Source organism: Crocuta crocuta, unplaced genomic scaffold (assembly GCF_008692635.1).
Source record: "Crocuta crocuta isolate KB4526 unplaced genomic scaffold, BGI_CrCroc_1.0 scaffold16, whole genome shotgun sequence".
Classification (NCBI taxonomy): domain Eukaryota; kingdom Metazoa; phylum Chordata; class Mammalia; order Carnivora; family Hyaenidae; genus Crocuta; species Crocuta crocuta.
The window spans coordinates 12,210,517-12,267,933 of NW_027531893.1; the positions used below are offsets into that span (position 1 = coordinate 12,210,517).

Consider the following 57,417-nt stretch of genomic DNA (forward strand, 5'->3'; position numbering starts at 1 on the left):
CAGCGCCCCCTGCAGGGCCCGGGAAGCGCGGCGTTCGTGCGGGCTCTGGGGCGCACCTGCGGCGCCAGCGCAGGGGCGCACACGCGGTGGGGACGCAGCGGGCTGCGGCGCTCCCCGCAGAAGAGTTTGGGGCCAGTGTCTCACCCCTATCTCGGCTCTAGGACAGTCACCGAGGCTCTGATTCCCGGAGAAAGGGGTCGAGCGTCTGGGGGCGGGGAGGGGGGATGCTTGAGAATGTCTCCCCTCAGTCAGTGCACGACACCGATTTTAACCGCTTCCTCCTCTCGGAGGGGGCTAAGGTGGGGGTCGGAATGAGCGGGTCTCCCGGCCCCGCTCCCCATTTTATTCGCCATCCACTGGCTGGAAAGGGGGCTGGCCCTGCTGCGCAAAGGGTAGAGAAAGGGGATTTTTTGAACTTTGCAAAGTGCAAGGCAGGAGCCCCCGACTGCTGGGAACCGTTTGGGAAGGGGAAGTTTTTATTTTTCCCAATTTGCCATCCCCACCCCCACCCACAAGAAAAAGGGGGGAGGGGATCCAACCATCTGCTGCCGTGACTTTCAGGCCCCATGTGCCTTTCGCTGACTGCCTGACCTCAGTCTGTGCAGCTGAAAAATGGGTGTGTGTGTTGGGGAGGGGTATATTTATGTAATTTGCAAGGTGTGGGTCGGGATCCAGAGAGAAAGTGGGTGCGACCCTGGCCTGCAAGCTCCCAAGGGTTACTCCCCTGCCCAAGAACTTCACCCCTGCTCCCCTCTCTCTGAGGGCCTCTCCCTCCCCTCCTCTCCCCGAGTCTGTCAGTCTCTTCGTCTCTCTCCCATACTTCTGACAGTGTGTCTCCATCACTTTTTTCCTGTCTTGCGGTCACTGTGCATGTCTGTCACTCTGTCCATCACTGTCTCTGTCTCTCACTTTCTCATACGTCTCCCGCTGTCTCTGGCCCTGTGTCTCGGGCTCCAGATCTCTGTCGCTGGCTCTCTCCCCGGCTCTCTCTGTCGCCCGCACGCACACAGGGCATAAAAGGAAGCCAGGGTGGNCATCTGCCTAAATATGGTGCGGAGCGGCCTCCCGGTCCGGCGGCTGCGGGGAGGGCGCCCTGCCGCCCGGTGTTGCGACTACGCCGCGCGGGAAGGGGGAGACCCCGGGCCCACGTGGGCCCCAGCTACGCCCAGCCAGAGGGGCAGGGGAGGTGGGAAGACCCTGGCCAGTCTGTGCTTCCACACGCCCCCGTCTGGGTCCGCAGCCCCTCCCTTGGTAACCAGATCAGATAGGGGGCGGGGGGGGGTGGTGGAGGAAAGGCTTGCATGGTTACCCCCATTTTGCAGGTGAGAAAACTGAGGTCCCGGAGCAGTGAGGAGATTTGCCCAGGCTCTCAATGGGACTGGAGCCTACCGTTGCCATGATTCACTTCCAGGAAGATTTTCTGACTTGGCCTGGAGGCTTAAAGACGGGTCTCCGAGGCTAGTGGCCAGCGCCACTTTCTAGCTGTTGCACAAGGAGCCATTCCTTTAACTGCCCCGTGCCTCAGTGCCCCTACCTGTGAGATGGGCAGAGCAGCAGTTGCGTCCGGTCTGTTGACAAACAGTCCTTGAGATGATCCGTGTGAAATGGACATGCTGTGCAGCTCTGTTAGCTGTTATTCCCGCTCACGTGAAACCACAGGCCTTGGGGGTGATGGTGAGGGCGGGCCGGTCCCTCCTTTGGCGTCCGGCTGCCCAGAGCCTCCCAGACCCTCTTGGTCACTTCCTCAGGCTCTCCTGTTTCCCCCCTTCCCGCCAACACTCCATTGACCTAAAGCAGAACCCAGAACAGCGGGCGGATTGGGAAGTTCAGGTAAAGATCCTCGGGAAATGATGGCTACGCTGCTTCCCCACGTGTCTTTAAATACACGGTAAAAGGAATGGAGGGGTACAGACTCTGTGTTGTGTGGAGGGAAATGGAGGGGAAAAGGGAAGCGGCCCACCCCCTTCTGGTCCTGGAGAGAACGACCCCCCCGCCCCCCACCTCCGCGGGCCGGGGAATCTGACCTGCTGGCCGCTCAGAGCTGGCATTTTTACCGGAGGCACTAACCCTGGTACTTTCAGAGGGGTTGCGCCTGTTTCTTTTAAAGGACTTGTTGGTAAATTTTAAAAGAGAGTCATTATAGGGGCGCCTGGATGGCTCAGTCGGTTGAGCTTCCAACCTCGGCTCAGGTTTGATCTCTCGGTTTGTGGTTTGTGGTTTGTGGGTTCGAGCCCGGTAGAGGCCCACATTGGGCTCTGTGCTGACATCTCAGGGCCTGGAGCCCGCTTCGGATTCTGTGCCTCCCTCTGTGTTCCTCCCCGACTTGCACTCTCTCTCTCTCAAAAATAAATAAGGATTTAAAAAAACTTAAAAGGGAATCATTATAATTATTAATAAATGGAGGCTTTATGACAAACACTGAATTTTATTGCATTGTCTCTCCTCTTCCTTATCATAACCCTATGAAGTAGGTACTTAAAATTTTTTTTTCCCAATTTGCCGTTGACAAACTAGGTTGGTGAATTAAGTGACAAGCCAAGGTGGCAGAGCTAGTTAGTGCCGGGGCAGGAATTCCAGCTCTGCATGTCTGAGAGAGCCCATGTCAGGCAGATGGGAAGTGTGAGGTTAACAGATGATCTGCTAAGCACCAGACGGAAGCCGTGGGATAGTCCTGAAGTGAGCCTGTGTTTTCTCAGGGAGGAGCACAGAAGAACAGAACCTTTGCCTCAACTACCTTACTGGGTTGTTAAATAGGACAACACATGGGAAGGCCTTATATAAAGCATGTCATACCTTTCGGGTATGTTCTATGAGTCCTCAGGGACAGTACGTGGCACATCACAGTCATTCGTTAAATATGTGTTCAACACTGAAGCTCAGATGTTTGAATCTTCAAAAGTGCATCGTTACAATAATTAAAGCAAATGCCTGTTTTATTTCTCATGGCTCAAAAAGCCAGTGATTTTAGGAACAAGGGGGAAGATACTGTTAAAACAGTCTACTCTTTGAGAGCTATCCAGTAAGTTTCCTTGGCTTGTCTTTCCTGTGAGGGGCTGTGTAATGGGGGTTTCCATGAACTCACGAAACAAGATGGCAGAGGGGAAATTTCTGAGTCTCTTCCTTTTTATCAAAGAGCTTTGCATGGGGCGCCTGGGTGGCTTAGTCGGTTAAGCGTCCGACTTTCGCTTAGGTCATGATCTCGCGGTTCGTGGGTTCGAGCCCCGCGTCGGGCTCTGTGCTGACTGCCAGCTCAGAGCCTGGAGCCTGTTTCAGTCTGTGACTCCCTCTCTCTCTGACCCTCCCCTGCTCACGCTGTCTCTCTCTCTTAGAAATAAATAAAAAAAAAACATTAAAAAAAAACAAAACAAAAAAAAAACAAAGAGCTTTGCATTTGCTACTGGCTTCAAAAAGCTCCAAAATGTGATTCCCTCCAGTTTTTAGTGACATCAAAGATTGGATCCGAGCATGGCACACTCCTGCGCGTGCTCCACGATCTAATTATGCAAAAGGATGATCAGCACTCAAGGTCTCCAGCCCACGAATCGCACAGGACGGTGCCTTCGTGCGAATGAAGGGATGTCACTGCTGGCCGCAGGCCTGGCTCGGCTCCATCTCTCTTGCACAAAGGCACTTCTGTGTCATTCACGATGGCTCCACACTCACCCAGGACAAGACCGTGCGCACGGCACGGTGACTTGCAATGCTCTTTTCTTCATCCATTTCCAACCGTGGTGCCTTGTACCTGCAGATCCTCTATCAGGAAGGGTCCTAAAATTCTCAGAAGGAGTTTCACAGTGTCTTACAAAACCAGACATGTTCTTTTTTTTTTTTTTTACAAATAGTTTATTGTCAAATTAGTTTCCACATAACACTCAGTGCTCATCCCCACAAGTGTCCTCCTCCATGCCCATCCCCCCTCCCCCCCACATCCATCAGTCCTCAGTTTTTGTCAGCATTCAAGAGTCTCTCATGGTTTGCCTCTCTCCCTTTCCCCCACCATTTCTGCCCTTCTTCTCCCCCTTGTTCCTCCGTCAAGTTCCTCCTAATCCTCCTATACGTGCAAACATATGATATTTGTCCTTCTCTGCCTGACTTATTTCGCTCAGCATAACACCCTCAAGGTCCATCCATGTTGCTACACATGGCCAGATTTCATTGTTTCTCATTGCCATGTAGTATTCCATGGTATAGATAAACCACATCTTCTTGATCCATTCATCTGTTGATGGACACTTAGGCTCTTTCCATGTTTTAGCTATTGTGGAGAGTGCTGCTATGAACATTGGGGTACATGTGCTCCTATGCATCAGCATTTCTGTATCCCTTGGGTAAATTCCTAGCAGTGCTATTGCTGGGTCATACGGGAGTTCTATTGTTAGTTTCCTGAGGAACCTCCACACTGTTTTCCAGAGGGGCTGTACCAGTTTACATTCCCACCAACAGTGTAGGAGGGTGCCCGTTTCTCCACATCCTCGCCAGCATCTAGAGTTCTCTGATTTGCTCATTTTAGCCACTCTGACTGGCGTGAGGTGGTATCTCAGTGTGGTTTTGATTTGTATTTCCCTGATGAGGAGGGATGCTGAGCATCGTTTCATGTGACAAAACCAGACATGTTCTTAACATAGGACCCAGCACATCTTACTCCTTAGGACTTACCCAAAGGACTTGAAAGTTTACGTCCATACTAAAGCCTGCACTTGGTTTACAGCAACTTTATTCGGAATTGTCAAAACTTGGAAGCAACCGAGAGGCTATTCAGGAGGTGAATGGACAAACCGTGGTACACGGAGCTGATGCAATATTAGTTGGTGCTAAAACCAAACAAACTCTCCAGGCATGAAAAGACATGGAGGAAATTGTAGGTGGATATAACTAAGTGAAAAGAAACCAGTCTGAAAAGACCAAACGCTGTAGGGCTCCAACTATATGACATTCTGGGAAGGCAGCACTAGAAGACAGTCTGTCCTTTTAACAGGGAGGCAGGGGGGAGGGGATGAATGGGCAGAACACAGGACGTTTAGGGCCGTGAAAATACTGTGTATGATACTATAACGGTGGATGCACGTCATTATACATTTGTTCAAACCCAGAGAATGAACAGCACTGAAAACGAACCCTAATGTGAACTATGGACTTGGAGTGAGAATGTGGTCAGGGTGGGTCCATCGATTGGAACAGATGTGCCACTCCGAAGGGGGGGGTTGNTGTGGGTGGATATGCGGTGTATGGAAACTCTCTGTATGTTATATTCAAGAAATAAGCTCTGCTTTTTTCAGAGGTAGCTTTACTTGACCTTTACTTAAAAAAAAAAAAAAAATTAAAGAAGACCACACAATCCTTGCAGAACGGTTGTTACAAAAATCAAATACCCAAGTGGCTGGGAAGGACTGTCCTAAATGCCTTTAAAGGCATATTCTCACAAATGTTAATCCTTTGTGTACACTTGGCTTTATGTTAAAAGAACACATCAAATTTTATATAATCACACAGGCATGTGAGTCATATACAAATACGTTCTTGCACATAATTATAAAGCTATTAGTTTACCCTGTGCAAACATATATGCGAAGCTAAATTTATCATCTTCAAACACCACTTCTGTTCCTGCTTGGTTTTTTAACTGCCCAAATTTTAGGTTTCCGCTTTTCCTAAGTCTCTCTTCAGTCCCAATTCCCATCCTATTTTTGTGTAAATCCAAGTTTTCTCCTAAAACTTCGCTGTATTTCTGGAAGAGAACCTCTAACAACGCATGAAAACCACCAGCAGCGAGGAACTGATTTAGTTTATGAGTTACAGGACAACAGCTCGGTGGGTCCTCTGTGTTTACATCTGTCTTTTCTTTCTTTGTTTTTTCCATTTGTTGTTGTTGTTTTTACTGCCTCCGCCCACGCACCCTTTTCAACTACTGGCTTATAAATTTACTGACACAGTTCAAATATCCTGAGTATAAAAATTTCTAGAGCAGATTTTTCTCAACCTAAGTTCCTTTGTGGAAATCATAAAAATCTCATAGTTTTTTACAGACACATAGACCAATGGAATAGAATAGAGAACTCAGATTTGGACCCACAAATGTATGGCCNGGAAACGGGCACCCTCCTCCACTGTTAGGGAGAATATAAACTGGTGCAGCCCCTCTGGAAAAGTGTGGAGGTTCGTCAAAAACTTAGCAATAGAACTCCCCTATGACCCAGCACTAGCACTGCTAGGAATTTACCCAAGGGATACAGGAGTGCTGATGCATAGGAGCACATGTACCCCAATGTTCATAGCAGCACTCTCCACAATAGCTAAAACATGGAAAGAGCCTAAGTGTCCATCAACAGATGAATGGATCAAGAAGATGTGGTTTATCTATACCATGGAATCCTACATGGCAATGAGAAAGAATGACATCTGGCCATGTGTAGCAACATGGATGGACCTTGAGGGTGTTATGCTGAGCGAAATAAGTCAGGCAGAGAAGGACAGATACCATATGTTTGCACGTATAGGAGGATTAGGAGGAACTTAACGGAGGACCATGGGGGAGAAGAAGGGGGGAAATAGTTGGAGAGAGGGAGGGAGGCAAACCATGAGAGACTCTTGAATGCTGAGAACTCAGGGCTGATGGGAGTGGGGGAGGGGAAGGGGGTGATGGGCATGCGGGAGGGCACTTGTGGGGACGAGTACTGGGTGTTATATGGAAACCAACTTGACAAACTATTTAAAAAAATAAAATCTCATAGTTTTTTGAAAAGAGGTGGTTTTAACTTTTTCCAAATATAAAAATAGAGTACTAGGTTCTTTCAAACCCCTAAGTGCCCCTCACCCCCCTGGTTACAACACTGTCCCCAGCCAGCACCGGACACCACCAGCCCCTGAAGAAGAGTAAGTGCGGCCGGGAAGTGCACACACCCCGGGAACAGCTCCACCCCGCCTGCTGGCGACCCTGCAAGAGGCCTGGGAGCGGCTCCAACCACCCCTCCCAACCCTCCCGTGTCCACCTCTTGATGTCCCGATAGTCACAGGAATAGCCTTTGCACAAAGATGAGTTGCTTCAGTGTTTTTTATTAAATGATACATCCCAAGTATCAAAGTGGCCTCGGTGCAAACAAACGACAGGACCAGGCAGACAAAAGCACCACGGACTACACGTGACAACTGTTTAGCTAATTCTGTTGCGATGATTTTGTATCAGTCTCTGAGATGATGAACTCCAGCATTTTTTCTTAATCTAGTCCCGCATGATTCTAATTCCTGAGGGAAAGCTGGCGTCCACTGCAACGTCCTTGGGTGTGAACCAAGCCCTCTGAGAAGAATTCAGATATTTATACCCCCACACCCAATACAATGGAATCTGTATTGTTACCAGATACTACAGATTTCATTTAAAACTGGAAATGAGCCCTGATAGCACTTCTCTCTCTCTCTGTCATTCTGGCTGGTCAAGAGGGCTGCGCCAAGTCCCCTCGCCTGTACAGCAGCGCTCCAGGGGGCTTCCTTAACAACTTTCTGTGCTCGGGCAGAAGTTCTCGGTAACGTGTAAGGACTGAACACTGACCGCCACACAGAAACTCCGAAGTGTCAATAGCTTCCGAAGGCAGCACCACATCAGCTCCTTGGAGACGACACTGGCGCAGCTCCGGCCGGGCCCACGCTCCCCGCAGGGGTGTGTAAGCCGAGCGCTGTCCGTGAGTGGCGGCCCGCATTCCCCTGCTGACTGCGGAGCAGGTGTGGTCGGGCACCAGTCTGGGGGTCCCGCGTCATAAAAACGTCTTAATAAATAGCAAAATGGCATTTTAGAGAGAGCACACTAAGAGCTCTTCGCAACATTTTCATCCCAAGAACAAAAACGGACGTCCAGGAGACCGCGAGAGCCCGAGCCGGCCCGGGGGCCCCCAGGCAGCTCCTCTCCTTCGGGAAGTGAGGCCACACCGAGGTTACACGAGGCTGTCGCTTAAAAAGCGATTTCTGGTGTTTCTCCTAAAGCCTGTCTCTTCATGCTTACTCCACATTCTTTATATAATAAACTCTTTGTTTCACTTACAGAAAAATTAAAAGAATTATTTCCCCCTCTACCTTTTAATTAAATCTTCCAGTAGAAGCCAAAATGATCCAAGGAAAGAAAAGCTACATTGTTACCTAGTTTAAAAGTTCAAATTTAGATAGTAATTCAGATATTTAAACCTAATTATAAATGGTTATCTGAAAAATCACTAAACATAGGGGGAAAAAAACACAGTTTACAGGAATTAGTTTTCTCTGGCTTTAGTATTCTTTTAAATGTTTCCTTAGAACATGAATCCATTTTTCTACAAATCCACATAATTCCAGCCTGAAGGAAATTTCATTAATGTAATTTTGTTAAAGAGCAGAGCATATGGCTATAAAGACCTGAATTTTTTTTTAAGAATATACAGTGTACTAAAAAATCCCTTCAGTTCTCCCAAATTTAAAAAAACGTTATCACACCTTCTAAAAACAATGTTTTTTTCTTTCAAGTCAAATCCAAGTAGCTAGAAGACAGAGTCAGCTTTTATTCACAAAAGTAGAAAAACAGGAAGCGCTAAATGTTTCGCACAAACTCGAATTTCTACAAAGTACAAATATCAGCGATGTATTTCAGTAATGGTGGGAGAATAAATATGCTACCTAATACACACAATTTTGAGACAAAAGATGCCCCGGATGGAAATGTCATCTCTTCGCTGCTTGAGAAACAAGATGATCTTCATTATTAGTAACAGTCCCCTTCTCCTTTCTTAGGTGGTCATCTGAAATTCACAGAAATAAAGGTCAGTACTTATCCCAAGTCAAAATAAGCAGTGTGCACACATACTACATGTATTCTGAGATATTATATATTGAATATTGTAGGAGTTCTTTTTTTAAAAATAGATTTCAAATGTTTATTTTGGGGGGCGGGAGAGTGGGAGGGAGAGAGGAGCAGAGAGAGGGAGACACAGAATCCGAAGCAGCTCCAGGCTCCCAGTTGTCAGCACAGAGCCCGATGCAGGCCTTGAACCTGTGGATCACAAGATCATGACCTGAGCTGAAGTCGGAAGCTTAACTGTGCCACCCAGGGACGCCTGATATTGTAGGAGTTCTTCAGGTGGCTCGGGACAAAGAAAGGAAGTCACCATTTTTACAACATTACTGAGGAAAGCAGAAACGGTTGGTACTAAAGACTCTCTCCAGCGTGGAATGCGAGCAGCCCAGAGTGAACCCGCAAATAAGCAGTAGGTACAGACTCCTCTTACGCCCTATGTAAGGAATGGGATTCGCAAGCACAGTCCTCCGTGAGCATGCTGAAGGGTGCCAATGTTCTTCAACTAAGAAACAAATCTTTCTTCAAACAGAAGGGTCTCTCAACAGCACCCTCGTGTGGCCAGAAAAAAACTAGCAGTTTCCATCTTCCTACCCGAATCAGCCAAGTATCCAAGAAACTAGAAAATGTTCTCCAGTCAAAATCACAACAAAGCTCTGTGAGGGTTCAGAAGACCCCAGAGCCCCAGTGACCACCCCCTGTGCTCTGGCAACAGAAGGAGCCCTCATCACTTCTGCTCAATTTTGTCATGGGGGCAAAGGGGTGGAGGGCAGAAGTGTTCTAGAGCAAAAGAAATGCAACACCAATGCAATGCAAAGACTAAATTCTGAGTGATTGTGAAAAACTGAAAATATTCCTCAGACACTTTTTACAATGGAAAAAGCCATTTTTAAGACAATTTTGATGACAGGAGAGAAAGAATACCAATTTAGGCAGTTGTTAGAAATCTGCATTTTAGCACCACAAGCACATACTGGATCTTTTTTCTTTAATATTTATTTTAATTTTTGTTTACTTGTGTGTGTGTGTGAGAGACAGAGAGAGAGAGAGAGAGAGAATGAGCACGAGCAGGGGAGCGGCAGAGAGAGAGACACACACACAGAATCAGAAGCAGGCTCCAGGCTCTGAGCTGTCAGCAAAGAGCCTGACGTGGGGCTCGAACCCACAAACGATGAGATCATGACCTGAGCGGAAACCAAGCACCGGATGCTTAACCGATGGAGCCGCTCAGGTGCCCCGGGACCCTAATTCTGAAGGCAGGCTGGCTGTACGCCGAGTGCCATGAGCCCACGGCAGCTGGTCACTCACGAAAGACGGAGACCCCAGGCCTGGGTTACAGATGACGACCACCCTCGTTTTAGGCAGCTTTGCTGGACAGAACAAAATGGAGACCACACCCAGTTGAGGTTTTCTGGAAAAGCACTGTAAAGAAACGAAGTACGGCCTGCATGTCCTTCCCAGGTGTGCAGTAAAGCTGCGCTAATCATTTCTGCTGTCACAGCGCAGCTGGGTTTTGTCTGCAGCGAGAACTACTCTGCCTCCAATATCTGAAGCGCTAATACCAGCGGCACTAATGGGCTGGTTACCATTCCAAAGGGGAGTGTGTCCGCACCCACCCTGTGAGTCTTCAGCAACTGAGAGCTCTCCGAGAGAAGTGCTTTCACGCTGGCCTGCTTCAGGCATGTGTCCAAATAGAAGAGAATTTCATGTTCACGTTTTCTATTTCAGGTGGATGGGCTTCTGTGGAGATCAGGTATTGTCATCTGAAGAAGAATTACTATAATATCTTCATAACCTTTTCAATGTCAAACCAAACACATTTTCATCAAACGGCGAGCTAGAATCCAGAAGTAAACAGAATGCTCGTGTGCGACAAGGACAAAATGCAATTTTGGGCTGATAATTCCTCACAGATCATTGCGAAAAGAGTGCACTGTTCCCAAGAAAATGTTTGCTGGTCAAGAAAAATAATTTGCAAAATCACTGCTCTTCTATTAGTTCAGCGGCGATCCTCATTTCTGAGTTTTCCACAGATGGGCACCCAGAGGCTTATGGCTTGAATTGGAGTTTCTGAAGGCCCCAAAGTAACTAATGCACTCTCCTCCCTCCCTCTCTCTCTCTTTCACTCCCCAGCCCTCCATCCCTCTCCCTTCCACTCCCCAGCGCTCTTACCTCCCAGGTGTGAAGCTACCACTAGCTATTCTGTGACCCACATCTCAAAAAGAACAGAACTCAGTTAAGAAATACTGTTACTTGTAACTTTGTTATTAGTCATTAGGCATGAATGAGATGGGGGGCCTGGGTGGCTCAGTCAGCTGGGCCCAGGTTATGAGCTCACAGTTCAATCCCCACGTCGGGCTCTGTGCGTCAAGCTCAGAGCCTGGAGCCTGTTTCCGATTCTGTGTCTCTCTCTCTCTCTGCCTCTCCTCTGTTCATGTTCTGTCTCTCTCAAATATCAACATTAAAAAAAAAAAAGCTTAAGAGCGGGGCAAGCACGTGGATGGAACTGGAGAGCATTATGCTAAGTGAAGTCAGTCAGAGAAGACAAATAACATATGATTTCACTCCTATGTGGAATTTAAAAAACAAAACACATGAGCAAAGAGAAAAAAAAAAGAGGCAAACCAAGAAAGAGACTCTTAACTAGAGAGCGCACACTGTCAGTCACCAGAGGGGAGATTGGGGGGGGGCGGGGGCGGGGGAAATCGGTGATGGGGATGAAGGAGGGCCCTTGAGATGAGCACAGTGTACGCTTGAAAAAAATAGAAATAAAAAGCATACAAGGCAGGAAAGTTATTTCTCAGGAGATTATTTCTCCTTCTGGGAGAAACTACCCACGTCGTGGTTTGCTGCTGAGCGGTGTCTGTGTGTCCATCACCCCGGTGGCGATTACACAGAGCAACTGCCATCGTCATATCACCTGTAGGCGCGGGAGCTGGCAAGGCCTTTTTGGCGGGGAGTCGGACAGTATCTTCCCCACTTTTTAGCATGTCCCTGCTCTGAACCAGCAACGGAATTCTGGGCACCCACACAACACAAATACCCGTGCGGGCAAAGAAGAAACTCTATGCTGCAGTACGGTGAACGCCAGCAACTAACACCACAGAGGCGCATGAGTAAGGGGCGGTCAGCAAGGCCACGAGCGACTACACGAGGCTAAGAATGAGGTCCGCGTCGGTCTCACGTGCCGACAGGACAAGTGACGAGAAGCAAACTACGGGCTGACACGCAGACACTGAAACACACAGGAAGTGAGTCCCACCTGCGAACAGGGGCCTCCCCTGTGGAAGAAGAGACACGAGGAGAGAGACACGAGGGAAGAGGCTAAAGCAAATTTTACACCACATTATTTGACTGTTTCGAGATGTGCTCGTGCACGTGTTTTGGTCTAAGTACTTGCTGAGCGGGAGGCACTACTGACAGTTGCTCAAAAGCCCTGAAACATGGAGGCAAACGGCAGTCGGACGTGCTGATGTGGCTAAAAATGGTGAGCGAGTCACCTACCCTCACAGTCTCGGTTTTCCCAAGTGTAAAGTGAGGAGGCGGCAATGATTTCCTTTTCAACGGCCCGTCGGCTCGGCTGGGCGCTCTCAGATGAGATGGGCGCTCCTCAGGAAACCAGCAATCCCCTCCTTGGGAGGTCGACTTGCCTCACCAACACCTCCCTTCCAGATCGCGGGAGACACAGCGAGTACTCGGCATGACTAGCACTGCCCACAGCCGCTTACAGAAACTTCCATGGGCGATCTGTGTTTTAGGTGTTCCCTACCAGCTTCTGTCCACATTCTAGAGCTACAGCTGTTCTGTCCATCTGCTGCCTGAGCCACCCCCACCCTTGACTGCCCTTCTTAGAAAGAGGTCAACTCTACCAAAGCTGGAAAGCAGCTGATAAACCACTCCATTCAGATTATGAAATTGAGAGCCTATTGCTGATGTGAGCCAAACAACAGAAAGCTCATTTTGAGAGCAAACGCTCTGAAAGAAACCGAGGCTATTCTGCTAACAATCTGTTACATATAGGTAACTGCCAGTCCTCCTTAAACAATATTCTAAAAATGCAAAGGACACAGAAACCTATGGCTTCTCTATCTGTATCATTCTTCACTCTAAAACCGGGNTGTTCAGTAGACCAACAATCTAAGCCACTCCAAAGAGTACAAATCTATGTGAAAATCAGGTTTTCCCAAACTTCTGTAAAGAAATAATATTGAAGAATTCTTTCTGTCCAGTCATTCCCCTCAAGACCCTCCTTCCAAAACGCATTTTTTTTTTTAATTTTTTTTTTTAATGTTTTATTTATTTCTAGGAGAGAGAGAGAGACAGCGTGAGCAGGGGAGGGTCAGAGAGAGAGGGAGTCACAGACTGAAACAGGCTCCAGGCTCTGAGCCGGCAGTCAGCACAGAGCCTGACGCGGGGCTCGAACCCACGAACTGCGAGATCATGACCTAAGCGAAAGTCGGACGCTTAACCGACTAAGCCACCCAGGCGCCCCCCAAAACGCATTTTTTAAAGGATGATAAGTTCACAGACTAAAACTGTATTAGGTATAAGTGCAATTAAATTATGACTCAAAAGCTCAAGAAAAACTATTCTGGAGAGAAAAATATTTAAGAAGATATACTTGCTGACAGCAAAATGATACACTTCAGGAAACTCATACCCCTTTGCCTTCTTCCGCTAGGATGTCTGCCAAGATGTGGGTTTGGAGGCCGCAGTGAAGAGCCTCTCAGAGACGGACTTTGGAGATCCTCCTTAGCTCCATGCAAGAAATGAGCTAAAATGCCATATAAAAGAGGTCTACAGCAGGAAGAAAACCAAAATCGATTAAAATAGCAGATACAGGACGAGCTTAAAACAAATCTCTATTCTTTATGTTTATTTTCAGAGCGAGGGAGCGAGCATGCACCCACAAACCAGGAGGGGCAGAGGGAGAGAGCATCCCATGCAGGTTCCACACTCAGCACAGGGCCCGACTTGCGGCTCCACTGGACCGTGAGATCACAACCTGAGCCGAACTCAAGAGGTGGGCACTCATCCAGGCACCCCAAAACCTCTACTCTGTAAGGCAGCCTCTGCCCCCCAAAACGGCCAGATAATTCTCTGTACTTAAAGAAGGTGCAGGGTTATTATCCAATTCGCAAACTATTCATGCTTTTTCAAATTTAAGAGTACCATTTAACTCGAAAGACAATTTAAAAATCCAGAGAACTCGTGTTACCAACTTAAACATCATCTAAACTGAAATACAAGGTCAAACAATACACAGGAATTCAGCTTTTCAACTTTAAAGTGCAGCGTAAAACCTCGCAGTACCCAGCACTGTCCGACACACAACAGGTATTCAGTAAACACTGGATGGATAAATCCTTGCTAAATTAGGTCATATGTCTCCAGAGCCAGGCTGCCTGGGTTCAAATCCTGGCTTCACCACTTGACCTCAACAAGATTCTTAATGTCCGCTCCTCAGAAACGTTCCTTCCTCTGTAAATGAGGGTAAGTGCAGTCCTTACCTCCCAGGGCTACTGTGGACTAAATGAGCTGTTTTATAAGATGCCTCAACCCTTGTGAAAGGAATAGATCTTATGATCCAGGAATATGAAACAGGTCTTTTTGTTCATTTTTAAACCAATGGGTCCCAAAGAGCTAAATGGCTCAAGAAGATTTTTAAATTTAAATACTTTTGCTCTTCAATTAACATTGGTAAAGTTTTAAGATTTAAAATTTTAAGATTCAGATATCCTTAAATGTTATTAGAAAATATACAGCTAGCACATTTAATCCACAAATTCATGGATATTAAGGTTTTTTTTTTAATACAAGTGAAAAACGGAGAATTTTTTTCAAGATCAGCCTTATAATACTGTATTCGCAATGTTAAAACACAGAAACTCTGAAAACTAGTTTTCTTCATAAATTTGGAACAAATTCATTTGGTGGCATGGCCTGACCTAACATAAGGCTATTTTAGACTTTATCCTACTTTGTGTGAAAATTCTTAAGTTTCCCTGAAAAAGATGAATGTGTCTGTGGAGAGCTACTCTACACTCACACAGGCACATGTAGCTAGAGTGCTGGGGGTGCTTCACCCGGCTCTACAGAGTCGTAACTGAGAAACAGAATTGTACAGTATTTAAACCGTATAGTGTGGAAACGGGACACTCACATACACACACACTGCAAGGGAATTCCCCTCAGCGAATTAAGTAACATATCCATCACCTCATACACTTACTTCTGTAAGCGTGTGTTACTTTTGTGGGTGAGAAAATTTGAATTTTACAATCCATGTTACTTTTTAAAATCTGAGAACTTCACCATGCAAGTGTTTTTAAACAAAGCGGTGTCTTTTAAAAAGCAAAGTGTTGGCAGTTTGAAGCGTTAAGTTGGAAAAGAAAGTGACTGGAGACAGAGGGAACTGATGGAGGCTTCCCAACAACGCAGGACGCAGGGCGGGAGGTGGGAGCGGGCGGGGGAGGTGAACCTGCAAAGTGAGCGGTGCAGGAAGGAAGCGGAGCCACAAACGTCAGGGACTCTGAGTCGAAGCCCCAAATGCTACACGAGACGCCTATAAGGGGGGGTTAAGGAGATGAAAACAACAGATTTCACTGTCGGACACACGGAGTTTGAGAAGCCAGCAGAAACGTGGGCCCACAATTCAGGGCGCGGGTTAGATTTCAAGCCCAGTCACCAGCAGGGAGGCATCATCAAAGCCGTGCAAACTGGAAAGAGCGGCCGGGGGACAAAATGTGGTTTTGTTAAGGACAAAACTCGAGTGGTCACAATTTGAAGGAAGCTTAGGGGAGCCTGTGAAGAAACTGAGAACACTGTTAGGAAAAGAAAAACCTACATAGTAAAGGATCATAAAAGACAAATGACAACAGGGGTTTTGAGGGAGAAAAGTCAGTATTACAAAATGCCACAGAAACTCCAGGAAAACGGAGCTTCTCATACTGGAAGTACACAGCACAGAGCTGCTCTGGTGCTGGGGCCTTGGGACCGAGCGCAGGATAAAGGCGGCATGTGACCCTGGGGCACTCACCATACACAGGCTTGTGGGAGAGTTCAATTTAACTGGTAAGTCATTTTAACATTTTTACGGTAGAACAATCATACCATGAAGTAGAAGGAAAAAAATTCGATAAAGGTTTAGAAAGAGAAAACCTAAGACTTCAAAGGTATTTCTTGCTAAGGGAAAGGATCCTTTGAGGCAAGTCCCCTGGCCTCCTAGGGACTTTTTTTTTTTTTAATGCCACTAAGGGATTCTCTAGAAAAAGTTTAAGCAACGCTGAAGTAGGAAAAGAACCAACAAACTACTAGAAAGTGGTCACCCTTCCTTTCAAGAGCACAGCTCCAGTATAACCGCTGATGGGAGAATTTAACATGCAGAGAGAGCAAAAGAGACACAGTAACAAAATGAAAACAGACGGCTAGTTTTCACTGAGTACAGTGGTGAAAACGAGTTGTCTGGGTTTTAGGGGGATCCGAGTATATTATTAGGTTGAAGTGAAGGAAATAATCGGGAGGAAGAGTTCAATGTAAGGAAACAAGTGATAAAACAAAGCCTCAGAGGGAACAAAAAAAAAAGGGGGGCGGGGATGCATCAAGAAGCCAAGAGTGAGCCATAGCAGGACGGTTGCTCAGTTCTCTGAAACCACGGGAATTCCACTCCAGAGAGCAGACGTCTTATCCTGTTTATGGCTACACACCTCGCACTTGGTGCAGTGTTAGACACACACCCGAACCAAATAAATACCTACTGAATTAAGATGAAATCAAACCACCACTATGTGATTATGACTCCAATACAATACTATCTAAAAATGTATTTTTAAGTTTTTATTTTAAAAAATATTATTAAAAAATGTTCTCGGCACAAAAACAGACACTCAGATCCATGGAACAGAATAGAGAACTCAGAAACGTGTGGCCAACTCATCTTTGACAAAGCAGGAAAGAATATCCAGTGGAATAAGACCGTCTCTTCAGCTGGTGGTGCTGGGAAGACTGGACAGGGACATGCAGAGAATTGAACCTGGACCACTTTCTTACACCAGACACAAAAATAAACTCAAAATGGATGAGAGACCTAAGCATAAGACAGGAAGCCATCAAAATGCCAGAAGAGAAAGCAGGCAAAAACCTCTTTGACCTTGGCCGCAGCAACTTCTTACTCAACACGTCTCCAGACATAAGGGAAACCAAAGCAAAAATGAACTATTGGGACCTCATTAAATAAAAAGCTTCTGCACAGTGAAGGAAACAATCAGTGAAACTAAAAGGCAACTGACAGAATGGGAGCAGATATTTGCAAACAACATATCAGAGAAAGGGTTAGTATCCAAAATCTATAAAGAACTTATCAAACTCAACACCCAAAAAACAAATCATCCAGCAAAGACATGGGCAAAAGACATGAATAGACACTTCTCCAAAGAGGACATCCAGATGGCCAACAGACACATAAAAAAATGCTCAACATCACTCCTCATCAGGGAAATACAAATCAAAACTACAATGAGATATCACCTCACACCTGTCAGAATGGCTAACATAAACAACTCAGGCAACAACAGATGTTGGCAAGGATGCAGAGAGAGAGGATCTCTTTTGCACTGCTGGTGGGAATGCAAACTGGTGCAGCCACTCTGGAAACCAGTATGGAGGTTCCTCAAAAAGTTAAAAATTGAACTACCCTATAACCCAGCAACTGCACTACTAGGTATTTATCCAAGGGATACAGATGTGCTGTTTCGAAGGGGCACATGCACCCCCATGTTTATAGCAGTGCTATCAACAATAGCCAAAGTATGGACATAGCCTAAATGTCCATTGATGGATGAATGGATAAAGATGTGGTACGTATACGATGGAATATTACTCAACAATCAAAAAGAATGAAATCTTGCCATTTGCAAATTTGTGGATGGAACTAGAGGGTATTATGCTAAGTGAAATTAGAGAAAGACAAATATCATGTAACTTCACTCATATGACAACTTTAACATACAAAAGAGATGAACATAAGGGAAGGGAAGCAAAAATAATAGAAAAACAGGGAGGGGGACAAAACATAAGAGACTCTTAATACAGAGAACAAACAGAGGGTTGCTGAAGGCTTGTGGGAGGAAGGTGGGCTTAATGGGCAAGGGGCTTAAGGAATCTACTCCTGAAATCATTGTTGCACCACGTACTAACTTGTATATATATTATAAAAAATAAATTATAGGAGGGAAAAAAAAAGGTCTTACATTGTGTTATCTTTTGATTCTTCAAATGCATTTAGTTCCCGGATGAGAAACTGTCTGTCCAATGGAACTACAGGCTGACCGGATTCTGGAGGAAAAACCAGGAGTCCTTATTCATCTAAAAAGCACATATGATTTTGATAAGAACCACTTACCAGGTATACAGACTTCCAAATTTTGGAAGACTGACGATGGCACATACCAAGGCAGACCCAACAGTATGCGAATTTATGGTTTTAAAAATATTTGTTTTGTTACATGCATAACGTAATAGAGTTTAACATAAATTCATTTTTCAAATCCCTCCATTTTTGCCTGGGACCATACTATTTCTCATACGGGACTTCAGAAGTCTTTTTTGGAAGAGGCTTATAAATTAAACACAGAATAGTAACAATATCCATCTGGGAGCAATAATTCTAGAAGTAAAATTAACCCAAATCTGAAATGCTGGCAAGGACACAGGCTAACTGGATACTCTCAGCCACTGCTTTGCTGGTAGGAGAGGCAAAATGGTACAGCCACTTTGGAAAAGGGTTGAGCCGTTTCTTACAAAGGTGAGCATGTACGCACCACACACAACCTCTCAATCCTACCCTTAGCTCTTGACTCAAGAGAAATGAAAGCTTACGTTCACATAGAAACTTGTGCGAGAATGTTTATGGCAGCTTGATAACCGCCCAAAACTAGAAACCACTGGTGATAATGGATGAGATCGGCACAGACATACAAAGGAATGCTGCTCAGGGGAGAAATACAACACAGCTGAATCTCAAATGCATTATGCTAAGTGAAAGGAAGTGGACTCACAAGGCTACTTCCTGATGGGTTCATTTATATGACATTCTGGAAAAGGCAAATGACAGGTACAGAAAACAACCGATCAGTGCCTGCTAGGGGTGGGGGTAGACAAAAAAGTGGACTACAACAGGGCACAGGGACTTTTTTGAGGCAATAACAATATTCTCCATTGTGACTATAACTGTGGTGGTAGTTACACAACGGTATGCGTTTGGTAAAATTCATAGAGGTGTACACTCAACGAGGTATATTGTCCTGTTAATTATACCTCCGTTTTTTAAAAAAGCCAAGACACTGAATATGAAACTTGACTTGACACTTAATATGATGGTTACTACATTTCATTTTAGGGAAACCCAATCTAAGACCTCATTCGTTGTATTTTCATCAGTTTCTTCTTCTCTGAATACTAATGGTATATGGAGCCATCTGTAACAGACTGAGCAAAGTGGGTACTGATACTGAAGATCCTTAGGCCACTAAAAATCCTGGTCTTTATTCAGTTAAGGTATATGCTTAACATTAAATAAGACATCTAGAGTATCAATAAAAGAGCTATTAAATCAATGTTCCAGCATCTCAAAGAATTCATTCTCTCTTCTAAAATCTACTTCACAGGGACGCGTAGGTGGCTCAGTCAGTCAAGCGTCTGACTTCGGCTCAGGTCATGATCTCACGGTTTGTGGGTTCAAGCCCTGGGTCGGGCTCTGTCCTGACAGCTCAGAGCCTGGAGCCTGCTTCGGATTCTATGTCTCCCTCTCTCTCTGACCCTCCCCTGCTCACGCTCGCGCTCTCGCTCTCAGAATAAAAACATTAAAAAAATAGTAATAAATTAAAAAAAAAATCTACTTCATGACCTCTTTTCTTTGATGAAGGATGAGACAGTCTTAAAGCACAGAGTGAGCCTTAAGGCAGGCAATCAAATGATACACGTGCCACCCTTCCAATTCCATTTCTTCCCCAGTGCAGAGGAAAGTCTGTCTTGACTACCGTGCATACCTTCCAGTTCTTTACTTTCTTCAGAAATAAAATTTAACAGACAAATGTCTCTAACTGTCCATCTCCTCCCCCTCAATACCACTTCTCCGAGTTTTCTCACTGGAGTTTACCTTCCTAATTCTTTTTAAATACCATGCTTTTACACACATTTGCATATATCCGTAACCTATAATAGTAGCAATATTTTAAAGTTTTGTCTCTAGTGTTTATTTTTAATAAAAAAAAGTACATCAAAACTGTATTTTTAAAGCATATATACAGAAAAAAGCTCGCAGCAAACAAAACGTAAACAACTGCTTATTCTCAGCATCAGAAATTACAGATGAATTTTCAAAGTATGCACCTAGTGTTTAGTTATTCATTCTCCCCTACAATGCAGTAAACCCCAGGAGCTTATCCAAGCTATGGAAAGAACCCATGAGACGTGTATGTCCCTGTCACTCGGATGACACTGTGTGCTAACGGAAGTCAATTTCCAGCCTAAACATTTTCTGAGAAGTGAGGGAAGGGAAAAAGCAGATTCTGTTTCACCTAAGTAACAATAGCCTCTTACCTGATATGAGGACAGATGCCGTATACTTATATTTGTTGAATTCCAAATACTCCCGAATTAATTCATTAATTAGAAGGTTTTCATGAGACAGTGGCGGTCGGGGCTCACTTTCATCATTCAGGGCATTGAAAACTTCAGCTCGGATCCTTGCTTTTAAATGCCCTAATACTCCTCTTTTCTCCAAGGTGTCCTTTAAAACTGTTAAACACAAAATATTAGGTTTCAATTATAGAATAAATTTGGTCCTTTTTTAAAAGATTTTTTATTTTTTAAGTAATCTCTACATCCAACACGGAGCTCAAACTCATTCAAAGTCTTGAGATCAAGAGTCACACACTCCACAGACTGCACAGGCCAGGCACGGCTCAAGGCTTAGGCATACTCTGAAGAAAAACGTGTAACTAGAAAATGGCCTAATAGCCATTGTTTTCATCTAAACAGTGTGCCAAATGGAAGTTATCCAATTAGCTACCACAAGTCATGTTTGTGATAAATATATAAAGTTCTCAAGTTGCAATTTGCTATTTTAATATATTTAAGCAAGTTCAAGTTTATCTTTCCAACATCATCACTGTCAGAAGCTACAGTCTGACACGCATCTTTAGTGAGGGAGGAAAGGGTAGCACAGAATTACGCTTAGCTTACTGGGGCCTGAAATTAACCCTACTGCCTCGTATGTTTTCAAGAGTGTTTAGCACTGCAGACAGGTTCTTTGTGTCACTAAAAATCTCTGGTCTAGAAAGGTGACTAAAGACATAAAAGGAAGGAATATGTTGTCTTTTGATAAAAACCTTCAATATCCCATTTAGGACAAAAAGGTGTTTTGGGGTGGCGGGTGTTTGTTTTTGTAAGACACTTACAAGTTAATTTCCTAAAAAACAGCAGGATTCTGAAATTATAAGCCTAGTTAGAAATCTAGCACCTGGCTCTATCACTGGCATCTTAAGGAATTAGGCATATATATGTTAACTGTAATCCAACTTCTTGATGAGCAAGAGTCGTACTGCAGTACCAGTTATGATAATGAGATTTAACTATAAATATTAGTATTGATACTGAAGGGCATTGGGCTGAACTGGCATCATTCCTTGCAGTGATCTGGAACCTTCTTTCACACTATCCCTAAAGGCTAAGTAACGCAGACAATGAACACATCTCACCTACAGTGTCTAGAACATAGTAAGAGCTCAAAAACTCTACCTGGGAGCATTATAATACAGTGTCATATAATACTGGTGTAATAAACATAGTTTAATACTGTACTGTGCCCTACCAAAGGCACCAAATAAGTACATCAAAATAAAGAAAATTCATCAACGGAGCCCAAAGAGCTTATCCATGTGATTATAAACATAAAATTCCTTTAAACTTTAATAGACAACAGCAAAAACCTGGGTCATCTGATTCCATTACAGAGGTACCATGTAGGCTAAATTTTAACCTTTCTTGCTCCTTGTTTTTAAACCATCCCTTCAACCTATTCGGCAGGCGTGCCAGTAGTTATCACGCAATCAGACTGTGTAACAGGCCCAGAAAGGGAGGGCCCAGCCTTATCAGTCTCAGGGTCATCCACAGCCCCGTTAACTCCATCTTTGGAGTTTGATGGAGAGTTTCCGCTGCCCATGATCCTGTCCCAGTGACTGTATCTGCACACAGCACAGCCTCAAAGTCAACAGAGAAATGCGAATTAATGAAGCTGGAGTTGGGAAGACTAGGCCGCCAGCTCCCGCCTCAGGTGCCCCCAGGGGCGCCCGCTCCAACAGGATGAGTTCTACCTTGGGAGGCGGAAACAAGGGAGGTGGGAAAACGTGAGGCTTCAAAAGGGTAAAAGTCCATACAACGTAGGACAATTGCTCGGGAGACACCGTCAGGAAGTTTCTCGTGGACACAAAGCAAATTCAGAACTGGACAATGCAGAAAAAACACACAGGGCTCCCTAGATCTGTGCGGGACACTCCTAACCCCCAGAGTTACATCTTCTTTTGGGGTTCCGTATCATTTTGCCCTTCCTATTATCGTGTTTACAACACTACCCTGTAACAACTTCCTCAGAAAGAGGTTCTTAACTTGCATTAATATCCCAAAGTATCTTTACCTTTTTTTGCTTAAAGAAGTTTATTTATTTTTGAGAGCCAGAGTGAGCAGGGGAGGAGCAGGCAGAGAGAGAGAGAGAGAGAGAGAGAGAGAGAGAGAGACCCCCCCCAAATCCCATGTGGGCTCCAACTCACAACCGCAGAATCATGACCTGAGCTTAATCAGGAGCGAGGTGCTTAACCAACGAGACCACCCAGGCGCCCCGCCCCTTTCTGCCCCCTCCGCGAAGGATCTTTGAATCCTCTGAAGCTGGGGCTTGATTTTAGCTCAGGTCATGATCTGTGTGAGTTCCAGCCCCCCATCAGGCTCCCAGGTGGCAGTGTGGAGCATGCTTGGGATTCTGTTTCTCTCCCCGTCTCTCTCAAAACAAATAAAATTTAAAGAATCTTTAAAAAAAAAATCCTCTGAAGCTGATGCAGTATCACATGTGTTATATATTCCCTGCGGGGAGTGAGATCTTATTCACGTGAAGTCCGTTAGAGCTGATAAATGCAAGGCTTTTTTAGGACTGTTCCACCAGCCCAGCGCCCAAATACACATTCCTGTCCATGCTTCCTGCATCCTATTCTCAAAGAGATTCAACCCCTCCCTGCCACATCTTTAAGAATTACTGCTTTGGATCCCAAGTTCCCTGAAAACTCAACTGGTTTAATTAACTGGGTAGCAGGATCACCCAGGGATTAAGACCTGGAGTTCAGGTGCGGCTGATCTACGTTCTCACACTGGGCCTCTTTCTAGCGAAGTTACTTTGGGCGAGCTATTTCACCTCGCGGCGCCTCTATTTCCCAGTCTATAAAATGGACATAAGGTTGTTACACAGAATCTATTACGCAATAGTGGGGCCGGGCAGTGCCTGACACTTAAGGCTCTGTTACTTATAATTACTATCATTTGGACATTCGCGTCAAAGCCAACGGTGAACAAAAATGTTGCCAGCTTCACGGACTCGGATCTTAATGGCCAAGCAAGGAAACTTCCTACCTCCAGTGTTTCCCAATGGAGAGCGGATTGTTTTAAGGATTCAGTGATAATTAACCAAGGGTTTGGGACTGTACGTAACCCCAATGACGGCTGTGGGTACCGTAATCATGCAGTCCCAAAGGAAAGGAGTGCCCCAAAGCCTCGGCCCGAGAGCGGTCTCACAAATGCGCCAGAGGCCCGACGTGCAGGAATGCAGACTCCTCGGGCACCTGCGGGTCCCGCAGCTCCGGCTCCAGCTCAAAGCCCGTTTCAAACTGCCCCAGTGCGACCAGCTTCCCTTACACAGGGCCCGGACCCGNCCCCCCCCCCCCCCGGAAAGGCTGACTCTGTGTCTCGCGCGCGCTCCTTTCGTTCCATCCTTTGCACGGGAGGAAGGACAGACGCCTCCCACCCGCAAACGTCCCACGCGCACTCACCAGCCTTCAGCTCGGCAACAGTCGCCATTTTTCAACCGCCGTCAGGGGCGCCTCTCTGCTGTGCGCACGCGCAGCTCCGCCCCCCTCTGCGGCATGGCCTCCAGCCAATAGGTGCGCTGCTCTCCCTACACTCGGTCCCGCCCCTTCCAGTTTTCTCTCTCTCGAATTGGGTGGGTGGGGACTCTCCAGAGGGATCTCACCAATCAGCGAGCTCTCTAGGTGTGAGGGTAGAGGGAGGAGGAGCCAGGAGTAAGGCATCCTTTAGCTTTGCAGGCCGGTGGGGCTTTAGTGCTTTAGTTTACTAACCCTCCTAAGATCTGCCCACTGGTCCTCTCTGCAGCCTCAGGTACTAACTGTCAATGGTTACCATGTAGTAAGCCTGTGGTTCTCAAACTTGAGCGTGCCTCAGTCGCCTTGAAGACTTGTTAAAACAGATCGCTGGGTCCCACTCCTGGGGTTTCTAATTTAGTCCATCTAGGATGAGATCCGAGAACTGCATTTCTAACAAGTTCTCAGGGGATGGCGATGCTGCTGGTCTGGGGATCACACCTTGAGAACCCCTGTATTAAGTACTTACTACGAGCCTAACAGTGTGCTAAATCCTTTACTCACATTGGCTTATTGATTTCTCTATTATTACTCGCATTCTAAAAGGAGACAGCTGAGTCTTTGATAACTGAGCAGGCTTAACCAAGATCACCAGCAAATGGAGGTAAGATTGGAATACAGGCCTCTTGCTTTTGAGGCCTGTTTTCTTCCACTGACACTTAATACTGGGTAGTACACATGAGGAGTCCAAGAGCTATCCGTGAATAATTGATGAACAAATAAACTCTACGATCCCAGTTTTGTACCCAAAACCTACCCAGTGGGAGGTTCTGTGATTCCAGTGAGGAATCCAGTTCTGTGCTTCCTTCCATTGCAGGTCACAGCTGTGACCTAGATCCTAGAACAGTGTTCTTTAAACTGCTAGTCTTTATCCGTAGTAGGTTTTGAAATCTATTTGAGTGGCTCCCAGTGAACATATTTTTAATGAAATGGAATAAACAGCAAACAAAGAAATACTGTTTTCTGAAACTTTTGTTTGAGTTATGATGTATGTCCTGATTCCTGGTGTATTTTTTTAATTAAAAATTTTTTTTAATATTTTTTTTTCGAGAGAGACAATGTGAGAGGAGGAGGGGCAGAGAGAGAGGGAGACACAGAATCCAAAGCAGGCTCCAGGCTCAGAGCTGTCGGCATAGAGCCTGACATGGGCCTCAAACTCATGAACAGTGAGATCATGACCTGAGCCAAAGTTGGACACTTAACTGACTGAGGTTACCCAGGTGCTCCATCCCCTTTTTAAGTTTATTTATTTATCTTGAGAGAGAGAGAGAGAGAGAGAACTCACAAACCATGAGATCATGACCTGAGCTGAATTCAGATGCTTAAGTGACTGAGCCACCCAGGCACCCCTAATTTTGACCTCATGGAACCCAGATCTGTAAATTTAGAAAGGTCCTATTCATCACACTTCCCTATTCTGTAAAGCCCATAGAGCCTGAATTCCTGGCCGACATCTCAAGAGATTTATAAGGATTAACTCAATTCCATAGGTAGAATGTTTGAGCTCCTCAGAGAAAAGCACTCCTGGATATGTTGATGAGGAACTCAGAGAGAAAGGCAAATAGTAATGCAATTGACTGATTAGTAGTGGTAATCATACAACAGATAACACCCATTGCCACTCTGTGTGACAGGTACACCTCTAAAGCTTTACTTAACGTCGTCCCCAAGATTCCTGTGAGGTAGATACTCACACAGAAATCACCTGCAGTAAAATTTCAGGGCGCCTGGGTGACAGCTCAGAGCCTGGAGCCTGCTTCCGATTCTGTGTCTCCCTCTCTCTCTCTGCCCCTCCCCTCCAAAAATAAATATTAAAAAAAATTATAAAGTAAAATTTCATTGAAAAAATTACTGAAATTGGGGAATACACTGTGTTGGGAAGGATGTAGAGAAACAGACATCACCATTTCTCCCTGCTACGTGGGTGTATTGGCTCCACCTTCTCGGAAAGCTATTAGGCAATATTTAATCAATCTTTCACACCCTATGACCCACCAGTTGCAGTTCTAGGAATGTATCTTACACATACTCTCACATATAATTACCAAAGATATGTGCATAAGAATATTCAGCATAGCACTGTTTATTATAGTAGACAAGAATCTTTACGCAACCATCAGAATGGCTGAAATAAAAACAAGCCACAATGACAATACCAAATGCTGGTGACTATGTATACATTGGTGGTAGAAAAACAAAGTGGTAGAGTCACTATGGAAATTGTTTTGGCAACTGCTTATGAAGCCAAACATACACTCACCACTCAACTTAGCAATCCACTCCTAGGTGTTTACCCAGGAGAAATAAAAACTTAGGTCTACACAAAAGCCAAGATGAAATAATAGTAGATTTTTTTCAAGTTGTATTTATTTTTATTTGCATTTAACATTCTCCCTCTGTTCTTGGTAGTAAGGATAGGAAGAATACTTTTTTTTACATTTCTATTTATTTTTTAAAATTTACATCCAAGTTAGCGTATAGTGCAACAATGATTTCAGAAGGAGATTCCTTAATGCCCCTCACCCCTTTAGCCCATCCCCCCTCCCACAAGGCCTTCAGTAACTCTGTTCTCCATATTTGAGAGCCTCTTATGTTTTGTCCCCCTCCCTGTTTTTATGTTATTTTTGCTTCCCTTCCCTTATGTTCATCTGTTTTGTATCTTAAAGTCCTCATCTGAGTGAAGTCATAGGATATTTGTCTTTCGCTAATTTCGCTTAGCATAATGCCCTCTAGTTCCATCCACGAATTTGCAAATGGCAAGATTTCATTCTTTTTGATTGTATATATATACTCCATTGTATATATATATATACACCACATCTTCTTTATCCATTCATCTATCGATGGACATTTGGGCTCTTTCATACTACTATTTCAAAGGGACACATGCACCTCAATGTTTATAGCAGCACTATCAACAACAGCCAAAGTATGTAAAGAACCCAAATGTCCATCGATGGATGAATGGATAAAGAATTAATAGTAGATTTTTTCATGACCCTCCCAGCTGGAAATGACCTAATGCCTTCCAACTGGTAAACAGATATAAATTAGCTGTGGTCTATGTCTGAACTATGGAATAATAAATACTCAGTAATAAAAAGTAACCAGCCACTGGTTGACGTAACAACGTAGGTGAATCTCAAATGCAATGGGCTTGGTGAAAGAAACAAGTCTCAAAAAGCTACACCAGGTATGATTCCACTTACAATTTTGGAAGAGGCAAAGCCCCTTTGGAAAAGATACCGAAAGTGGTTGCCAAGGGCTGGGATGCATGAAGGGGACTGTGTATAAAGACACAATAGGATGATTTTTGGAGTCATGGAACTGTTCTATGCCTTGCTTGTGACTATGTGGTTGTGTGCATTTATCAAAATTCATAGAGCCGTACACTTGGAAGAACGAACTTTACTGCATGTACGTCTCAATCAACTTGACTTATTACAAGTTACTGGAAATCCCAGTATCATCAGTAGGGAAACTGGTTCAGTAAATTATAGTCATAAACAAAATACAGCCATTCCAAAGAAGATAGAGTTCTGAACATATACATATGTAATTCTCGGCAAGATGCATAGATAGAAAATTTGAAAAGCACAGTCAGGGGCGCCTGGGTGGCTCAGTTGGTTAAGCACCCGACCTCGGCTCAGGTCATGATCTCACGGTTCATGGGTTAGAACCCCACGTCGGGCTCTGTGCTGACAGCTAGCTCAGAGCCTGGAGTCTGTTTCGGATTCTGTGTCTCCCTCTCTCTCTGACCCTCCCCTGTTCACACTGTCTCTCTCTCTCAGAAAAAAAATTTTTTTTAAATTTTAAAAATAAAAAAATAAAAGCACAGTCCAGTACATAGCACGAGGAATGTAACCAACAGGCTACCTCTGAGAAGCTGTACAAAAGAGTAGAGCAAAAATTTCCTCTTGAGAAGGAAGACTGGATATCTAGGGGGTGATGTTCAGAGAGAGACTTGTGTTTTAAATCATAGACCAATTTTGATTTAAGTGTTGATTTCATTATGTGGATGCGTCACTGTGCATAATCAAGTGTGTGCACCGTCAACCATCAGTGCCGCCTCCTGATTACGTACCTTCACACACTCGATTCTGGAAAATGTAAGGGAATTAATACCTCCTTTGACCAATGGGAACCAGTGGATAATCCATGTCTTGGGTGGACATTTCTGAGACATATTCTAGATAGTTCCTTATGGGATCTCCGTTGGGACCGAGCTCCTGCCCAGGGCGGTAACTATGACCCACCACTGCATTGGCTTCACCTCCTTCAGTTTCCCCACTCTGATTTCCCAGAATTCTTCCCAAAATAAACTATTCGCCAATAAGCCCTTGAGCCAGATTCTGCTTTTTGGGTTAAACCAAGCCAGGACAGTTGCTTTCACATACATGTGAAGTAAATGCAGAGCCCTGGCATGACTGCTCATTACCCCAATCACAAGTTCAGCTTTCTGACCCAGGATCATTGCAACCGATCATCTCAAGTGGAGTAAATGGCATTTATGAGCTTCGCGGAATAAGATGGGAATTCTGTCATTGTGTGTCTATTCGTTTTATCGTTATACGATGTTGTAAGCTGATGTGAGTATATGTAACTGGGATGTACAGAGACCATGCTGAGCAAGGCAGGGTTAGGGGGACCTGAAGGGACCTGAAATGTCTTCATAAGCCACAGAACCTTGTTCTGATCTTTTAATACTACAGGTTCGGTTGTTGGAACATGGGTCCGCTGCCTGCTTCTATCAATGAAATCTTACTAGAACACACGGCCATGCCTGTTTTCGAATGTTTCTAGAGTTTAAGTAACTTCTGAGTAAATGGTAGAGCCAGGGCCGGACCCCAAGTCCACTGACCCCTACTCAGCTATTTTCAGCTACTGCGAAGTGAGAAACCTCTCTCCCCTCAGCCTCCAGCTCCCTTCTTTCCCTCTGTCTATTACTGCTGGGCCTCTGCACACGCCCTCCCCTCAGCCCAGAAACTTCCTCCTCTTCCTCCCTAGTGAATTTCTCCTCATTCTTCAGATCTCACATTATACCTCTGTTCTTTCTAGATCTTCCCTGGCCAGATTACGGTGCTCTTCTTAGATCTATTTTGGGAGATGGGAGGGGCCGAGAAAAGGGAGGGGTTTAGAGAGAAGAGAAGGCTTCCAGGCAGAGGTGCTCCACTCCCATGGTCCCCTCTGAAACCCAGAGTCATGTCCTCTTCTTGAGGGCAGATCAAATCCAGTGCCTGGACCCTGTGGGGGGTATTTAAAGGGCCAGACCCCTCACCCAAGATTGGGACAATTTGTTAGGAATCCCTCAACTTCAGAGCTGCCCGAAGGGGTAGGCTGAGGCCTTTTTTGGAGACTGCGTAGCTGTCCAACTTCCTGTTCCCCTCCTCCATGCCTTCTCCCTAGACGTTGTCCCAATGGCCCTCTCTGCTATAGAGTCAGCTTCCCAGAGAAACTGTGATCCAATCCTAGAGACCAGTAATATCGGTCTAGTGGCCTGTGGTCCCCTGTTTGCTTTACTTCCCCAGGTTCTCCACGGTGACTCATCATTCAGCAATCCCAGAGCAAAGGGCGTTCCCTGCACTGCATCTGGAAGGCAGCAGGAACGTGGAACCGAAGTCATCCTCAGACGGCCCCCAAACTCACCCCCGACCCCCACCATGGCAGCGCTGCCTCCAGATGCAGTGTGGCGATTCTATTTCACACCGGTGCCCACACTGGATCGCTTCGCAGAACAGAAATCTTACCCATCTTGATCATCTCCGGGAGAACAAACATCTGTAGAATGGATGAATGAAGCAACGCAGCTCATCTCACAGACGAAACTGACATTGAGATAAGTAAGTGGCCGGAAGCGAGTAGACTGCATGGTGGGACCAGAATTATACCCCAGGCTTTCTCTACAGCGACCGAGAAAATGCAACCCCTGGAGATTACAGGGTCCACCTTCTGAACTGTGGCGTATACATGGTTCTCACACTGGAATGTTGACATGCGGGAGGTTTTGATGTGGAATTTTTTTTTTTTTTTGCTGGGGTTGGGGCAGGCGGTGGATATTAATGTCAGTCCTTTGGAGGAAGTAAAAAGGATCTGCCAGGTAAAATGAGAATGCCACTTTCAAAAGGCCTTTTTCAGAGGGATGAGCAATACATTTATTCAATGCCTTGTTTACCAAAAGGATTGGGGATTAAGGAATCCTTGAGTAACTCTTGTTGAAATGTGTTTTGTCAGAGGAACCCAGCTAAGCAAAGTTGAGTTGAAATGAGTCAAGTGTCTTCCGGAGATTTAGTCATCTCCCTCCTGGTGGATGATCTCTCTTAGGACCTCCAGCAAGAGGTGGTAGAGAATAGGAAGGAGGGAAAAAATCCATAGATGGAATTTTACAAATTGGAGACAACTACGTTACAGAAACAGTATCTTCTCGTCAGACAAGTCAAGGCAGCTTTTGAAAATATGACATGTCGGGGCGCCTGGGTGGCTCAGTCAGTTAAGCCTCTGACTTCAGGTCAGGTCATGATCTCACGGTTTGTGACTTCAAACCCCGAGATGGGCTATGTGCTGATGGCCCAGAGTCTGGAGCCTGCTTCAGATTCTGTGTTTCCCTCTCTCTCTGCCCCTCCTCCGCTCATGCTCTGTCTCTCTCTTTCAAAAATAAATAAACATTAAAAATTTTTTTTTTAATTTGAAAATATAACATGCCTCCACATCGGCCATTCATGGCCCTCAAGCCTATGGTAACCAAATCCAAACTGCTGATTCAAAGGGATGGGTCTGAATCCCAGGGGAGTTCAAATTCAAATTCAAATCCATTCTTTCTGGATTTATTTAGGGGGAAAATGACTTCTGTCTTTATTTGCGATATCGTTGCGCTGAGCACACTCCAAAAAAAAAAAAAAAAACAAAACCAAAAAACAGGAGCGGCTGTTGTTTTTGAAGAAGCACTCACCCCTGTACTACATACCACGTGAGACATTTTGTGTGCACCACTTAATTTATTCCCAGGAGACAGGTGCTGTGGTTATCCTGATTTAAAGGGGAGACTGAGAAATTAAAGCGACCTGCTCAAGTTCAGACAGCTAGGCAGAGACTCAACCACAGCAACAAACACATTTGATGCCAGGTCCAAGGGCTTCAGTTTCCTTTGCTCAGATGGACAGATTATTTCATATTCCAGCTGGACTAGACAAATCTGTGATGGGTCAGAGATATATACACTGAGGACTTTTGCATGCTGGAAAAGAATGTAGGTCAATGTTGATGCCCTCCGCCAAACCTCCACCAGTTTTCCAAATCTTTGTCCCATTTAGGGCTTCCCTGTCCTCTCTGACGTTATGAGGATATACACACTAAAACCAAAGCAGAGAAGCATCAAGCACTTTGCTGGAGGTCACATAGGGGATTGGTGGCAGAGCCGGCCTTGAACCCAGCCAGGCAAGGTGATCCCCGGGTGGGTTGCCCCTGCGGCGCTGGGTCTTGATGACATCCTTACAAACACATCCTTGGCTCCTTGCAGCTCTGACCTACGTACCTACCTCTGACACCACCGCAGGGTCCTCAGCAGTGGGCGTGAATGCTGGCTAGTTATGTGTGTCTCAAGCGCAAAATCAAAGGAAGGCAGAAAGCGTCTTTGCCAGTTCCTGTCGCAGCTTGGTCAGCTCCTGCCTTGCTCGCTCATCATGCTGAAGACGCTTCTTGTTCCCAAGCAGGATGATAGGCATGTCGGGAAATGCTTGACTTCCAGACTCCATTTTTCTAGGAGTTTTTCTAAACTACTAAGTCTGTCAATGGAGAAATACATCAGTAGAACATGAGTGTCCAGGTAGGACAGGGGCCCCCAGTGATCACAATCTTCCTGCCCAGCTCTGTGCCACAAAGCCCACTCTACCTGCTTTCCATCCACATTGACATCTGCCACAAGGTTCTCAAACTCTGTGGGTACCTCTGCCTCTGGGGACTGGTTCCTACTAAAGACACTGCACAGCACTAACTGGCCAATGAGGAAGGCAGCAATTAGTCAAATATTCAATTACAAACAGATATAGGTATTGTAATAAATACAGAGACAGCAGGGGCCCTGTCCTACCCTGGGGAGGTGGTCAGGAAAGCTTCTATATCAGTATCCATTTTTCTGTAACCACCATCCCCAAACTCAGTGGCTTAAAACAGCAACATTCATTTTTGTCTACAAAGCTGCAATTTGGGCCGAATTTGGCCTGGACAGCCAGTCTGTGCCCCACATGGCATCAGCCAGGGCAGCGTGACTGGGATTGTCGGGTCTACTTTCTTAAGGATACAACTTACATGCCGTAAAATTCACCCTTATCAACTATACAACTCAGTAGTTTTTAGTAGATCCGCCAGGTTGTGCCACCAAAATCACGATCTGATTCCAGGACATTTTTATTTCCCTAAAAAGGAATCTTAGCCCTCATTAAAAGTCACCCCGCATGCTTCCCTCTCCCCAGCTCCTAGCAATGCCTACTCTACCTTCTGTCCCTATAGACGCTGACATTCTGGGCATTTCATATAAATAGAAACATACAACGTGTGGTCTCTTATGTCTGGCATCTGTCACTTGATGTCAGGATTCTAGAGGATCCCCTTTTCAGATGGCTGGCTGGCAGGCAAGTCAGTGCCCGCTATCAACTGGCTCTCAGCCAGGGATATGGACCAGGAATCCCAGCACCCCAGCGTGGGGGCCCTTCCACGGCTACTTGGGCAGAGGTATGGCATGGCCCCTGGGTTCTGAGAGTGAGCATCCCAAGACAATCAAACAAAAGCTTTCACCTTTAATGAAAGTCACATGATGTCACTCCTTCCAGAGTCACATAATGGCACTTCGATGGTCGCTTCAAGCTCAGCTGGATTCAGGGCAAGGGAACACAGACCACACGTCTCAATGGGGAGGGTGTCAGAGCCACCTTGTAAGAATAGTGTGTGCTATGGGAGTTACAGTTGTTTATATAAACCTGCTACAGCTTCCCTGGTGAAGTGATATTTGAGCTGAGAGCTAACGGATAAGTAGGTGTCAGCGAAGCACAGGGGTGGAAGTGCATGCCAGAAACATGAAACAGCATGTGGCAAGGCCCTGAGGTGAAACAGGGAGTACATGTGAGGAAGTGAAAGCGGGCTCAAGTGATAAGGTTGGAGAGACAGTGAATTTGAAAGGGCAGATTGCACACGGCTTTGTCCATCATGTGCTTTAACCATCTGTTGGGTCCGCTCAGCTTCCACTGTCCACTCTTCCAGAATGGACAGCACCCTAGACTTCCACTGGGGAGCTACTAACTCCCCCCTCAAGTGGGAGTTGTGAGAGTGGACATAAGACCAGGTTCTAGTCACTTAGCACATTCCTCACACTCCCACCAGCCGCAGTGACTGGTTCAGGAATGGACATGTGACCCAAGCAGGGCCAATGAGATTCGAACCCAAGACATCAGCAGGAGCTACTGGACAAAGGCATAAGTCTTTCTTTGGGGGTTACTAGAACTACAGCTGAAGGTTCTGGGTGTCCTTTTTGTGAGTGAGGAGAACCTGACTGACAATGTCACCAACAAAGAGAAAGCCAGAACCAAGTGATAGAGACTGCTGAGCTCCTGGACGGTGATTGAAGCCAAATTTGCTTCTGGACATTTTAGATACAGGAGTCAATAAATTTTGGTTTAAGTTGATGGGTTAGACTTAAAAAGATGTTTTTAACGTTTATTTATTTTTGAGAGAGAGAAAGAGAGAGAGCGTGAGCAGGGAAGGGGCAGAGAGAGAGGGAGACACAGAATCCTAAGCAGGATCTAGGCTCTGAGCTCTCAGCACAGCGCCTCTCACTGGGCTTGAACCCATGAACCACAAGACCATGACCTGAGCCGAAGTCAGACATTCAACCGACTGAGCCATTCAGGGGCCCTTGATTAGACTTTTCATGCAAATAAAATCTGTTTATTGGTAAGAAAAATTAATATTAAACATAACTGGAAGTACAGATGCTTGGAAAGTTTAAAAGCTGACTCATGCCTATATGTCCCTGGCTGCCTTTCTTTATATTCCCGTGGATTTCTCCAGGGCTGCTGTGGGTATACATGGCGGCCATAAGCAGATTCTGGAAGGACCCTTCTGGGCAAACAACTTTTTTAAAAAATCATCTTCCTGGAGAGGATCCAACACATACCAGGAAGAACACAGGCTGAAAACCTCAGCCCCAACTACCTCCTGGGAGGGGAGCATTTATTCAGGGCACAGTGCAAAACTGCATGCCAGTGACATTCTCACAGATGGACACAATTTTCTGATGGTTGGTGAGGTTACCCAAGCTGTTTCAAAGATCACATTCAGGCACCACGAGGGTGAGAGGAGAAAAGAACAGCCTATAGGATCTCTCCCAGAGATCCAAGGACTTCCCCAGAAACACTTAGCAAAACCCTCCTCATATTGGGTCTCCTTTCTATTCACTCCTTAACTTATTGAGGTGAAATTAACATAACATAAAAATCACCATTTTAAAGGATACAATTCAGCAGCTTTTAACACACTCACCATGTTGCACTACCATCACCAGTATTTATGCCAGAGCATTTTTTCATCACCCCAAGCGCAAACCCCTTCCCCATGGAGCAGACTCCCCCCACTCCCCGCTTCCCCACTCCCACCCCTTGCCAACAACTAGCCTCCTTTCAGTCTCTGTGGATTTGCTTTTTCTGGTTGTTTCACATAAATAGATTCATAGACTTTTGAGGTCTATGTGGCCTTTGAGGTCTGGGTTCTTTCACCCAGCACGTTTCCAACGTTCATTCACATTGTGGCTCGTATGGGTACTTCGCTCCCTTTTGTGGCTGAATATGATTCCATTGCATGGAGAGACTGTTGACTGTTGATCCAGTCAACAATCGTTGGAAATTTAGGTTGTTTCCACTTTGGGACTGTTATGACTAAAGAGGCTGGGAACATTCATGTACAGGTTAATGTTTGAACACTTGTTTTCCATTCTGAGATGTATACCTAGGCGTGGAAGGGCCAGATCATCTGGTGATCCTCTCTTTTGGCACTTTCCTGGTAAACAATGATGAGCCTCTTGGAGTGTGCTTGTTGGCCATCTGAGTATATTCTTTGAAGAAATGTCTTTTCAAACTGTTGGTCCATATTTTTTTTAATAAGTAAAGTTTATTTACTTATTTTGAGAGAGAGAGACAGAGGAGGTGGGGGGGGGAGAGAGAGAGAGAGAGAGAGAGAGAGAGAGAGAGAGAGAATCCCAGGCAGGCTCTACACTGTCAGCATGGAACCTGATGCAGGTCTCGAACCTGTGAAACCATGAGATCATGACTTGAGCTGAAACCAAGAGTCGGATGCTTAACCGACTGAGCCACCCAGGCGTCCCAACCCTTGATCCATTTTTAAATGGAATTATTTGTTTTCCTTTTCTTGGGTTGTAATCGTTGTCTTTTAGTTTTGTGTGTGTTTGTTTTTTGTTTTTGAATATTCTGGGTATCAGAGCCGTATCAAATGTACAATTTGCAAACTTTTTCTCCTATTCGGTGGGCTGTCTGACAGTGTACCCTCATGCACAAATGTTTTCAGTTTTGATAAATTGGAGATAGTATTTAGGCCGTTGACCCATTTTGAGTTAGTTTCTGTAAACAGTATGAGTTCAAGGTCCAGCTGCCGTCTTTTGCGTGTGGATGTCAAGTTGTTCCATGATCATTTTGTGGAAGAGATTGTTCTTTCCCTCAACCAACAGTCTTGGCATCTTGTCAAAATCCATGAACTGTGGATATACGGGGTTATTTCCAGAATCTCAACTCTATTCCATTTGTCTACATGTCTATCCTTATGTCGGTATCAAACTGTTCAGGCATTGTAGCTTTGTAGCAAGTTTTAAACCATGAAGTTGAGTTTTCCAACCTTGGTCTTTCCCAAGATCCTTTTGGCATTTCAGGGTCCCTTAAAATACCATACAAATTTTGGATTTGGCTTTTCCATGTCTACTAAAAAGGACAGTGGGATATTTACTGGGAGTGCATTAAATTAGTGGATTGGGTTTGCATACTGTTGCCATTTTAACACTGTTAAGCTTTCCAATCCATAAACACACAGAAGAGCTATTTATTTAGGTTTTCTTGAATTTCTGTCAGCACTGTTTTATAATTTAGAAGGCCATGTATCAGACAACTCGACACAGCCCCTATACTCGACAGCCTGCTGAAATTATTCAAACTAGCCAATCTGAAACCTGTTTACTCTGCTCTCCTATTCCGTCCGTCTGAAACTCCAATAAAGGCTCTTCTTGCCCACGGCACCCCTTATCCCTCTGCCTCCTGACTGACCTCAGGGCTTCCTGTATGCTTCCTCCCCCATGTGATATGGCAAGCCCCTCTCTCTTGGCATCTGTGGGTATAATAAACTATCTTTTCTTTTCTTTCTTTTTTTTTTTTACTAAAAGTTTGTTTTAAATGTTTATTTATTTTTGAAGGAGAGAGAGATAGAATGCAGGGTTGGGGGTACAGAGAGAGAGAGACACACACACAGAATCTGAAGCAGGTTCCCGGCTCTGAGCTGTCAGCACAGAGCCCGATGCAGAGCTCAAACCCATGAGCTGTGAGATCATGACCTGAACAGAAGTCAGCTGCTCAACCGACTGAGCCCCCAGGTGCCCCAATGAACTATCTTTTCCATGCTGCCCTCTTTATTGGCCTCACCATACTGGAATCATAAAGCCTGTATTATTAAACATTCATGTGCAATGTTGACTAGAATCAGCAAAAGTAAGCATTCTTGTCTCATTCCCAATCTTAAGGGGAAAGCTTTAAGTCTCCCATTACTGCATATGAAGGCTTTTCCTCTATGCCCCTTATCATGCTAACGTAGTTTCTTTCCAGTTGTGGGGTTATTCTGATCATGAAAGGGTGTTGGATTTTATCAGGTATTTTTTTTTTCTGCCTCATTGAGATGTTCATGTGGTTTTCCTCCCCTTCCATTCTATTAACATGATGTTTTTGAGTGAGATGTTGTATATATGCCTGTTAGGTCTAATCGCTTTAGAGTGTTGTTCAAGTTCTCTCTCTCCTTGTTTATTTATTTATTTGTTTATTAATTTATTTTAAAAAATTTTAGTGCTTATTTTTATTTTTGACAGAGAGAGATACAGAGTACGAGTAGGGGAGGGCCAGAGATAGAGGGAGACACAGAATCCAAAGCAGACTCCAGGCTCTGAGCTGTCAGCACAGAGTCTGACTTGAGGCTTGAACTCACAAACCGTGAGATCGTGACCTGGGCTGAAGTTGGACGCTCAACTGACTGAGCCACCCAGGTCCCCTTCTCCTGGTTTTTTAATTTTTTTATCTAGTAGTTCTATCCATTGTTGAAAGTAGGGTGTTGTAGTATCCAACTATTATTGTTAAACAATTTCTCCTTCAACTCTGGCAGTTGTTATTTCATACATTTCAGAGTACATATAGATTAATCATTGTTATATCTTCTTAAAGGATTTACCCTTTTATCATTACATAATGTCCTTGTCTCTTATAACAGTTTCTTATTTAAAGTCTATTTTTCTTTTCCTTTTTTTTTTTTTTTAAAGATTTTAAGAAATCTCTACACCCAATGCGGGACTCAAACTCACAACCCTGGGATAAAGAGTTGCATGCTTCACTGACTGAGCCAGCCAGGTGCCCTTAAAGTCTATTTTTCTGATATCAGTATAACCATTCCAGCTGTCTTGACCACTGTTTGCATGGAATACCTTTTTCTGTCTTTTGTCTTTCCATCTGTTTATGTCTAGTGGGCGTAAGGTTGGTTCACATTGTTTTACTACTCTGTCAACCTGTGCTTTTTTTAAATGTTTATTTCTTATTGAGACAGAGAGAAACGGAACATGAGTGGGGGGAGGGGCAGAGAGAGAGGGAGACACAGAATCTGAAGCAGGCTCCAGGCTCTGCACTGTCAGTACAGAGCCCGAGGCAGGGCACGAACCCACAAACCATGAGCTCATGACCTGAATTGAAGTTGGACGCTTAACCCACTGAGTCACCCAGGCGCCCTGTCAACATGCTTTTTAACTGGACAGTTTAATCCACTTACATTGCATGCGATTACTGATAAGACTTACTTCTGTTTTGCTATTTGTTTTCTCTGTGTCGTGTCTTTTTTGTTCCTCAATTCCCCCATTACTGCCTATTTTTTTGTTAGATAGATATTGTCTAGTATACCATTTTGGTCCCTTTATCTCTTGTACTATATATTTTCCAGTTATGTCCTTTGAGGTTGGCCTGGAAATTGCAATTAACGTCTTAATTTAAAACAAGCTAGTTAGAATGAGTACCAGCTTAGCTTCAATAACGTACAAAAATCTTACTTCTACCGAAGCCTCAGTTTCCTCACCTGGACAGTGACGGTCAGATCAGAAGAGAAGCTTCATCCAACACTCGGGGGGGGTGCTTGGTGATCAATCAGTGGCAGCTGATAGTTGTGGTTATTAATATTGGTGGTGCCACCAATGGGCAAATTATCAGTCTATCTTTGCCTCTTCTTCCCGGCTTAGAGAGTTGGGATACTGGTATGCAGAACTTGCTCAGAGGACTGTTATGAGGATCAGACAGAGCAGAAAGTGTTTCAAATGCTGCTGGGCACACATAATTACACAATAAATGTTAGTTATTACTATTATTTATTCTTTTCTGTGTCAGTATGTTTTGGACAAAAGGAACTACTTAGAACAGCTTGAATATGCTCCATTGTTAGGAGCTCCCATGTGCTTTTCTTTGCTGTGCCTTCTGCCCGGGACGCCATCCCCCCTTTCCCTGAGTCAAAACCCCAATTGTGTCTTCTCTGGTCCTAACAGCAATGTTGCTGGTGCCAGTGAAACCTTCCCTCATCCCTCCCATTGGGATTTTATTGATCTGTCTTGGGATGCTGATTTTTGGCTCTGTGCAAAAACCTCTTTGTCTTTTTTCCTCCCGAAGGAGCCCCTTTCTCTACTTCAGGTAACATGTAAACCAGAGCAGACCCACATTAGGCACCTGTTACCCTAAGGAGGCTGGAGCCATTTTTAGAAGGAACCAGATAAGGCCTGCCTGGAGTCAGGGAAAGGAAGCAACTGAACCCTTGGGTACCTCCCATCTGTCCGTTGCCAGGACACAGAATAAATGCACTGATAAGGATGAATTCTTGTGGTTTAAGGAGCTGCTGATTAGTAGCCTCCTGTCCAGGGAGAGACTTTACCAGACCAATGGCTTCATCATTGCCTAATGGGGGAGGCCCTGTGTGGCTTTATCAAGGACAAAGGGAGCTGAGGAACTTGCCTACGCAGTTAAACTGATGGAAACACAATGGGCCCATTGCTGCAAAGGCAGGCAGACAAGCAGTGGACCCGGGCGGGGACCTTTCCCTCAGTTGAGATGTTTCAATTCCTTTCTGGGAAGTAGATAAGACAGTCACCAGAACTCAAGGCCTCCCACTCTTCATTTGCAAACTGAAATGCATTGGGGCAGCCTCCTTAGATAAGAGCTTTATGAGCTCTTGTTAATTTTGGGACTAAAATGAACAATAGTCCTTGCAAGGCCTGCTGATTGCCAGACCCATCAAACGTGTTATCCCAGAAAATTTTCCCTTCCAATGTAGGAAGTAGGCACCTGGCTGACTTAGTGGAGCATCGACTCTTGATCTCTGGGTTGTGAGTTCAAGCCCTATGTTGGGTGTGGAGCCTACTTTAAGAAAAAAAATTAGGGCGCTTGGGTGGCTCAGTTGGTTAAGTGTGCGACTTCACTTCAGGTCATGATCTCACGGTTTCTGAGTTCAAGCCTCACATCAGGCTCTGTGCTGACAGTCCCGCCTGAAGCCTACTTGGGATTCTGTGTCCCCTTTGCTCTCCGCCCCTCCCCCACTTGCACTTTGTCTGTCTGTCTGTCTCTCTCTGTCTCTCAAAAATAAACATTATGGGGCGCCTGGGTGGCTTAGTCGGTTAAGCATCCGACTTTCGCTTAGGTCATGATCTCGCGGTTCGTGGGTTCGAGCCCCGCGTCGGGCTCTGTGCTGACTGCCAGCTCAGAGCCTGGAGCCTGTTTCAGTCTGTGACTCCCTCTCTCTCTGACCCTCCCCTGCTCACGCTGTCTCTCTCTTCTCCTAGAAATAAATAAAACATTAAAAAAAATTTAATAAAAAACATTAAAATGTTTTCTTAAAAATGTAAAAACTTTTAAAAAATTATAAAAAGAATGACTGGAAGGGGCAGGTGTCCCCCTGCGCTTCTAGTCTTTCTCTGCTGTTACCTTCCCAGTGAGACCTACCCCAGCCACCCTGCTGAAAATTGCATCTTGCCTCTACCTCCATATTCCCAAGTTGCCAACACAGCCCTCACCACCTTCTAACGTGCTGTAAAATTTAAGTTATTACATATGTTTGTTAATTGTCTGATGCTCCCCCACCCTCCCCAAGGGTGACATCCTCAAAGGTGGGGGGTCTTCGTCACTCATGATATGTCAACCTTATATCATCATCCGTTTAACCAGTCCCCTGATGGACCCTTAGGTTGTTGCCAAACTTTTGCAGTTATAAACATACTGTGGCGAACACCCCTGGGCAAATATCTCTGCATATCCGTGTATTCATATTACGAATAGATTCTTCCGTACAGAATTGCTAAGTCAAAGATACGGTCTAAATATTAACAGATACTGCGAACAGCTCTTCCAAACAGACCATTCATTTAGGCTCCCACCCACGGTGTATGAGAGGGCTCAGCAAGGATTGGGGAAACTGGGGTTACGAGAGGGGAGGATCCCACCTCCCCTATACTGATGAACGGGTCACATTTATAGCTGTAGACTCTTCACGTCCAAGGGACATAAAAGTTCACCCTGCTCTCATCCAAAGCTCCCAAGCCAGCAAGCCTCTCCATCGGAGCCTTGTTTGGAATTCTCTTGTCAGTGGCTGGGGTCAGACTCCCCACCTAAGGTCCTCGGGAGAAATTGCCACTGCCCGGGGTTTTGTTAGTTTCAGTAAGTTCACTGTATCATGGGATCAAAATCTACTTCCCTGAAACCCCACCCCACGTATCCTAGCTCCGTTCTCGGGAACAATTCAAAACAAGGCTAATCTTTTTCCACATGACAGCCCTTAAGAGATTTGGAGACTCTATAAAATCTCTTCTAACTCTTCTCCTTCTGGAGTAAACCTCCCCAACTCTAGTCAGACTTGTCCTCTGGACATGAATGTGCTGATCCAGAGGTCCTGTAGCCTGGTGGCCAAGCTTTAGGGGCCCCCAGCCTGGGTTCAAGTCCCTGTTCCCACACTCTCCAGCTGTCTGACCTTGGCCAAGGCACTTCTCAGACTTGAGTTTCCTTCCTTGGATGATTGGTATAACAATAGTACCCACCTGGTAGGGTTAGCAGCTGGGCTGGATTCCTGCATAAAAAAATAATCTAACACTATACTTTATGACTGCGTTGGTATAAAGACAAATATAACAAAGGCAGGGTCATATTGATCATTTTCTTGTATTCTAAATAATTAAACTATTTTTCACGGGCCCCTAAAAGTAAATATCATGGCTTGGGTACATGAGCTCTAGTTGCTGGGAGAAGAAGAGAAAACAGGTGTGGCATATAAAATGCTTAGCATAGCACAATTTAACATTTTTTTAATGTTTTTATTTATTTCTAGGAGAGAGAGAGAGAGAGACAGTGTGAGCAGGGGAGGGTCAGAGAGAGAGGGAGTCACAGACTGAAACAGGCTCCAGGCTCTGAGCTGGCAGTCAGCACAGAGCCCGACGCAGGGCTCGAACCCACGAACCGCGAGATCATGACCTAAGCGAAAGTCGGACGCTTAACCGACTAAGCCACCCAGGCGCCCCTAGCATAGCACAGTTTAATAAATGATGACCAAAAATTTTATTTGAAAATACTTGCATATGGTAAAAAAAAAATTCCCACAGTTCAAAAGAGTGAAAAGCAAGTCTCCCTTCTTTACCAACGAGTACCTAAGAAAAAGATCCAGGGTGGCTCAGTTGGTTAAGCGTCCAACTCTTGGTTTCAGCCCAGGTCATGATCTCACTGTTCATGAGTTCGAGCCCTACATCATGAGGCCTGCTTGGGATTCTTTCTCTCCCTTGCTCTCTGCCCCTCCCCTGCTCACTCTCTGTCTCTCTCTTTCAAAATAAATAAATAAACTTAAAAAAGTTTAGTCTCACAAAAGATGTACTAAACCTCTTTGAAATATTGTAAAAAAAATTTTTTTTGAGAGATATTAAAGAAGACCTAAATCAATGAAGAGTTCTACCATGTTAATTGGTTAGGAAATTCAAGATTTAAAGGTGTTAATTCCCCTTTACAATGATTATGGATCAAACACAACCCCAATCAAAATCTCATCTTTTTTTTTTTCCAGAACTTGACAATCTGATTCTAAAACTTACATGGGAATGGAAAGAGGCAAAAATAGCCAGACACTCTTGGTCAGGGGGAAAGCAAAGTGAAAGATTTGCTTTATTGGAAATCAAGACTTAGCATATGACTTAAATAAACACAGAGAGCACTAGCAATAAGGAAATAGGTCAATAAATTCAACTGAACTAAATTTAGAAACTCTCCTTGAAAGAAACTTCTTCAAAAGAAGGTTAAAAAAAATCACAGAGGAGTAAAAGATATCTGCAATATACATAAATGACAAAGAATTTATACCCAGACCAAAGAACTCCTTCAGATCTCTGAGAAATAGACAGACAACTGGTAGAAAAACGGCAAAAGAGTTTAACATGCCCTTGCAAAGAGTAAGGAATCCATATGGCCAATAACATAGAAATGAATCCTCAGCTTTATTTATAATCAAGACTTACAAATGCAAATTTAAACCACAATGAGATACACTATACAGTCTACATATATTGTGCACTTTTCCCAGAGTCATGTTATATTTTACCATGAGCGTGTGTTTGAAAACTGTATACACGCACAAGGTGAAAAAAAAATGCAAACAGATAAATACGGGAATGGTAGGTCTCCCTCCCCCTCCCCCTGAACCTCCAAACCCCTCCCTCCAAATATCCTACGATTACCAGTGGCTGGTAAGGCCTTCCAGACATGTCCTACGATTGCAGTAGTGTTAATGACTACGTGGCCACCTTCTCTGGATAATTAGTACCAAGCTTACATCAATGAGGGTTGGATCAGGGAAGCAGAATCGGTGTGAATCCTCACGACTCATCATGAGGGATCTGTTTTGAGAATTAAATCTTACACGATCGTGGGAGCTGGTGGAGAATCCAGCAGACAGCTGCTGTGTCCTTATTGGATGGTGGACCTCAAGTTGCTGTAGTATCAGCAACACCGGCAGCTGGGGGGCAAAAGAGCTAGACGTGACGTTGGGGAGAAGGAAGATACACTGGAACCTGCATCCGTTTTTGATGCTGTCGTTTCTACTACAGCCATTCTAGAACATACAGTGTAGTATCTCACTGTGGTTTGACGAAATATTTTGAGATACGTTACAGAAGTCGTGAATTCACTTTCAATCCTCCAGTCGTATCTGTAAAACATGACCATGTCCATCAGCTCTGAAAAGCTTTCTTTCATATTCTTTCTTTGATAAATTTCTCCTTTGTATTTTCAGTTTTATTTTTGAGAAATTGTGATTATTTAGATGTTAGACCGGCTGTTGTGAGCTTCTAATGCCCTCCGTTTTCTCTTCTCTCTGGAAGATGACTCAATTTTTTCTTCCCCTTGTTTCATTCAATATTTTTTACTTTTTGATTTCTTCATTTCTCAGAGCTTTTTGTTTGTTTTTGTTTTTTGTTCCCTGAATGTTCCTTTTAAAAGATTCCTTGTTCATGTTTTAGCTATGACGCATCATCTGTTATCTCTCTACGATGCTTACGGTAGCTTTTCAGAACTTTATTACCCTCATTGTTCCTCCAACTCCCTTTTTGCTAATTGTTTTGGATTTGTCTTTCATAATAGCAGCTTTTCTCAGATGTCTGGACTCTTTGGCTGCCTGTTCATATTTTAGAGTGAAACACAAAAAGCTTCTAGAAAGGTCTGCCGTGAAGAGAGGTTTGTAGACTAGTCGGTTCCATTGTAGGGAGATGTGAGGGATCAAGGCTTATCACTGGAGAGCTCCAAATGTCAGTATCTGTAGATCTTCCCCTTGGACTAATCAGTTTCCTGGATAAGAATTCTACAGTCTCCTCCATGAAGGTTTGGTAGTTATTGTTTTATTTACCAAGTATTTTTTTCATCTCCCTCCTTTCAGCCACACCTGACCCCTTGAAGTTGGCCTGGACTGCATGAATAGTTCTTTTTTAAAAAATTTTTTTAAGGTTTTAAAAATTTATTTCTGAGAGAGAGAGAGAGAGAGACAGTGTGAGCAGGGAAGGGTCAGAGAGAGAGGGAGACACAGAATCTGAAGCAGGCTCCAGGCTCTGAGCTGTCAGCACAGAGCCCGACGCAGGGCTTGAAGCCATGAACCGTAAGATCATGACCTGAGCCGAAGTTGGACGCTCAACCGACTGAACCACCCAGGCACCTCTGCATGGATAGTTCTAACCAGTGGGCAAGTAATGCTTTATGAAGGTGCCAAGATCATTCAAAGATCATTCATTGGGGGAAAGAATAGTCTTTTCAATGAATGGGACAAGCAGATATGCGTGTGAAAAAGAGCGAAGTGGGACCCCTACCTCATGCCATAAACAAAAATTAATTCAAAATGGATCAATGATCTAAATATAAGAGCTGAAACTATAACACTCCTGGAAAACATTGAAGTGAATCCTCATGATCTTGGACTCTTAGATGGGACACCAAAAGCCCAGGCAACAACAAAAACATAAGACAAATTGGACTTTCACAAATTAAAAGCTTCTGTGCATCAAAGGACATTAGAAAATGAAAAGACAACCAACAGACTAGGAAAAAGTGTTTGCAAGTTATATATCTGATAAAGGCCTAGCATCCAGAATATATGGAGAAAACTTAACCCAACGACAAATAAGCAGACAACCTGATGAAAACATGGGCAACAGACTTGAACAGACACTCCAAAGAAGATATGCAAATGATTAACCAGTACATAACAAAATGCCCAACATCATTAGTCATCAAGGAAATGCAAATACACCCAGGAGGTTCCCTGCAATGTAAACAAACAACCAAACAGAAAACAAGTGTTGGTGAGGGTGTGGTGAAATTGGAGCCCTCGTACACTGTTGGTGGGAAGGTAAAATGGTTCAGCTGCCATGGAAAACATTGGTTCCTGAAAAAGTCAAACACAGAGTTACCTATGACCCAGCAATTCCACTCCTAGGTAGTTAACCGAAAATAACACAAACAGGTACTCAAACAAATGCACAGGCACACCTGTTAATAGTAGCACTATTCACAATGGATGAAAGTTGGAAACAGTCCAGTTGTCCATTAACTGATGAATGGCCAAACAAATCATGGTATATTCACACATTGGAGTATCATCCAGCCGCTGAAATGATGAAGCTCTCACACATGATACAACGTGGATGAACATCAAAAACATTATGCTAAGTGAAAGGAGCCAGACCAAAGGTCACAGGGTGTATGATTCCACTTATAGCTGATCCTCAGTGTTCATGGTAGTAATACTCAATAAAGGCACTGAGAACACTGAATTAGCACATACTGAGCTCTTGTTCCTATGGGAAAAGTGAGCCCCTGGACACATGTTTGTGAACTAATGAATGCATAACCCCTTGATTTATGTGTGCTTCTTGTTAAATAAATCATATAGGGGCACCTGGGTGGCTCAGTCCATTAAGCATCTGACTTTGGCTCAGGTCATGATCTTGCAGTTTGTGAGTTCAAGCCCCACATCTCTTTGTCTCTCTAGAAAATAAACATAAAAAAAAAAAAAAGAAATCCTATTGAGGGGCTCCTGGGTGGTTAAGCATCAGACTCTCAGGAACAGACACAGTTCCTGGGTTCAAGCCCCATGTTGGGCTCTGCACAGACAGCTCAGAGCCTGCTTGGGATTCTGTCTCCCTCTCTCTCTCTCTCTCTCTCTCTCCCTCTCTCTCTGCCCCTCCCCCGCCTATGCTCTTGCTGTGTCTCTCTCAAAATAAGTAAATAAACTTAAAAAAATAAATCATACTGTATATATACATTTTTATTCATTAATATTGAAGTCACAGCCAAAAGATTATAACTCGTGCTTGAGCAAAGCTTATCTAACACATGTACTTTCATAACACAGTAGACAGCACTCCAGCACTATGCTCGGGACCATTTTATTTATTTATTTATTTTAAAGTTTACTTATTTGAGAGATAGAGAGTGCATGCACGTGAGCAGTGGAGGGGCAGAGAGAGAGAAAGAGGGAGAGAAAGAATCCTAAGCAGGCTCCGTGCTATCAGCACAGAGCCCAACGTGGGGCTCCATCTCACAAACCATAAGATCATGACCTGACCAGGAATCAAGGGTCAGAAGCTTAAACGACTGAGCCACCCAGGCGCCCCTGGACCATTTCACACCGTGAAATCACCAACAGAAAGCACCAATAAAAATGCAAAATACAGGGCCCCAAACACACCACCACAGATGCTTGTTTAGAGCATGAGAGCTGAAAGAGAAGGAGGGTTGCGTTGTTTGACCTCAGATGGGAACAAGCGTGTTAAGCAACTCAAATATTTTGTTTCGACCGTGAAAGCAGCCGCAAGGACTGATTGTGAGATTACAAATACATTTTAGAGAGTAGGCAAATTCAGGAATACGGAATCCACAAGTAGTGAGGGTTAATACACGTAAAAGATCTGGAACAGGTCAATCCAGAGACATATTGCTGCAGACGGATGTCTGCCAGAGGCCAGGGAAGAGGAGCCTGGGGAGCAGTCATTTTTGGGCACGGGATTCTTTCTGGGGTGATCATAATGTTTTGAACTAAAAGAAGGTGGGGGTATAGAACATTGTGAAGGTACTAAATACCAGTGAATTGTTTGCTTGTTTGTTTTTAAGATTTAAAAATTTTAAGTAATCTCTACACCCAATGTGGGGCTTGAACTTATACCCCCAAGATCAAGAGTCACATGCTCTTCTGAATGAGCCAGCCAGGTGCCCCAAGAATTGTGCTTTTTTTTAATTAAAAAAAAGTTTTTACTGTTTATTTAGTTTTTTAAAAAGGTTTTTTAAAAATTTATTTCTGAGAGAGAGAGAAAGAGCGTGAGCAGGGGAGGGTCAGAGAGAGAGGGAGACACAGAATCTGAAACAGGCTCCAGGCTCTGAGCTAGCTGTCAGCACAGAGCCCGACACGGGGCTCGAACCCACGAACCATGAGATCACGACCTGAGCTGAAGCTGGACGCTTAACAGATTGAGCCACTCAGGCACCCCTGTTTATTTAGCTTTGAAAGCAGGAGAGACAGAGCGTGAGCAGGGGAGAGGCAGAGAGAGAGGGAGACAGAATCTGAAGAAGGCTCCAGGCTCTGAGCTGTCAGCACAGAGTCCGACGCAGGGCTCAAACCCACGAACGGTGAGATCATGACTTGAGCCAGAGTTGGACCCTTAACCGACTGAGCCACCCAAGCGCCCTGAGTTACTCATTTTTAAATGGTGAATCTTGGGGCCGCTTGGGTGGCTCAGTTGGTAGAGTGCCTGCCTTTTGATTTTAGCTCAGGTCATGATCCTAGGGTCATGGGATGGAGCCCCACATCCGGCTCTAAGCTGAGCATGGAGCCTACTTAAGATTCTCTCCCTCCCTCTCCTTCTGCCCATCCTCCCCACTTGTGTGCTCTCTCTCTAAAAAAGCAAATAAATAAATAAATGGTGAATTTTACACTATGTGTACTTACACTATGAAAAATTTAGATGTGAATTCCATCTAAAAAATGATACGTGTCGCTCTAAGCCGGAGCATTTACTGACCACTGTGGGACCCTCTGAGGCTCTCTGTTTCCTTTGGCGAGGTGATCATCCATCTTCAAGACCACAGCTGCTCTAACAGGCTGAGTACATACAGCCCACAGGACACGAAGCTTGAACAAATAACGGACCTCACCTGGTTTGAAGTACTGAGTTTCAGGTGGGTTTTGTTACTGCAGCACGACATAGCCAACACTAGCCAATCTTGACTCTTCAGAGGTCTTCGCCTGACTGTCCTCATTGTGGGGGCAGAGTGGGGGCGAGGGCTTGGGGGTCTCCCCTTTCCCAGGTACACTCTCCCATAATCCTCCGTTCTAGCACCCACTCCTGCCCACTTCCCAAATACGGGCTCGCTAATGCCTCCTGTCTTGTGCAGTGGCTGGGGAAGATGTAGTCGCGGGCTCTGCGGGGTGGGAGGAACCCAGGCTTCCCCTGTGCTGACTTCCACGCAGCCCTCCAGCATTTCAGCCGCCACGTGTAACTGGTTTCTCAGACTCCTCTGGCCTCTAGGGCAGGGCTCAGCGTAGAGCTTGCGGGCCTCCGTCTTGCATTTTGCTCACCCGCTTACCTCTTGTTTGCCATCTGCTAGATTGTGTCCCCGTTCCTCATCGGATATCGTTCCCTGTCCTGTTCTCGTCTCGTTAATTGAAACCTTTCTTATTCCTCGATGGTCATTTCAGCAAGGTTATGGAGGGGAGCAGAGATAAAATGTGTTCAATCTGCCACGACTCACTGGGGTCAGGAGTGTTTTCCTGCTCAACAGGTGTACACCAGCATCACCAATTTCTGGTGGCTGTGTAGCATCCCTTTCTAGGGATACATCGCCCAGAGGGGTAACTGGCAATGTCTGGAGAGATTTTTGGTCGTCACAACTAGGAGTCAGGTAGGCTGCTACTGGCATTTAGTGAGTAGAGGACAGGGATGCTTCCAAACATCCTGCACTGCCCAGGACAGCCCCCCCCACCCCCACTACCACCAACTTATCTGGACCAAATGTCAATAGGGTGGAGGTTGAAAAACTCAGTTCCAAAGGATTTCTACAGGGGCGCCTGGGTGGCTCAGTTGGTTGAATGTTCGACTTTGGCTCCGGTCATGATCTCACAGTTTGTGGGTTCGAGCCCTGCGTCGGGCTCTGTACTGATCGCTAGCTCGAAGCCTGGAGCCTGCTTCAGATTCTGTGCCTCCCTCTCTCTCTGACCCTCCCCTACTCACGCTGTCTCTCTCTCTCTCTCAGAAATAAATAAAAATATTTTAAAAATTAAAAAAATAAAGGATTTCTACTGTCTTGAGAATAAAATTCAGACTCTCTTGTAGTCTACATGTCTCCAGCCTAGCTTTTCAACACTTCGCTTGCTTGGGTCACCATACTCCAGCCACAAGCATCTTCTTTTTGTTCCTGGAACATACCAAGCTTATTCCTGCCACAGGGCCTTTGTACTTACTGTTTCCTAAGCCTGAAGCTCTCTTCCCCAGATTTTCTGGTTGCTGCCACTCTCATCATTCAGGTCTCAGCTCAAACATCACCTCCCCTGTGAGATTTACCTTGACCCACTCATCTGCCCCTCTGCCCTCAACACTCAACCTTCCCCCCCTCAACCCAAGGAACTTTCTGTAAACAACTATTTACAGTTGACCCTTGAATAACACAGGTCTGAACTATACAGGTCCACTTACATGCAGACTTTTTCCTATGAATGTGGTACAGTACTATATGTGTATTTTCGGTTCCTTATGATTTTTTTTTTAGTGTTTATTTATTTTGAGAGAGAGATAGAGAGAGCATGCTATGGAGAGGCAGAGAGAAAGAGAGAATCCCAAGCAGGCTCCACACTGTCAGCACAAAGCCTCACACCAGGGCTTGATCTCCTGAGCTGAAATCGAGAGCCAGATGCTTAACTGACTGAGCCACCCAGGTGCCCCTGATTTTCTTAACATTTTCTTTCCTCTGCCTCCTTTTATTGTAAGAATACAGTATATAAGGGGGGAGGGGGATGGGCATGGAGGAGGGCACTTGTGGGGAAGAGCACTGGGTGTTATGTGGAAACTAATTTGACAATAAAGTATTTGTAAAAAAAAAAAGAATACAGTATATAATATACACAACACACAAAAATCTACACTTATCAACTGTTTATGTTATTGGTAAGGCTTGTGGTCAACAGTAGGTTATTAGTAGTTAACTTCTGGAGGAATCAAAGTTACGTGCAGATTTTCAACTGTGCAGGGGGGTGTGTGTGCCCCTAATCCCTGTGTTGTTCAAGGCTCACCTATATTATGTGTTTCAAAGTCTCAATTCCTGAAACTGGCTTTTTTTCACCTTTGTTTTTATTTGTTTATTACTTACTAGATGTTACCTGTGTGAGAGCAGGGACACGGTCAGTCTTAATTTTGAGTGTTTTGTCTGGTATATGGTTACTGCTCAGGAGACAGACAAAAGGTCTTGTGTAGTGATCTTCAAGTGTCTTACTTGTATTTCTCCTAAGAGAAGTTCTTTTTTTTTTTAATGTTTATTTATTTATTTTTGAGAAAGAGAAATAGAGAGCGAGCAGGGAGGGGCAGAGAGAGACAGAGAGGGAGACGGTATCCCAAGCAGGCTCCACACTGTCAGAGCAGAGCCCTGTGTGGGGCTCCAACTTAGGAACTATGAGTTCTTGACCTGAGCTGAAACCAAGAGTCGGATGCTTAACCGGCTGAACCACCCAGGGGCCCCTCTCCTAAAAGAACTTCTAAAAACTATGTTTCCCTTGCACATTTCTTTTTTTTTTTTAAAGGATGTTAAAAATTTTTTTTTAATGTTTTATTTATTTTTTTGAGAGAGAGATAGAGATAGCATGAGCAGGGGAGGGTCAGAGAGAGAGGGAGGCATAGAATCCGAAGACAGGCTCCAGGCTCTGAGCTGTCAGCTCAAGAGCCCGACGCGGGGCTCGAACCCATGAACCGTGAGATCATGACCTGAGCTCAAGTCTGACGCTTTACGAACTGAGCCACCCAGGCACCCCTCCCTTGCACATTTCTCAGTTGGATCCACAATATACGTATCGTAAGTTTAAATAGTGGCAGCCTAACTTCCCAAACATTATATTCATATATGAGGCTATTACTTCCCATTTTTAAATACACCCGCCATCCTTTATAAACCAAAATCCTTGAGCAGATGCCGCCACCCCAGAGTTGCCTGCACCACCCGGCCACGGTCACCCCTGCCGTGGGGGCACCTCCGTGGAGCTGCTTGCAAAGTTCCCGACACAGCAAGCAGACGAGAATTTCACCCTGAGGCACGCGGGTCCTGCCATCTCGTCCATGGCAAGTGCGGGACCCAATACAAACGGTTCCCGGTTTGCCCTCGCACCCCCAAGACCACTCTGATGGCAAGCGTGTGGTCTCCGGCCAGGGGACAGAGAGCAGGGATATTGCGGAGGCCAGGGATTGCTTCGAGTCCAGGAATCGCGGAACCAAGAGGAACATCACCGNAAGGGGACAGAGAGCAGGGATATCGTGGAGGCCAGGGATTGCTTCGAGTCCAGGAATCGCGGGACCAAGAGGAACATCACCGTTGATCNTTTTATGTTTATTTATTATTATTATTTTCAGAGACAGAGAGAGAGCAGGCTAGAGAGGGACACAAAGAAAGGGAGAGAAAAATCCCAAGAAGGCTCCAAGCTTTCAGCACAAAGCCCATTGTGGGGCTCATTCTCATAAACCTGATCATGACCTGAGCCCCAACCAGGAGTCAGACAGTTAACTGACTGAGCCATCAGGCACCTAAAATTTCACTTGTGTTTGATCTGGACTAACAGACAATTCCTTCTGTAGCTCTGCAAAGCTCCCCTCACCTCCATCTGCTCCGGATACCCGGTAATCTGCACCTTCCTGAAGTCCCAAGGGTTCTGTATTCTCCTTACTCTCCTCCAAGTCTGGCTGGATTGCAGAGTTGTTAATGATTGTGAAGTAAAAACTAAACAACCCCCCCCAAAATCCATGCACCTAATCACACAAGATCATGAAAATAAATGAAAAATTATGTAAGAAAAAAATACAAGAACGGGCTCTTAACAGTTGGAAATTTTACTTCACTCTTTTTTTGATTTTGCTCCTTGAACTTGTATTTCCATTCTACTTCCCCCACAGATTTCTCTCTTACTGTAATATACTTGAAAAGTTTTTTTTTATTAATCACCTGATCATACTTCTCTGCAACAAAAATGCTTATGTGAAGTTACATTTATTTATTTTTTAAGTCCTGTTTCCTTGGGGGTCTAATTTTGAAGATTGTCTTGTGTTCTCAAGGCTGTAACTGTTAACATTTTTCTCTGGACTTTCACTACAATTATTGTTTGAATGTAATTGGTCAAAATAGCATAAATGTACGACATTGTGGTCAGTAATTGTTATCTAGTGCTCTTTTCAGCAGCACATATGCTGGAAAAAAGGGTAATTGTTACATATTAAAATTTATATTTTTATTCTTTTTTAAAAAGTTTTCTTAAATTTTTAAAAACATTTATTTTTGAGAGACAGAGAGAGGAAGAGAGAGAGGGAGACCCAGAATCCAAAGCAGGCTTTGGGGCTTGAACTCACACACTATGAGATCATGATCTGAGCTGAAGTCAGTTGCTTAACCATTTGAGCCACCCAAGTGCCCTAAAGTTTTTATTTAAATTCCAGTTAGTTAACATACAGTGTAATATTAGTTTCAGATGTACAATATATAAAATGTTTCATTCTAAATGAGGCTTTAAAATTTTTTTAATGTTTATTTATTTTTGAGGGAGAGAGAGAGTGGGGAAAGGGAAGAAAGAGAGAGGGAGACAGAGAATCCGAAGCAGGCTCTGTCCTGAATCTCAGAGCCTGACATGGGGCTCGAACTTACAAACCTCGAGATCACAACCTGAGCCGAAGCTGGATGCTTAACCGACTGAGCCACCCATGTGCTTAAATGGGGCTTTTAATGAGATGAATAGGGCTGGTGATGTGTGTGTGTGTGTGTGTGTTTTCAGATTCATCTACCTGTGGATACATATTATTCATGGCTGGAATGGGACAGAGTTTACAATAATGTTATTCCAATGTTTTGTTTTTACAGTAGTAAATACTGAGAAATGTTTTTCACATAAACAGGAGACTGGAATGGAAATTTTGCCCCTGCTCAGTGACTCAGGGTCACACATGTTGGAACTCCTGTGTAATTTGCCACACAGCACACTGCAGTTCATTATCAGAAATTATTTGCAGTCACCTGTCACCCAGCAAGCCATGTCTCCTCCATGGAGACTGAAAGCAGATAGGAAGCCATCTGAACTGCAAAAGGATTTGGGGGTTTCTGGGGTCACACTCTCTTTCCTTAGCCACACACCGTGATTTCACACGATGCCTTTGCCTGGAATCCAGGTTTTTACCTCGGAGAACGACCACATTCTCAATAGGTCCTGACATGAGTGACAAGGATTGCCTTACTTTGTGCAGTGGACGAAGGACAATTGTAAGGAGGGAACACCTTGGATCTCGGGCACTTTCTCAGAGGTATGGGTTTTAGGAGAAAGAACATACAGAAGCCGAGGTCTACACAGATTCTCTTTTTCTCCCCCACTGAGATATCACTTAATGCAATAAAACACCCTCATTTAAAGTATCCATTGTGATGAGTTCTGACAAATATATATGCCTGTCATCTCTGCCGGGTTCAAGATATAGGAACGAAATGTCCATCATTCTGGAACGTTCCCTCCTGCTGCTCCCTTGCAGTCAATTCCTCCTTTCCCAAGGTTCCAGACAGTGAGTGGGCTGCTTTCTGTCACTGTATACAGCAGGTGGCCCTTCACATCTGGTTCCTTTTACTCAGCACAATGACTCTGAGAGGTACTGCCCTTTTCATCGCTGGGAGGTAATCACTATAAGGATATATTGCAAATTGCTTCTCATTCACCTGTTGATGACATTTGGCTTGTTATCTGCTTGGGGCCGTTATGAATAATGCCCCTCCAAGTCCAAGTCTTCGTGTGGGCATCCATTTTCATTTCTCTTGCTTAACTATCTAGGAGAGAGCTGGGTGGGAAGTCTGTGGAAAACAGATCCTCTTAAAAGCGTCCTTGCCAGGAGCACCCTCTTCGGAAAGCATGCTTACCGACCCGAGTCCAATGAAACTTTCAGAACTAAAGTTCAGAGAACACATAAGAGACAGAGGAACAAATCCAACCACACCAACGGAGAAACAAATCCGGAATGTGGGACATTTGGTAGAGTTGGCTCACTCTCTTCAGCAAGATGATGTTATTTAAAAAAAACATGGGGGACTGCCCGTTAAAAGAGACTTAAGGGTCAGGACAACGAAATGCAGTAAGTGATCCTTAACTGGGAGTAAGCAGAAATTAGTTGAGACCAAGAGAGGAAACACTCAGCCCGGCCATTCTTCAGGCTGGGATAACAGATACCACACTAATTGCCAAGCGAACAGGAAAACAAGATTTCTCCCCAGGAAACCCCGCACCTGTAAGGTGCCAAAGTCACCTCGTTCTTTGATTGACTACTCCTTTCTTACTCGCTAAAAAATTTTGTTCTCTACAATTATAGAAAATTGGCAGTTTGAGATGATATCAGTACCAAGGAAACACCTGTCTCCTTCCTGGAAGCTCGGAAAAGCCGTCTTGATTCCCAACACGGGTACAGAGCTTCAGATAAGGGCTTTCTAAACACAACAGTCCAGTAACTTCACCTTACAGTTTCAGGGAAACAGGACCCTGGCTTCACTTTGCAGTCAAGGCTGATATCAGTCCTTTATTCACAGCCCTGTTTTGCCCTGATTTTAACTACACTCTGCTTTTGTGGCCCTTCTCTCTGCCAAGCCCACGGTCTATTCTCCATCCAGCAGCCAGAGTGACCTGTTAAAACCTAGCTCAAGGGGCGCCTGGGTGGCTCAGTCGGTTAAGCATCCAAATCTTGATTTCGGCTCAGGTCACGATCTCACGGTTTGTGAGTTCGAGCCCCGCATCGGGCTCTGTGCTGACCGTGCAGAGAGCACGTGGCCTGCTTGGGATTATCTCTCTGCCCCTCCCCTCCTCTCTTCTGCTTAATTCAAGTCATCCCGCTTTAATGCTCAGTTGCCTCCCGTGACATCCTGCTGCACTCCAAGAATAAGCCATGTCCCCTGCTGTGGCCTGGGAGACCCTACCTGATCTGGCTTCGGAGAACCCAGCAGGGTTCTCTGGTCCCCAAATGTGACTGTGTCTGTTGGAGCTACTCAGCTCTGAGGTTGCCGGGATACAGAAGCCATAAAAACAGGCATAAAGAAGTGTATGGGACTGTGTCCCAATCAGACCTCATTTACAAAAACAAAGGGCTGGTGGTGGTTTGCTGGCTCCTGGCCAGGACACTGCCTGTGCTCCATCAATATTTGCTGAGTGAGTTCGTGGAGGAAGACAAGGTCGTGTTCTTATTCTAGGAGGAGGGACGAGCCAATTAAGTGTTGTCAGGTGGTGTTAAATGCCATCACGAGAATAAAGCAGGTGAAGTGTTAGAGGGAATGGGGCTCCTCAGGGTAAGTTAATTAGGGAAGGCCTCAGTGAGAAGGTGATTTTTGAGCCCTGAGTGAGGGGAAGCAAGGGCCACTTGAAGATCTGGAGGAAGAGGGGTCCAGGCAGAGGGCTCAGCAGGGGGTGGGAATGAGCTTGGCAGGTTCAAGAAACCGAAAGTGCCCCGTGTGGCTGCTGAACGGGGACTGAGGACAAAGAGGTGCAAGAGAACGTTGGATATGGACAGGTGCCTCAGAGGATTTTTTTAACTATTTTGCTTCTTTTATTCTAATTTCTTTTATTGTGGCAAAATACACACAACAAAATACTTACTACTTTCGACAGAGAGAGTGAGCAGGGGCGGGGCAGAGAGAGAGAAAGGGAAACAGAGAATCCAAAGCAGCCTCCAGGCTCTGAGCGGTCAGCCCAGAGCCCGACACGGGGCTGGAACTCACGAACCTTGAGATGATGACCTGAGCAACAGTCCGATGCTTAATCAACTGAGCCACTAGGCACCCCAAGCATCTTGGGCAATGTTTTAAGGGGACGGTTCTTTGGCATTACGTACATCCACACTGTTGGGCAGATCTTACCACATCCATGCCTCTTGCAGAACTCAAAGGCCACATTCATTAAATACGAACTTCCCACCCTCCATAACGCTACTCCCCGTCTCCATGAATTTGACTACTCTGGGAACTCACACGATATTTGCCCTTCTTTGACTGCCTTATCTCATTTAGCACAGCATCTTCAAGGCTCAGAGATCGTAGCCTGTGCCAAAATTTCTTTCCTTTTTAAGGCTGAGTACTCTTCCATCGTATGCGGGTGCCTCGTTTGGTTTATTCATCTGTGGGCAGACACTTGGATTGCTTCCATTTCCTGGCTCTTAGGAATAATGCCGCTATGAACGTAGGGGTGCAAATATCTGTTCGGGTCCCTGCAGTGAAGTCTTGTGGGTGCAGATCCAGAAATGGACTTGCTGGATCATATCCGGTTGGGTTGTGTACTAAGCATGGTGGGGAGGCCATGGCAGCTTCTGTGTGGGGGTGGGGGTGATGCTTTCTTGCTTTTAACAGGACCCCTCTGGCTGCCGACCGCAGTGGGGAGGGGTAGGCATGGGACAGCAGGAAGGGGCTGGTGGTGTAGTTCATGAGAGCAACAGCAAAGCTGGTTCCTTCCGGGGTGGCTGGGGAGGCCAACATGGAGCAAATAAGTAAGTGGCTGCAAATGGTAACAAGTACTATGAGATAAATGAAGAGGAACAGGGTGCTAGGATTCAGGGAGAACTAAAAAGGATCTCTCGGCTTTCTTGTCTGCTGGATTCACCGCATCACGTTCTGGCAAAGCTGCTGCTGCTTGCAATCTCCTTCCTGCATTTTCATCGCCCTTTTTACTTTGTAGGTTGTCAGTTGGGTAGGTTTGCCCCAGGGCCCAGAGCCTCTTGGTCTAGGGTGTTGCTTTTTTTAAAAAATTTTTAATGTCTTTATTTTATTTTGAGGGAGAGAGACAGAGCGTAAGCGGGGGAGGGGCAGAGAGAGGGAGACACTGAACCTGAAGCAGGCTCCAGGCTCTGAGCTAGCTGTCAGCACAGAGCCCGATATGGGGCTCGAACCCACGGACCATGAGATCATGACCTGAGCTGAAGTCGGATGTTCAATCGACTGAGCCACCCAGGCGCCCCAATGGTGTTTCTAAGTGTATAAAGGTGAAAGATGGGGAGGAAGGGGACAGAGAGGAGAAGGGAAGGCCTTCGGGTCTGTGGCTACAGGAGGGGCACGGGGAGGGCTTGGCAGTTCAGAGCAGGGCTGGGCCTCCCTTTGCCACATCCTCGCTATGGGGCCTTGCTCTGCACCTTGTCTGTTGGCACACTCGTTATTTATTACTTATTCATGCTCTATTTAAAATTTTTATGCAAGGTGTAACTTTTCTAGAGCAAAGAACAACCTTGAGTGTCAAGTCAGTGAATTTTAAAATGTGTGTGTACAAACCATGTACCTACCACCAGATCCAGTTACAGAACATTACCAGCTACCTAGCGGCTCTTCTTAT

The 57,417-nt window shown here is 45.0% G+C and overlaps 1 protein-coding gene across 3 annotated transcripts; it reads right to left on the bottom strand.

Annotated features, from left to right (window-relative positions):
- Positions 1 to 7,030: 7,030 nt before the first annotated feature.
- CEP20 (centrosomal protein 20) lies at positions 7,031 to 23,945 on the bottom strand. 3 transcript variants are annotated; one of them, XR_013337353.1, is made up of 6 exons: positions 23,899 to 23,945; positions 20,408 to 20,605; positions 18,058 to 18,142; positions 13,470 to 13,606; positions 10,426 to 10,549; positions 8,584 to 8,756 (listed from the first exon to the last, which is right to left on the bottom strand). XR_013337353.1 is itself a non-coding variant. In XM_077773307.1 (5 exons), exons 1-5 carry the CDS (start codon positions 23,924 to 23,926, stop codon positions 8,680 to 8,682), a joined length of 525 nt encoding a protein of 174 aa, XP_077629433.1. In that variant the 5' UTR covers positions 23,927 to 23,945; the 3' UTR covers positions 7,031 to 8,679. The 3 variants fall into 3 exon arrangements, 2 of the variants coding, with proteins under 2 accessions (XP_077629433.1, XP_077629434.1); XM_077773307.1 differs by lacking the exon at positions 10,426 to 10,549 and having other exon boundaries at positions 7,031 to 8,756; XM_077773308.1 differs by lacking the exons at positions 10,426 to 10,549; positions 13,470 to 13,606.
- Between the last annotated feature and the right edge of the window lie 33,472 nt (positions 23,946 to 57,417).

Bases quoted from the DNA above. Each gene is read 5' to 3' on its own strand.
- CEP20 (XM_077773307.1), bottom strand. From the start codon at position 23,926: ATGGCGACTGTTGCCGAGCTGAAGGCTG. The intron at 13,607-18,057 runs GTAAGACCTTTT...TTCCTGCTGTAG, and splicing joins GAATCAAAAGATAACACAAT to ACCTCTTTTATATGGCATTT. The intron at 8,757-13,469 runs GTATGAGTTTCC...TGTGAATTTCAG, and splicing joins TAGCGGAAGAAGGCAAAGGG to ATGACCACCTAAGAAAGGAG.